The sequence below is a fragment of the Fringilla coelebs genome (genome assembly GCF_963513975.1).
Source record: "Fringilla coelebs genome assembly, chromosome: 2".
Classification (NCBI taxonomy): Eukaryota; Metazoa; Chordata; class Aves; order Passeriformes; family Fringillidae; genus Fringilla; species Fringilla coelebs.
Window position 1 is genome coordinate 30158841 of NC_140029.1, and position 72089 is coordinate 30230929.

General features: G+C 39.5%; 2 protein-coding genes across 5 annotated transcripts; both read right to left on the minus strand.

Annotated features, from left to right (window-relative positions):
- Positions 1-3770: 3770 nt before the first annotated feature.
- Positions 3771-16460, minus strand: LOC311166429 (interleukin-1 receptor type 1-like). The gene is made up of 12 exons (XM_084226392.1): positions 16379-16460; positions 15608-15795; positions 13437-13509; positions 10929-11172; positions 10442-10628; positions 9524-9686; positions 9185-9250; positions 8514-8634; positions 6819-6967; positions 6391-6534; positions 4857-5018; positions 3771-4370 (listed from the first exon to the last, which is right to left on the minus strand). The coding sequence occupies exons 2-12, from the start codon at positions 15653-15655 to the stop codon at positions 3979-3981; spliced, it is 1749 nt and encodes a 582-aa protein (XP_084082518.1). The 5' UTR covers positions 15656-15795; positions 16379-16460; the 3' UTR covers positions 3771-3978.
- A 10909-nt stretch (positions 16461-27369) lies between these two features.
- LOC311166813 (interleukin-1 receptor type 1-like) lies at positions 27370-59385 on the minus strand. Of its 4 annotated transcripts, none has more exons than XM_084226995.1 (15): positions 59282-59385; positions 57029-57170; positions 46340-46421; positions 45318-45596; positions 44133-44275; positions 42504-42735; positions 40858-41047; positions 39739-39913; positions 38513-38578; positions 34546-34666; positions 33086-33231; positions 32149-32292; positions 30933-31094; positions 29268-30212; positions 27370-27648 (listed from the first exon to the last, which is right to left on the minus strand). In XM_084226995.1, exons 5-14 carry the CDS (start codon positions 44221-44223, stop codon positions 29836-29838), a joined length of 1704 nt encoding a protein of 567 aa, XP_084083121.1. In that variant the 5' UTR covers positions 44224-44275; positions 45318-45596; positions 46340-46421; positions 57029-57170; positions 59282-59385; the 3' UTR covers positions 27370-27648; positions 29268-29835. The 4 variants fall into 4 exon arrangements, with proteins under 4 accessions (XP_084083121.1, XP_084083122.1, XP_084083123.1 ...); XM_084226996.1 differs by having other exon boundaries at positions 44133-44272; positions 45314-45596; XM_084226998.1 differs by lacking the exon at positions 27370-27648 and adding an exon at positions 27680-28385.
- Between the last annotated feature and the right edge of the window lie 12704 nt (positions 59386-72089).

Here is a 72089-nt window from a genome sequence, read left to right on the forward strand (position 1 = left end):
ATCAATTTTAACATGGGAAGCAATCTTAGAGTGGGTTGAGGAAGCAAATGTTTCTATTACTACTATTTTCTAGCTCCCTTTTAGTGACTAATGTTCAGTTTGTCTCAATAAACACATCGAGTGCTGGTTAATATTACCCTAAATTAAAAGAGAGTAAATATGCACATCAAGTGGTGAGCTTTGCCTTTACTCTTGAGAATAATGAGTGTAAAGATGAGAGGAGGAAATGCTATTGCTCTTGTGTTCATGAGTTATAGCATCTCTGACTAAACCTGAGACCTGGAAATACCCTGAATAAAAGCTGCTAGCCACTGATTTTATTTACATGTATTCCAAAGCTCTACAACATTGCTCTACAACTTCCTTGGTACTTCTAGGGAAAAGGTCTCTCCTTAGCAAAGATGTCATAAATATTAACTGTATCCTGCCTGCTTCATCTTCAAGCTAACTGCAGCTGTGAAAGAAAGCAGTCACTGAGCTACCACAGTGTCTGAACAAAAGGCATGATGGGTTTACCTCTAAAACAGAAGCTCAAGGCACCAGGATAAAGGGAAAATATAAAATTGAAATTGAAAATTGCTCTTGCACTGTTCTACATTTTAGGGTGCAATAGAGAGGTAAATTTAAAGGAAAGGGGAAAAAAAAAACAAACAAAAAACCACACCTCCAAAGTCAGTCAGGGCTGTCCTGTCTGGGGCTACTGCATTAACTCTACCAGGTCCTAAAAAAGTCATTCTGAGCTCAGAGCACATTCTCCCAATCACATAAACCTCTATCCATGAATTAATAGGGTAATAGATGCAGTGAAGTTGGGAGGAGACACAGCTGGGAGAGGTGACCAAAACCAGCCAAAGGGATATTCCAGATCAGATGACATTGTGCTTGGTATATAACGTGGGGGAAGAAGGAAGAAGGGGACGTTTGGAGTGATGGTGTTTGTCTTCCCAAGTAACCATTGCACATCATGGGTCCTGCTGTCCTGGAAATGGTTGAACACCTGCCTGCCCGTGGGAAGCAATTAATTCCTTGTTTTTCTTTGCTCATGTGTGTGGCTTTTGTTTTCCCTATTAAACTGTCTTCCTTTCAACCCAGAAGTTTTCTGTCTTTTACCCTTCTGAGTCACTCCCTGATCCCACTGGTGGCATGGCTGCTGACTGGGGTTAAACCACGACAGATGTGTACATTAGAATGTGAAACAGGCCACATCTCAGTGCTATTTACATAGATGTAAGAAAGCAGGATATGATCATGAAAAGATCGTGAAAGAAGTGTCACAGAAAGCACCAACATCACAGTATGGATGGAAAGATGTAATGAAATTAACAAATTTAGACAAGTTGATCACAAGACAAGACAGTGCAATCTGGAGTACCAAATAAATAGACAGGAGCAAGCCAACAGAATAAATATGTAGCTATGGTTGAAAAGCTAAAAATGGTGCAGAGGATGCCTTCAATGTAGCTTACACCACATACCATTTAGACTTTGCTCTCTGTCAGCATAAACAATAAATATATCTACTATAAAGCGATGAACAAATACCCTTCCATTGATTACACTGCATTTGCCTTCTCCTTCTGAATCTGCCAAGTTTTCAGGGGCAAATCTCTTGCTAACTAATCCTTTGTGGACTTGTTGAGATTTGAATTTTATTTTCTTTTATAAAGAGCAACCAGCATATCTGTCTCTATGGGACTTCTTTTATTGTACCACAAAAAAAAAATTGCATTTTCCATTGTGACTTGCAAAAAACCTTCTCCAAGGAGAGAAAACAGAGACAAAATTCAGCTTCAAAACTAAGCCCCCTGATAAAAGGATAAGACATCTCATGTTGTGCTACCTTGAAGTAGCTAGCTAACAATCAACCATGAAAACCAAAACCCATCTCCCACACTCACTTTTATACAAGGACACAAAATAATCATACTAAATGTTGTTTGAAAGAAAGTGTCAGGTAAATCAATGCTGACACACAATCATCCTTCTTCACTTACGAGTCATTAGGAGTCTCATTTAGTAGAGAAATGGGAAAATTATTATCTTGAATAATGTGACAAACCTCTGAAAAGAACTATGAAAAAAGCAGCCAGATATCAAAACAGCACACAGAAGAAAAAAAAATACCAGCACAAATTGCAAATCAATTTACTTTTATGTAGTACTGCAAGTCCTAGGCATTAGTTTGGGGTTTTTTATTTCAAAGCACATGAAATAAGAAAGCTGAAAAAATCTACCACAGTCTCAACACCATTTCCTTATTATTTTTCTCCTTCTACACGGATAATAAGAAGGTTCTGTTTTTAAACACACATTCTAAAAAGGAAGGAAGGAAACTAATTTTAAATACTTTTTTGAGCAAGCTAAGGCTAAACACGATGTAAAAATTTGACAATAATGGTTATCTGAATTCCCTAAGACCCTAAATCTATTTTTTAAAGGTTCCAGCCTAAATATTATGCATTTCCAAAGAACATGGATTCAACATCTACCAGGGCAATAGTGCCTCATCTGATGGATCTACCCTGTTCCGAGTTTTCCTGGTGACACCTCAGAACAAGTCAGTGAAGGCTGCGGAAAATTACACAGTTGTGAACCCCACAGCCAGGAGAATGAGACACGGCTCCCAAGGTGTACTTACTACATCTTTACAAAGAAAAAAAGTACCAAGAAATGCTATTTGAAATCTTTTCCTTTGATTATATAGTTCCACTCCTAGATTTTGCTTTCTCTCCCATCAATACAGCCCAATGAAGAATATATTCTAGATACACATACCTCTGAGAACCAACTGAAAGTAATTCCATGACAGATGCTATCCTGGCAATAAACACTACATTAGAACCTACATGACTTCAGAAAATAATGTTTAAAAAACAAGCAAAATTCATATTTGCATTTAGATGATGTTCTTCAAAGCTAGAGCGTGAAAACTCCTGCTGCTTCAGACCACCTTGAAAAGGAAGCAGCATGTCATTTTCTCTCAGTGATGCACACCAAAAGTGGACTGGAATCCAGAAATACCAAGCTACTCTCAAGCAGTTTGATGTAGCCACATGCCTCTAACTTTTTCTTTCACAAGTAGATGAGATACCATTTCTTGCCATTAGAATCTGGTCATGTTTCAGAACTGGCCACTTTCCACTCTGCAGGATACCCAGCCCAAGCACAGCTCTTCGATAGGCTCTCAGTGAATTTCTGTGCATGCAGTTAGCACAGCTGAGACACAGCATGAGAACATCTGGTTTCCAGAGTAGCAGCACAGTCTAGAAAGCTTCCCGTTCTCAAGAAGTATGAACTATTGTCAGTTTCCCAAGCATTAAAAGAGACTAATTTTCCAAAGTAAACATACACCAGATATCACAGAATTGTTCAACACTCTAAAAATCCACAGATTTCATTCACTTCCATTTGCTGAACACATTTAGCACCAACTGTTCAGCAGAAACACATGTAGTGTTGTGATGAGTTTTAAATATACCTGCTATGTCATGTATTTCCCCAACCCTTTCAAGGGTAAGGTCTGTTGCTCAGGAGACAAAGCTCACACAGAGCAGATTCTTGCAACAATAAGGAAATCAGACAATCATGGAGAGGCAACAAGAATTGGAACAGAATGACTAGGAGAATGCTGATGATAAAAATAGACTTTTAATTTTATCAACTGTAGTTTTGATTTTTAAAAAATGGACTTCACAGCTGTTTCTTCATACAACATTTATGTGGGCCATGGCTACTCAATAGCCTATCATTATCACCCTGTTTACTTATAGTATTTGATGGAGACTAAGAGAATGAATTGTGGCACTGTCCAAAACCCAGAAGTAACAGAAATAAAAACAGAGTTTTTTCTTTTAGGGTGTAATTTATGAAAGAGATGAGCAGTTTCTACTCCTCAAAGCAAACATCTACTTTGTAGTATAAAGAATATAGAAGCATCCCAATTCAGAATTACCTTCTTATTATTATTTAAATCAGTGCTTAACTTTCCTTTGCTGCAGAACTGTTTGACATTAGGGGTAATAAATGCACTTCAGAATAAGTTCCCTTTTTCCTGGATGGCATTTGATAGCGCACATTTTTCCAGAACCTTGTGTTTGCTGAACAAGATTTCTCTGAGAAGTCCCCTTTCCATTGAATAGCTCCATGTTTTTGCTTAATGTATCTGATTGATTCTGGCATGCTGGTGTAGTCCTGTATGTCACCCATTTCTATAAGAATCACTTGGATCCCATCACGGATGAGAGCATTATACATAGCTAGTTGTTGCTCAGAGGTGTCTTCCAACAGGCAGCACCTAGATGTTTCTGATCCCAAAATAATCATCAGTCTTCTGCTTTGCTTAAGGGTTTCATCAGCAACACTGACCACAGCTGTAAGTGATGAAGGAACAATCAAAATCTGCATAGAAACTTTACAACTGGTGTAAAATAGTTCTTTATTTTAAAATTGCAAACATGTGAAGCTGTGGCTAGCTCAGAGGAGTGGTTGCTTTAAGATCTTCACACTGACAGTCATGATTCATGATCCATTGCATGGCATAACTTCTAAAAAATTTGTTTTCTTCAGCCCTCAGGAGAATTTATCATTCAAAAAAACTCAGCATTATTATTAATGCTATTAAGTTCTCATTTGTTCATCACTAAGAAAGCACAGACCCTCATAACATCAGAACAGAATTTTCAGTTAGACAATAAAAAGGAAAAATAAAAAATTTTCATTTGGCAAACTATCCAATAAAACTAAATAAATACAGCTTTCTTTTCCAAAAAATGTGGGTTTTAACTGCGTAGATAAACTTATAACCTGAGAACAATGTTTCAAAAGGCAACCTGTTAACTCTGCTAATTAAAGCATACCTTCTCCTGGTAAATCATCCCTTCCTAATATGAAAAGGTTATATCCACATTGTTTTTCTAAAACATCTGGGAGTATCCTACGAACAAAGGTTTCCAGACAACATATACTTCTGCCTTCACTGCTTTTTGTGTACAGGACATATGCATCGTAGATTTTCCCATCTAAAACAAACACAAACATTTCTATTAAAAAAACTAAAACTCAGAAAAATGCCTTTATTGCAAAGTTTCATTTTTGGCCTGTTTAGAAATAGTAATGTGTGGCTGATTTCCCCCTTCTGACAGAATCACCTCACAGAAGTAAAACGTTGTATGAATAAAAATAAAGATGACCAGCCAGAACATCTGACTTCCTTTCCCATCCTGGGGATGGAGGAGTCACCGAATGAGCTGGGTGCAGGACCTGGGACCTGCAGGGAGGAGCTCCCAGTCTTAGAGGTGCCAGGACAGTGAGGAAGTACCCTCTCACAGGACTTTCTTCACCACTTGTCCTGAAGGAAACTTAATAGCAGTTATCTCCACTTCTGACTAACCACAAGAGAAGGTGGAAAAATGGCAATTCTTTCTTGTTATAATCCTAGGAGGGCTTTTCTCAGGTAGAAGAAAGGGCCAGAAGGTTTCTGAGGGTTTGCAAAGCAAGCTGGACTGAAAGAACCAAGCCAAAATCAGATCTAACTCAACAAGTTAAAAACTTTGAGTTTTTTTTCTTTTAATTAGAACTCTAGTACAGTATTATAGTGAAACTGGATTTTTGACCAGGAGTTGAAATTACTTTCCTGTGAAAACATTTAGCACAGACATGAGTAAACATTAACTACCTTAATGTACGTAATCCATTCACTTTCAAGCCATGGGGAACTTCAGACAGTCTGATTCTGAGAACTGACATGAAATAGATCTATGATGTTGTGCTTATTACAAATTTTTCACACCTGTCCAATACATTTGCCTACAGTGCATTAAACTAAAACACATTAGAAGAATCCCAGAACACAGAGCTAGCAGCAAATTTTCTCTTTGATATGTCAACACCATAACTGACAGAACTTAGAAGGAAAGTGAGGGCAACAGAGAGAAATTGCAAAATAGAAAAAAAAATGCCAGTAAAATGAATAAAATTAATCTCTGACAAATGAGTCTTTTCAAAATAAATATTTAAGGCACGTCTTTAAACATCCAGTTTACAGGATGTAGCTCTGCTGACACCTATTGTTCATCATCAGAGTGACCATAAATCTACATGTAAAGAAACTACAGAAAAGCAAAAAGCAACACGCTCATTTTGGAATAACCTACAGTTCATTTGGCCTATCTCACTATGACTGCCTTCAATATTACACAGTTTTTATTACTTTAAGCATAATTATATATTTTACCCATATGACTGAAAAAATCTGGCACAAAATATCTTAAAATTCCTTATGGAAGTTCTTTGTGCATTGTACTAAATATTCCCATTATTTCTCAGAGGTAAAGGCAAGAGATAAAAATCAAGAGGCTAATTACACTTACATACCTGGTCACACTCACATACCTTCCTTACTTGTAATGGCACAGACAGAATTACGGTACCAAAGTATCAAATCAATCTTGAAAATCTTGTAGATTATTAAAGTAATAAATGTTAAAATTAACAAAGAGACAAGCCCTCCAGTCAGCCATCTTCGTATGTCAGGAACTGCACAAAAATATAAGAAATTTGATTTAAATGTTGAATTTGTCCAAATCTAATCTTCCATATAAATTCAATACAAATTTGAATATTACATTTTTCATTCCTATTTACCTGGGCTTTTAAATAATGATAAATACAAGCGATTTTTTCTCTATGCACAGACAGATGCATACTGCAAACTGTGATACATCTGTTTTCTTTAAATAAGATACATGAGAATTTGGTATCAAAACAGCTTCTGGGGAAATACAGATAATCACAGGCCTCAAAATAATAGTATTTTTTACCTCTGTGCTTTAATATAATATAGGATGCAACTTGCCCAAAGGCATTTGAAGCTTGACAGACAAAAGGCTGTTCATAGTCTTCACTGCTTACTTCTGAAATTATTAGCTTCATAGAATGCATAGGGCGCCCGTCGTCAGAAGTTTCTCCCCTGTCCAAAAGGTGACAAATAGAACCATAAAACCACAGCCCATTCAGGAATGGCTTCATCTCTAACATCTGCAGCACAACAGGGGTCATTTCCTTCTGCAAATGTCAACCACACTTCCCAACAGATGAACAATTACATCATATGAAAGAAACCCAAACAGTTGGACCTCTCCTCACACTCACATTTAGCATATGCATTGGAAAGCATCAAGACACCAAGACATTATCTTATCTGCAGATGTGTTTCCCTAAAGGAAAGTAAGGTTTCTACAGTTGGAAGTTCAAAAATATGCCTTACAAACCTAAATAAACTCTTGTTACGTGCTTGCCAATCCCTGTGAGAGTAGATGGACATAGATATTTCACAGTAGGATATGACATTCAGGGAATGAATGAACCAACACCACTAATGCAAGGGACCAAAGATAACCATGTAAGTGTTTAGAACTACAAAAATAACATTGCTTTTGCAATATCAGTTCAGTCACCATGTGTCTCTGCTTTATGGCACTACAATTCTTTATGACAGTATAATATATTACTTTTGCATAGTGTTTTCTCTTGGTGACCACCCAAATAAGTCAGCATTCTGTTTCTCCCTTTGTTTTAGGATGAAAACTTATTTCTTGCAACTATATTCTTACTCTGCAGACATGATTCTCTTTTCTTCACTGTTTTTTTTAGTCCTAGATAGTGCTCCAGAATTCCCATTATCCCATTATCCCATTTTTTTTATTTACAGTGCCACCATAAGGGCTGACAGAAAAACCTGACATTTTTAGTTCAAGACCTGTAGTGTCCAAGAAAATTTCAGATTGCCTCTTGCTCCCATCTGAGTTGGTTTTTCCAGTCAGGTATAATTTCTCTTCTTCTAATTCCATTTTACCTGCTTTTCACCATCACTTTATCTCCCACTTGCCTTTCACATGCTTTACTTAGTCTAAGTCCTCCCAAAGTCCAGCTCATCACTGGAAATCTGTCTCCCTTTTCTCCTCTAACCCCTAAGCTTCAGTACAATTGCCCTCAATAAAGTCTTCCATTATCTCTTCAGTTTATCTCAGTTAAATTTCTCTAACTTAATGTCCTTAAACCCAGAAATCTTGATTTTTCCTGTGTAGCACAGATTTGTCCTCTTGCAACCTTTCAGGGAGGCAGATGTGGAACACAGAAGAAAGAGGCAGTCTGAAGATCATGCACCTGAACATGCCTGATTCGACCAAAAGAGGTCTCTGCCAGGCCAGAGCTTGCTCAAAAGAAACTGTATTGCAATTATGGGACTGTAACAAAACACCTTTTCCCAACACTGGAAATTCAGACTGATTTTTAACAATGAGCAAGAAATGTACAATCACATGTGAAGCTCACGGGCCTACTATGTTTAAAGTTTCTATTTCAAAGCAGGAAGACGGCTGGAGAAGGCAAGCATTAGAGTTTTTAAGAAGAATGCTGTTTAAAGCAAGGGAAAAATGTTGCTAAATATTTTAATGTCAAAGGGAGAAAGTTCCACTTTGGTTGCCAACACATATATCTTCTGAAAATATACTTACTCATAGAGACTTGCAGAAATTCTGCTCATGTGAAATACATCAATATACACACCGCTGCCTGTCCAGTACACCTCAAACGCATCAGCACCTGTGGTGTTGCAATCCACAGTAACCTGTGAGCCTATAAAATTGTGTTACAAAGTAAAGGGTTAATTTCCATGGCCTAATTAAAGTCTACACAATCCTGCCCACAGATTCACACATGCACACCAGCTAAGGATGGTACCAAACCCTTTCAAAAAAGTTACTCTAACAGAGGGTCTGTATTCTCAGTGATCTGCGAGTCCAGAAAGAGAATGGTAGGATGGAAGAAGCTGAATCCAGGAAGGATATGCTTCTCCTAGGGGCATCACTTTGCCTGCAGATTTGAGATGGACCTGTTTTTACAATCACTTCCAGAGTGATGGAAAGCAACAGATGTGACAGATAATCACTTGGGTTCCTACAGTTTTCCTTGCAGCTGAGAAATTTCTTTAGGACTTTGCAAGCAACATGCCTCGTTTCTTTCCCTCTCACCCCTCATTCCTCCGCTGGGAGATTAGCAGAGGAAAACTGACCACTGAAGTAGTTTTTTAATAAAATAAAAACAAGAAAGCACAGAATAGGACACTCCTTGAGAATACATTTTAACTAGGATAAAATTCATATTTTCTCTAGAGAAAACTACTTACCAAGTTCCACTTCAATGGAGTTGTTTCTTGGGTAAGTTATTTCTGGAGGCTTTTTTGGTGGGGTCACTAAGCAAAAGAAAGTGCTTTTCAGAAAACTGGGGGCAGTGGCAGTCTGTTTTATGCTCTATAATGCAAGCACCACCTAAAAACACCCCTCATGCTAAAGACAAGGTTGTCAGCCATTTTATAACAAAATATCACTCAGTACCAAAAGTACCATATCTCAGTAGTCATAACTGCACATTTAGGTGAAAAACAGTAGTCCTAAGCATGTCCATCCACAAATTAGGTCTTTCCACTTTAGGTATGACCACAAACACAGTGAAATTATTTACTTACCTTCTACAACCAGGCTGATGTCTCGTGAAATGTTATATTGTTTCCCATTGTAGGTATATGTTGTTTCACATGTATAGTTTCCTCTGTCATGTACAGTTACATTGAAAATTATAAGGTCACTGTTTGAAAGGGCAAACCTTTTTCCTTCCAGCAGCTGGCAGTCCTAAAAGTGTGTAGAGAACTCTGTCAAATCACATCTCTGTATATTTCTATGGTTTATCTCTCTTTGATACAATCTGAAGTTTCAATGGACCGCAGCATAAGGATGGTTATGCAGAGGCTGAGGAAGAGTGAGGGCAGCAGAATATAAAGAAATGCATGCTTCACTTCAGCTGAGATTTTAATCTAAAGAAACCCCAGTTCATTCCCTTTGGAAAACAACTTTTTATATTAGAGAAATAAGAAATTAAAATGTGGGTTGTTAGTATTTGCAAAAGTATTCATCAATGTAGCATCACCCAATAATTAGACTTTATTTTCTAAGGAGCCTCAATGCTACTGGTACCACATGGACTGCATGAGCCTGAGGCAGGAATCTGGCAGGAGGCACTGCATTCTTGTAACAGAAAGAATCTTTAAGAAATAGGATAATGGACTAGAACAGTATTGAGCACTTAATGGAAGTGCCATAGTACATCTGTTTCCACCCAAGGCTGTGTTTCCCTGGCACGTGAACAGATGCCACGTGGTGGGTACGTGGGTCAGCATCACTCCCACACCTCAGCTGAAATTCTGCCCTGATAGTCTAGAACACCTTTAAAAGACAGAAAGTCTTAATCCTTTTCCAATTTATTTTAAAAGCATTTTTCTCCAATTTAGAGTAAATCTTTAGTTCTTCTGTTCCAATTCTCAAAGATCACTGATTTTTATTATAAATAATGGACAGCTACAAGACAGAAGAAAACACTATATTCTTACCTTATACCAATGAACAGGATGAATATTCTTCTCTTTCCTGAAATAATCCAAGTGGGGACAAACGACCTTTGCAGAAGATGATGTGAATATCACCTCCTCTACAGCAAATTTTTCATTTAAGCATAAACCATCAATCCTCTCAAAAACTGTTACTTTTGTATACATTTTTTTGCAGCTTGTCAAATTCCTGCAATTAATACAACACAATTAAATTAACCTATTTAACACATTTTTAGGTCAAAAAATGTATGGCACTCTGTTTGAAGAAAGAGAAGAAAAAATGTTTACAGTTTCTTTAATAGATTTCTTTTTGCCTACAAGGAAAAGAACCCAAAACTAGATTTAGTTTCCCCAAACTAAAGTTATTTTTTGTAGATGCATTCCTTCTTCTTCATTAGTATTTATCTTACCCTCAAAATTTTACTTGCTTTCTAAAAGTTACTTTGCAACTCATTTCTGTAAAAATATAATTTTTTTTAACTTTCACCTTATGACGCATTCATAATCTCCAGAATCTTCTAACATGGCAGGAAGAAACCAAATTAGATTCTTCTGCTGATGAACTCTAGACAGTTTGTCTCTAGGCACAGCTCTCTTGTTACCAACTTTATACCATGTTAAGTTGTAGTCTCCACTTTTCAAGCTCTTTTCCAGTGAACATTTAATAGCAAGAGGCTGCCCATCAGGCACAAGACTGTGCTTCAACATCACATCATAGGCTTCACATTTCTCTAAAGGAAAGAGAGAAGTATTAAAGAAAAACTCAAACACTCTACAAAAATATACTGAACTCATTTCCTGATTGTAAATTACAAATTTCATTGGAGTTTTCACCTCCATTCTCAAGTCTACTACTAAATACAATTTTAATCCCTTATTTTTACAGCTGAGAGTACTACTCAGTAGTTTACAGACATAATTATGCCACTAAAATGAAATGCTGTTTTTTGAATGCAATCTTTACACTCAGGAGAAAGCCTTTGTAGCAGAGTTGTCATTTGCATGTTTTATTTCAGATGCAAATTACTAAAGTACATGTGTTTCTGCCAGTCATGGGCATGTACACAAACACACACATGCACACAAATTCCACATATAATGTCTTTATTTTTTAACTTCACTTAACTGTGGTTAAGACAGACTATGCTTTTTGATATTTAAATGTCCTAAGAGGACACAAAAGTTAACGATTGTATTGTACAAATATTAAGTTTGCTATGGGAATTTCAACTGACCCTTCATTTTATGAGCATTTAGAGAGGAATCATTACAGTGACCAACGAGCTCATTTTCTTTACTTCTGATATAAACTCATGCAGAAAAAGAGCAAACCAAGAGTTTGGTTTGGGTTTTTTTTTATTTTTTTTTTCTTTTTTGCAATATGACAAAGAAGGCACCAACTCTGGATACAATGGTCCCCAAGTCAGTAATACATTTATCAGAACTTTCTTGCTTTGTTATTTTATAAGAATTGCCACAGAGAGTCATGCAAGTGTCTTTTTAGCCCAAAATCCTGTCTCTGATAACTATCAGTGACAAATGTGCAGAACAGAGGGCACAATAAATACAATACTGTTCTGATTTCAGTCCTTTTGCATTCTGCATGCAAAAACATTCACTGGATTTTATAAATTCTCTAAGTATCATTCATTTCTTGTTATGAGAAGTGGTAAACTTCCTCTCATCTGCCTGTTCTATGGTATTTACATTTTTATAGAGCTTCATCCCATCTTGCTTCTGTCTCTTGACCTCAAGAGTCCTCCTTCATTTAGAGATTTCTCATATGGAAGCCATCCCATATCAGACAACACTGTCACTCATCTCTCCACCTCTCCTGATACCATCTTTCTGAGGTGTGATGACCAGAACTGCAGAGTTCAACTGGCACACATTCACTGTGGGGTTAAAGCATAGCATAATAAGGCTTGCTGTTTTCTGCTCTGCTTTCCAAAAATTCTGGTTCTCTGGTCACCACTGCTGAAAGAGTTAATGATTCCAGAGAGCATCCAGAAATATCAAAGCAGCATTTTCCCAAGTGGCTATTAATTAACTTAATGCTCACATCACACATGTACAGCATACTTACTTCTGGTATACATGCATGACCCCTACCCATCCACTTGATTTTACAGACTGACATTCTGTCACTAAACTATTTGATATCTAGGGACTCTCTGCATAGCAATCATCAGTTTTAACAGCCAAAGAATAATTTTGTGTCATCCACAGTTCTCATCACCTCACCACAGATCTTTTCCAAATCACTTATCCAAACATTGAATTACTCAGGTATCTGAGTTGAATGCCCCATAATAACTGTGGTGATTATGATATGCTGTGGCCACAGGAACTGAAAATGTTTTTCTGCCACTTAATGCTAATATTCTGCACCAGTGTAAGAGACACCAGCACATGCTAAGACCACTCAGCTGGAAAGCAGATCTGCAGAGAACATTGGGGTCCTTGGGGTCACTGCTGATCATGAGCCACCAATGCTCCCTCATGGCAAAGGAAAGCTAACAGTGTCCTGGGATGCTTTAGGACATGCCAGATTTGAATTTACTGGAGAGAGTCCAGCACATAGCTACAAACATCATTAAGGGAGAGGAGCACCTCTCACTTGAGTAGAGGGTGAAAGAGCAGGAACAGAAGAGAAAAGAGAAGGAGGAGAGGAAGAGGGAGAGGGAGAGGGAGAGGGAGAGGGAGAGGGAGAGGGAGAGGGAGAGGGAGAGGGAGAGGGAGAGGGAGAGGGAGAGGAGAGGTGTGGGTGGATCTTATCACTGTGTATAAATACCTGATGGGAGGGAATGAAGAACAAAGAGACAGACTTTTGCCAGCCTTGCTCACTGACAGGACAAGAGGCAATGAGCACAAAGTGAACCATAAAACATTCTATCTGAACAGCCACTTCCACAGAAAGTTAGTATTACTTGTGTGAAAAAAAGTTTCATTAAAATTTCAGAACAAGACTTTCCATAGCCACCAATAGACTTACTTGCAATAATTAAAGACAGAAATGCTGTTGCAATGTTACATGAAAACAGTGTTTTTGCTGTCATGTTTCCCTGCTGAAATGAAAAGAAAATTTTCAGTTAGTGGTTTCCAATATGAACTTCCATAATTTAAAGTAAACATTTACATTACAAATAATGTAAGAATTACACAGTTTAAAGAGGACACACGAAATACAGGAATTGTCTTTGACTTGTTTTGAGCCTGTCACCTGCTTATTTTACCTGACAGCTCCTAATTATTACACCAGAAGAAAAAAAAAAAGAGTGAACATCTCCTATTTCAGCTTGTCAAGCATTTGGGTCTTTTACATCTCTAGCACACACCTTCCCTCAGTGCTTAGGAAAGCACTTCTTGCTCTGCTAAGCTACAGTCATAGATTCTCTAATTCTCCCTTAGATGGAATATGATTTCATAATTCTGACTTTTTTTTGCCACCCAGTTCTGTACTGCATCCAGTTAAGCTACAACCTGTTGGAGATGGGGAGGACAGGACATAACTTGCATACAGTCTTAAAAACATAAGTGCACTATGGATTTATAAACAAAGACAATAAGACAACTATTGATTTTTTCTGGATTTTTTTCCCTAATGATTTCTAACCATATCTTTGTTCTTTGAGTACTACTGAGTAGTGATCTGATATTTCCATGGGCCTAGAGTAAAATTTCAAGATCTCATCATTGGGTACTAAGAATCAGGCAAACTCAGTCAGCTGTTGAGCACATGATGTTAGGATTTTGGCCATATGTTTTCATTTAAAATTTTTCTTATATTTCTCTGCAACTATTTTCTTCTGCTATTTTTACCCAGTCATTTACATTTATTATTGTGATGTCTTTGTGCCATTCTTTGCAATTTACACCTCCATGTTATAGCCTGAATAGCTTAGTATTGTTGGCAAATCCTGCCACTGAAACAGATTCCCTCTGTCTAGATCATCAAAATACATACTGAAGAGTTGTTTGGGACTCTAGCAGTGATGTTTCTTCACCTAAAATCTAGGTATTTATCTTTTACATACTTACTTATATATTTGAGAATGATTGTCAGGACTCTTTAGTAGTCCTCTGATCCCTAACATCTTTGGAGAAGGATCTCTTAGCTGCATCCCTCTGGCAAGCTGCTCCTTAACTTGACCTGCTTGACTGTTTTTATTTCTATTCAACCTACTACAGCGTTTCACAGCACAGTGAGAGGACAAATGCAACTATTCCAACTGAATATGAGCAGGAGCACCCCATCCTGTCGTGACAAACATTTAGCTGATCACCGCTTTCCACAAGAGTCGATGGTGACACTTCCGACTGCTGTGTCCTACTTCAGCAGACTGACTCAGAAGTGTGCCATGTGTTGAGTCATCCACACTGCTTCTTGCAGTGCCTGCTTCCCTTCTTCCCTTTCTCTTTCCTCTTCCTTCCTAGCAAATCCTCACTCAAATTAGCAGGCAGGTCTTTGCTTGCCTAGCTCTAAGATGGGATGAGTCCCTGAAAGAATCCTGACACAAAACATTAAAATCTAAGGAGGTAGGGGTTATATGTCTTTGTACAAAAGCTACAACTTTTTCTATTATTCATGATGCACAGAATCTCTTAAAATCTACAATTTTTAATTTTAAAGAAGAGGAAAATATTATACCATATAATTTAAAGATAAAACAGGATTGAACCTACTCCACTTATGAGTAGGTATTATCTTTATGACTTCTCTGAATCACTGCTTTTTCACAAACTCTGCTCTCTTACGACATTACCTTGCTCTTGCTCTAGTGGTCTGTCTAACAAGAGCTCTCTCAAAAAGGTTTTTGCCCCACCAGTAGATTTAGCAGATGCAGGAGTAGTATTTTACCATATCCTGAAGGTCTTCCAGGATCCTGCTTTTCTATAATTTCAATGTTTTTTCTATTTAAATTTATAATTTGCCCTTTTGTCAACATAGAAAACTTGCAAACATATATAGAGCCTTGTGCTAGACCATACACACTACTTTGAGAAGACTCCCTTGTCTCTCACTTTACCAATGAAAAATTTCCATTTCTATGGAAGGTAGACATAATAGCAAACTAAGGCTCTTCTCTGTGCATGCATTCACATAAATAGGGATGAAAATAACATACACACAATTGCAGAACCAATTGGAAATGTTTTTCCTACCCCATTCTGCCATGATAAACAGCGAAATTTCTCCCTTTCCCCAGCCATTCTGTCCACATCTTGAGCACTCAATCGACCTGTGGAGCTTTATCATTCGCAAGACTTCAGCTCTAGTTATCTTTGCCCAGTTTTTCCAAAAGAGAAAAAAAATTTTCAGGTATGCGAAGCCATGTCCATAAAGTTTCACCCTGAAAGGAAATATTTTTATCAATTGCAGTTTAAAAAAAATCATTGCAACCACCCCCCCAAAAAACTCCCATCAATTGTCTTCAATGACATGTACACCTGAATTACAATCACAGCATCAATGATGGTATGTAGGCATAATTTTCATTAAAATTTCTCATTAAATTGGCATAACCGCCTTCCAATCTGCTTTTTAGTCATTTCAAAGTTGATCTACTCAATTGAAAAAAGAAGTCTCCTCAAAACTTCGAAGGATCACAGGTTTCACTGATTTTGGCAAATTTGTAGCAGGCTTATTTTAATCTCTTATTTAAAAGCACAAACTGATTCAAACATGCAACAGTCCTCAGAACCGAGAGAATCAACCAAAAGTCAGAGTATCACACTATTTCTGGTATTTAAGCCTAGGAACATTTTAAATAATAAAAAATGAATATGAATAATATATGTTCATATTACCTTTAATGCTCCTATTAACTGCAAGGTACACCATGCCTCTTCTAGAGAGATTAATCAAGCGTCTCACCTTTGATCATGCAAAAAACATGACGACAGCAAATGCATACATTCCTTCACTGGACATACCGTGGAAGAGTTGTGTTAGCCCCGTCAGGATGTAGCGACAGCACTGCGACTATTGCAATAGTCGTGATTCTGTGAAATGCTGGCATCCCTCAGCGGGTATGGCAGGAAATATTTTCTAATACTCTTCATTTAAATTGCGGAGTATTTCTGGAAGCATTCCTTTGGAAGGGGCTGCGGCTGCTGGGCGGTGCCGGGACGCCGGCCCGGGCGCTGACCCGCCAGGCTCAGTGCCGAGGGGCGGCTGCCAAGAACAGGCGCTCGCTCACTTTGGGTCAGGAACCGAGCCACGGCCAGGGCTGACCCTTTACAAGAGGTCTCACCCCTACTCCTAAAGTGTCCCCAGCTCCCCGTTTCCCCAGCAGACAATACCTCGTTCCGACTCACCTCCCAGCCCCAAAAGCGAGGTGCGGGAGCAAAGTGCGACCATGGGCGCAGCAGCTCTGTGGATGTGCTGCTCGGCTCACCCCGGCCTGCCTGAGGCCGCCCGCACTGTGCCGGAGCCACGGAGCGCCCCGCTCCCGGCCGCACCTGCCCGGCCCCGCGCCCGGAACTCGCTGCCGCCCCGGCCGCCCCCGGCTCTCGGGGCCGGGCGAGACCCTGGGCCCCCGTTACACCGAGGGCTCGCTGCGGCCGGGCCAGAGCCCGGGGAGTCCCCTACCTGCTCCTCGGGAGCGGGGCAGCCCCGCTGCCGCCTCCCAGAGAGCCCCGGCAGCCGAGGGACCGCGGCGCGGCTGCCCCGGCACGGGCGGCTCCTCCCAGCGACGCCTCACCTTCCCCGCCTGCGCCCGCAAACCTGGCTGTGCCCAGGACGGTGGGGTGGCCCCGGGGCAGGGCAGGGCAGGGCCAACCCCCGTCCTCTCCCTACCCCGGCGCGGGTAAACCGTGCTGGTTAAACGCAAGCTCCGAAAAACAAAGCCTTTGAGCAGCCACCTCAGCCCCTCGCTGCTGCGGGATGGGCGCAGCCTCCGCCGCAGGAAATCCTCCAAGATTGCGAGATCAGAGGGGACTGACATTTGTTTGTTTGTTTGTTTGTTTGTTTGTTTGTTTGTTTGTTTGTTTTCAAAGTACGAACAGGTGCAAACCTTCCTAGTTGAAGAGACCGTGTCACTGGAAGAGGAAGAGCCCTTCAAGACTCCGTGGAGGTTGTTGGCAGGAGCATCTCGGGGACATCGGCTGATTTATTTGCTTATTCAGTAGGCTGTTTTGGCTGCTTGGTCTGACCTGCCCAGACTCTCACTGAGATATTTGGAAGCTTGAACATACAGGTTAGTCTCATATAGTCCCTAAGTTTTTATCTACAAACTTAACAGCTACTAAATAGTCCTGGTATTTTACAGAGATCACTTAACTTGTGGCTGCTCTGGGAACGGTATGTTCTCGAGGTTCTGGTGATTCTTAGTTCTCTGTTTCACACCACAGCTAGAGCCAGAGTTTTTCAAAGCAGGACTTCCTCAAACTATTTTGCTAATGTGGGCAATTTTAACACTGCACTGCCACTTATTCGTTGACTAACTACTAAATTGGATATTAAGGTAGGGGAAAGCTCTTTCTTATGTTCTTCACAAAGCAGGCAACAATCATGGACTATAGAACTATCAGAGCAGATGTTCTCATTATTGTTAAAAATACATCATAAATTAAGCAAATTACAAGTATTCTACAAAAACTGTGGACAATAATCCAGACATGTCCTGTCCCACCCCTTCTCATACTGCTTCTGGTACTTTTTTCATTTCATGTTCTGGTACTATTATATTTACAAAAGCAAACAAACATGGTCAAACATCCTGCCCACTAGCTGCAGATATGTGAAGGTGAAAGCTTATGCCCTGCTGTGCCTGCATAAACTGTCTCCCATCAATCCAATGTATGTAGTGCTCTCTGGAGGCACATTGCAACACTTTCAAAGCTGTTGGGAGGTACATAGAAAATTAATTCATTCCTGACTTGGCAAACACAGAAGGATTTATACAGTCAGGTGGTTTCTCTTTGGTAACCACTTCTATACATATTTAACTTTTGAAATGTTTCTCATTAACTCTCAGTGCAAGATTATACAAGATTTTTAGTTTTTGTATTATTTCGCATGACCAAAAAACATCTGTGACCTATCAACAGTGCCTGACAGCAGTTAGTCTGAAATGATGTCTTTTCAAACATGCCTTGTGTGGTCACCAGGTCCTCCACACCAACTGACTTGAACTGCAAAAATCAGGGCAATACTTGCCCTGATTTTTTTAGGACAAGTGCCAATGACAAGCAAATGTAGTTGTTAGGGGTTTTTAAGGCAATTATAGAATCCAGTAATCTCATGTTCTACCTGCACCTGGCAAATCGTTCCTTCTATATGAGAAGAGTCATACCATGTCTCTAAGAAAACTACAAGTATATTTAGGGCAAAACTGTGGTTTACAGCAACCATATTTTTTGGGTTTGGTTGCCATATGAATTCATATTTTGTCTTTCTGATCTGAAACTGAGCAGGGCAAATAAAAACAGAGTTCTAAAGTACTTTACCTAATTTTTTATACCATTTCTACTTTAAGCTTTGTTGCACAAGGTAACTTTGATGAAGACATAAGGATTATCATTGTACGTACAAGTCTTTTAAAGCTACAAGAATAAAAATATCAAGAAATGTAGTCACAGGTAATTATTTACATAAGTTAAAGGTATCTATTTACATAAGTGTACACTTAAAGCTGCATAAAACATATGTAATACATGATTTCAGAACAGAAGAATCTTCTATTGAGGAAGAAATATTCAAGAACAGTATAATCTGCAGGGTATGCAAATATCTTGATTTAGAGACATTAAGCTAGGACAGGAAAATTGGAAATTCAAAATATAAAGGTAATGTTGCAATGTTTGGTTGCATCACATTATTCTGTTGCTTTGTTTCGATATCCTTATTGCCTTCATTGTGGTAACCAGTTGTCATGGTGGGTACAGAAAGTTGAGCTTCATTGCAAAGCCAGAATTGCAAGGCTGACTGGGAAGCCACCTAGCAAAAGATGGCAGCAGATGCTTGAAAAGGGAGAAGCCAAAGTGTTGCAGTAGTTACTGCCATGGAGGGAATCTGCCAGGGGATTAGCCATGGCCTTCATATCAATGTTTTCGTTAGTCCTGGCAGTACAAAAGAAATAGAAATTTTCCTATGTAATTTACTGATGGCACAGTAGTTAGAAAAGAAATATGTGACCCTGTAGCTTGGCTCATACTGATTTTTACCCATTTACTCCTTCTGCACTCAGAAATTAGACCACTATTTTATTTTCTTTAATTTTAAACACAAAAATAACCATTTGTCATCCAGAATCACAGACTAACGAGAATTGTGATCAAGATTCCTACGATTCACCAGTACCATATATCTTTTAAATAATTTTAAAAATGTATATAGGAAATGCTGCCTTAAATCAGGTGAACTGTTTCCAGTAGAGTTAGAGAAGGCACCTTGCACTGATGCAAGTCTTTATTATAGAGTCCAGTAAGAAAAGTGCTCAGAATCCATGGGATATTTGTTAAAACTGGGTTATTGCAGATAATCTGAGAAGGTAAAAGGAGATGATAGCACAGATAATCTCATGTCTCATGCCTCAGCCAGACCTCTCGTCAGCGCATGCCACATCACTCAAATCCTATCTGTGGGGAAATTTGCCAGCACTGAAGGCTTTAGGGTTTTACAAGGTGTTCTCAGAAGTAGAAAACTCTATTCATCATCTTCACTGACATGAAAAAGGATGGTGTATGAAAACAGGCTGTTATACTTCAAGCTGAGACTAAAGGTGGAGCCATCACCAGGTACCAAGTGTGAGCTGCCTAAAGCTCCCCCACACAGGTGAGCTGGCTCCAGCTGTACCTGCAGCACGGGGTACATCCAGCACAGCCCAGGGCTTGCACCCACTTGCATCAGCTCTCATGGATCAGTAAGTTCTGCATGCCCACGCATCCCTGACCACACTCTTCAGGGTACTGGCTCACCTTCAGACAAAATGCTGTGCTCTGTCCTGTTAATATGTTCACAAATTCCAAGAGACTTCACTGAACTATGGTTATACTAGGGGAAATAACAAGCTTAGATCTCAGGAATGTTTTAAATTAATTTGACTTGTCTAGGTTAAATTGAAGACAGATTACAACTTCTGCCTATAAACAATACATCCAGTATATACCAATGAACAATTCCTTTGTTAGGACAAAGCGTGGTAACTCACAGAGAGAACAACATAACTGGATACCTGAGAGAGGAATGAGCTAGCCAATGGGCAGGGGCAGCCCCTTCCTATCCTGTGTTTCCCAAGCTCAGGCCTTCCAGGTGCTATACACACATTGCACAGGTAACTACAGCCAATTTTTTGGTCACAGACAAGGCAAAAACATGTATTTATAATCAAGTACATGTGACACTCGCTGTCATAAAATTGTACCTAGGAGGTTTGTGATGGAGTCCTCTAAAAACTGGAAGGCAGCATTTGGGCCTTACAGTTTAAATGGTAAAAAGATTACATGGAAATTATCAAACAAAATTCTCCATGAGGTTGCCTCCTGCAAGTCTTCACAATTACTTAGCTAAAATGTTCTCAGCAGACTTAGGATTGCATACTGCACTTTATCTGTACAATTACACAAGCATAACCCATGCCATCTTGTAACAGTTAAAAATGCTGTTGCAAGGAGTCCTACAACCAACTTACAACAAGAACTTTGAGCTAAATGAGAAACAGGAAAGAAGTACATAATGAAAGTATTGCATCAATCACCGCAACTTTCAAGAAAATGCAAAACAAAATGTAGGTCTCTAACTTCCTAAAAGGGTTTCTTTGGGCAATTCAGAGAGAGTAAAATCTCCCACTTGGAGTGGGTTCTTTTATTGTTTAAAACTAGTCAAGAAATTACTCCAGCATCTTTGTAAGAACTTCAGTGTAGGTTATTAAAACAAGTTTCTACCAGATGCCAGCTTGTACTAAATTTCCTCTAACAGAAATCTTTTTGCATGTTCCCCATCAGACATGTCTCCTCTCTGGCATTTCCCCCTTAAGCTCCACTGTAGTTACCAAGTTTAATTTCAATGTGATTTTTTTGGAAAAAGAAGTTCATTTTCCTCCTGAAGATGTAAATACAAAATGTTATCTGAGGAAAAAAAGCACTAGCCTAAAAATATGTACCAAAACAAGTGGGACAGCACTAGCCTGGAAATTTCACTAGCAGATAATAGAGTGACATTCTGTTTTGCTAATGAACAGCAAAAAACAAAACAAAACAAAACAGGTCTGCAGATGAATTCTTATTATTTGTGTCTGGTATAACTATTTTTAAAATATCATTCCATTTGGTATTTGTTTGGGCTGTTATGCTTGAATATAGCATTGGACAAAAAAATCCCTAGGAGATCTAATAAAATTATTATGGACATGGGAAGTAAAGGAGGAACTATTGTTGTAACTAGAAATACCTGAACAATTTTATTTTATATTAAGATACAGCTTTCTTGTGAAATACCTTACCTATGTAGTAGACAAACATTAAAATTATTCATTTAATAAAAAAGAAAAAAAGAAAAGTAGTCTTTTGACTGGTTAGTACCTCATCTGCTGATTAGTTTATCATCTCAATTCAGCTACCAAGCTTCCATTATTTTCTTTTTAAGCCAGAAACAAGCACGCTCCAACACTATCACCTTTCACTGTTTGAATAATTATCTATTCTTAGGACTAATATGGTACTATTAAGGCATCAAGACTTCTGTAACTCCCTGGTGCCTTTTTCAGTTGCATGAAAAAAATACAACTGAAAACATTTTTGTAATATTAGGGAAGAATTTTACAAACAGCTAATTTCTGTTATTAATTGCTCAGTTTGTAGTCATAGCAGTGGTTGGTTGGAAACAATCCGTAACACTATTTTTATTTACACTGGTAGTCTAGGCAGAACAGATTGCTCAGGAAAGGGACAACATTGAGGTTTCCTGGGTGAATCAAGCAAGAGTTGAAAAGAGGGACTGAAAAACGAAGTAGCAGCCTCTGACAGATTGGGTCTTTGTGAAATGGGAAATGAAGGCTGTCAGCCTTAACTTTGTGTTAATCAAGGGTTTGCACTGGAACTTCTCATAATATTTCAGCCTCTCAAAGCACTGACCATTTGCATGCTGGGGGTCTGCTACAGAGCATGCTCATGACCCCCTCCTGGCTGCAGACTGGGTTTTCTTCCATGGAAAGCCAGAGGTGGTTTGAATCCACATGACATCCCAGTGTGGAGTCAGGATACAGCTGTGCTGGGCAGCTAGGCTCAAGAGCACCGAAGAACTAAAACATCCTGTAATAGTGGAGTCACAGACAGCTCCCAAAAGTTTTATTTATGGTTCTGCTCAGCCCCAGAAAGGCTTGCCTGCCTGAACCTGCTTTCCTTCCACCCCTGAGGCAATGAAGATGCGATGCAGTACTAGGAGGGCACCCAAACTGCCCACATTCACAGCCTTAAGAACCACCACATACTGCAACCTGCTTGCTACTCACCACACTTGCCATCCAAGAACTGATAAGTCTTGGATAAATTCTGGGACGCTGATTTTCACCTCAGATTTTCACTATCAACTCATTTGACTAGAAAAGAGTAACTGGTGGCAAGAGCACTGTTGGATAATGCAAAGCTCAGTGTGTCAGAGGAGCTACAATGTAATCACGGAAACCAAATGAAGGTCTTGTGATTGGTCATGGGCGACAAACGTGGAGTGAGGTGGAAGCCACAGGAGCTCATCCTTCTACCTGATACCCTGGAATATTTTGTACAAACCAAGTACACCTCCTATGGAAAAATATTGTGTACAATGCAACAACAAAGAATGCAAGGTTTGACTGCAGCCCCACTTGGAGCACTCTACAAAACAGTGGTTAGTAAGATATGAGATTGGGGTACATTTTATACCTAAGTGGTGGGATGAGAATTTGACACAAAATTGCAGGGACAGATTGATGGGTTTGTCCCCCTTGTCCTCACCAGAAGGGTTACCTTTTGATAAGTCTTGTGTCCTGAGTTATGCTGAGTGTTGATCCATGATATTCAGCTTGTGATTGCAATCATATTGTTAATGCTATATACAGCTATTCTGCAGTTAATGCCTTTATCACTGGCAATCCAGAAGAACCAAAGACGTTGCAGCCAATAAATCCTGTTATTCATTAATCCAGCTGTCTGTTCTGAATGCAACCAGACCTATAGTTCATATAGTTCACAAATAATCATTTGTGAACTCTGTATTGGGTCCATAGTTACACATTTGCAACAAGCAGCAGCTAAAGAACAGCTGAGTAATGTCTGGGTTCCTGGGCTCTGAATTTGAATGTGCTTCTAAACACAAAACTATTGAAAAAGTGTTAGTAATTCTATTATAACTTGATATTTTAGAAAGGATCACTATAATTGAAAAAAAACATTTTCTTGGGTGTTTCAATTCAATATTCTTCATGAATACATAGAATCATCACATCAAACTTTTGGCTTTAGATAAAGAAATGACAGAAAAATCCATGGAATTTTATCACTTTTTGCACAAGACTAAAGACTGATTAGTAACTATTATGTAAATAACGTTTTCCCAAGCATATGTGATTTTCATTAAGCAATTCCTTCCACTCCTTTTTCAGTGATATCAGTATGAGAAACTGGAAACCTGAAAGAGTTAACATCTCAAACATTTAACAGAAGGTAAAAGGAATGTTAGCATGCCAACTAGATAAGGTGCAGTTAAAAAAAGAGGGTCTTGTGGAGGCAGAAGAGTGCTTTTCTGGGGCCAACTTGCTTATCTTGGGGAACTGTTTCTGAAAACAAGTTTGAGACAGCAGTGCACTTGTATCTGTCAAGGGAAGGGATCTGAAACCACGAGACCCCCTAGTCTCCTTCTGAAAAGTTCAAGAATAACAAAATGCACATGGGCAAGGATTGGTTTATAAGTAGCAAAACAGAGAGGGGTAGGGTGTGAACCCATCATCCCTGCACTCACCATCCACAGGAACTGGACCGGTGACATTGCTGGAACTCAGGGTGGTGACCCAGATATTTTCTTCTCTATTTCCCTATCTTTCCTTCTTCCTTTCTTCCTCTTCCTAAAAGTTTCATTTGTTGTTGCCATATGTTGTCCAGAAAAGCCTAATCCACAAGCTGTTCAGAAACCACTGCCGCTACATGTTGTTCAAAAATGTTGAAGTTGCTGCTACAGACCATCCAGCCTACTATAGAGTTTAAATCGTTGTTGCCTGTACATGAGCCTGAAGGCTAATTGATTGCCTTTCTTTCACCAGAATTCAGCACAAGGGTATCCCAAGCATCAGCTGCCCCAGAGTAGGTGGCCCAGGACTGCCCCCTAGGCACCCACAATCAGCCAGAACAAGATCCCCTTAGAAATCCTTTGTCTTTAGACAGATTAAATTTCTAAATGCAACAACAATTAAGTATTAAAACATAGACAATAGAAATTACAATTCAAAATCTATAACACTCCTTCAGGAATGCAGAAAGTAATTTTGATGGTAACAATAGCAATTTTCACAATAGCCTTTTCACATTAAAACATCTCTGAAAAACATAGGTTTTTTCCCCTTTGTGTATCATAGCTAACTGCTGGTTTTGCCACGAGCTGCTGAGAAGCCTACAGCAAGCCCTGCAGAGCTGGAGAAGTCCATCAAGACAAGGTGTGTGGGAAAGTTTCTGGGGCTCAGTGATGCTCATCAGATGCACTGAGCCACCTTTGCTTCCAGAGGCACTCTAGCCAAGAGAACTATCACTTTATCACCTACATATGTGTGTTTATATGAACAAAAAATTAAGGTATCCCTTTTAAATGCAATTTAAAGAATTTAATGCAATTTAAAGAAATTGAAGAAGGGCAGAGAAAATAACCTAGCATATTTAAACAACCAAGAAATACAAGAGCTTGATATAAAATTTGCTCTTACTTAAACAACACCTTGGCTTTTTTACAGTAGGATGCATTTACTATTTTAGTAGAAGCTGAAAAGAAAATGGATATATGTGCTGGACAATATAGTTTCAATTTGATCACAATGCATTTAGATGATTACAAATATTTCAATTATGCTATAAAAAAATCATATGACTATTCATTTCCCCTTTGGTCTAAACATAATAAAATAAACCCCATTATTAAGAATTAGGTAGAGTCAGTCAGATTAATGTCTTACACCCTGTATCAGTGAATGGGCAGTGCATTCTTTCTCATCTCTGAAACACTACTGATAAGGACACACAATATTCAAATTTGTCAGTCATAATAATAAATAATATGATAATAAAAGCAATCAGCATTTCTAAGCGCTAATACATTTAAACATATTTTGTTACAGCTTGTCACGTAACGAAGACAAAACCATTGAGTAAGCATTTTGGTGTGTCACATTTACATTATTTCATCCTTATTTCCTAAATACTATTTCATCATTAACTTCTAGTGAAATCAGTGCACAAGGCTGGGAAGTGCATGGCATTTAAAATCAAATTTGCTGCTGTCTGATGGGCTAACACAAAACAAGCAATCTTCTAAAAAGGAATAATTACCATTGCCTCCATCCTCCCCTCCCTCTCACATCTTCATTTTTCTGGTTTCACTGCTTTTTTTTCTATCATGTAAGAAACTTCAGACTAAAGGAAAAAAAAAAAGAAAAAATAAAAAAAGATGAGCTATAACTCGGGACAAATCACTCATACCTGCTGAAAACCTGAATCCTGCAGTGAATCCACTCTGCAGAAGAGGCAGGTGCAGAAGGAGCACAGCACCCCCATCTTCACTGCCCTGTATCTATGCACTGGAGCCACTGCAATCAGCATGAGCCTGTGTGGGACTCAAGCTGGGAGGCAAGGACAAGTCAGCCAGGCTACTCAGACTCACAGAATCATAGAGATGGTCTGGGTTGCAAGAGGATATCTTGAAGATTGTCTAGTTTCAAAGCCCCAGCCACAGGCAGGGATACCATCAACTATGCCAGGTTGCTCAAAGCTCCATCTAACCTGGCCTTGAACACCTCCAGGGGTGGAGCATCCACAGCTTCCCCAGGAAATCTATTCCAGTCCCTCACCACCCTCAGATAAAAGAATTTTTTCCTTATATCTGATCTAAACCTACGCTTTTTCAGTTTGAAGCCACTCCCCGGTCCTGTCACTACATGCTCTTGTAAAGACGTGCCCCATCTTTTGTGCAGGTTCCTTTCAGGTCCTGGAAGGCCACTATTTGTCCTCCCAACAGTTTTCTCTTTTCCAGGCCAAACAATCCCAACTCTCTCCACCTTTCCTTACAGGAGAAGTGCGCCATCCCTCTGACCAACTTGCTGGCCTCCTCTGGACTCGCTCCAGGTCAATGTTGGAGACCCCAGAGCTGGATGCAGCACTCCAGGTCAGGCCTCCCCAGGGCAGAGGGGCAGAATCACCTCCCTCACCCTGCTGGCCATGCTGCTTGTGATGCAGCCCAGGATACAATTGGTTTCTGGGCTAGACCAACCCATAGAGCACAAGGATCTGGCTTTCCTTGAGCAGATGAGAGAGTAAGCACTTGCCCCAGGGGCTGAGCAGAGAAGGCTGCCTCTCCACTGCTGCTGAGAAGCAATTGACATTGCCCCCATTTGAGGCCTCCTGCTTTTCCCCAGCTCCTGAGGAGCTGCAGCAAAAGGCTGCTCAGTATGGCACTGGTGAGGACCATGCCAGTCCCAGAGAGCAATGCTGCAGCCTTGGGGCTGCTCTAGCTTCACCTTGCTGCAAGGAGAGTACCAGAGAGAGCAGAGCCAAGCTCACAGCCCCCCTTTGCCCAGGCAGGGTGAGGTGGTTTGTGCTAGTGTTGTACCACAGCCAGATTGACTGAATGAAGATCGATCAAAGCAGTCTTGTTAAGCCACTGAATCACAGCTGCTGCTTGCCATTGTCCATTCTCAGTATGCTTTAGTATACTAAAGTGGAGAAATGAGGGCAAAAGAAACAGCAGTGTGTACGAAAAAAACACGTAGTGCCTTTATTCAATTTTAAAATGGACTCTTCCTCAAAGTGCCTTCACATAACACACATGAAAACTTTAGCATTATTTATATAAATATATCAAAAGGAACAAATAGTTTTTAAAAAACACTATTTTGGCTCAGTAAAATACCCTTCCATTCCTAAAGTTAGGGATAAGTAGCAGTTCTCCTTTCAATCTGTTCCAGTCAGCAGAAGTAATTAGGAGGATTGAGGTCGCTGGAACTCTGTTGGCTGGCCTGCATTACTGTGAGCTGTCAAGGTGAAAGCACAAAGTCAGTGTTACACCCCAGTTCTCAGAGTACAAATACCATAATGCCAAAATCCTCACATTTGATACAGGGATCTTCTTAAAGAAGAGTTTTGTGACCAAACCATAGAGCTTCTGTCCTATTTGATTCTTCTATCAGTGTGAATCATAACAATTAGCCTTGTTCAGATGGTTTTCAGTGACTTCAGACAGATCTCAAGGCTCTTTTAGCCTACAACAGGCTGCCACTGAACACACACCATATTTAAAGGCAGACTGTATGAACAGTAGCAAGTAAATGTGGCACTTTGTGACTACGACTGATCGTCCCTTGACATTTCTCTTGTGAGTAAAGCACAGAATGAAAAAAGACTATGAGTTCAGAAGGCACTGTCTCTCAAAAGCACTGTTTCTAGTTTCCAGCACACACTTAATTTAGTTGGGAAAAGAACTTACTTCTACTGGTTTTGTCACTTATCAGCCAGAACAGTTTTGTTTGGTTGAGTATGGAGGCATAAGAAAATTGCTTGAGTCATGAAAGAAGAAAAGCCAACACTGCACTGTGTAAATGAATAGATGAATTCCGAAGGTTGCAGAACATATTTTTTTTTCAGACAAACAAGTGGAGATACCAGAGGGAAAATTTCTGCCTAATATCGTATTAGCAAGAACCTTCAATCAGAGCTTGGAAAGCGATGGAGGTTGACGCAAAAGCAAGTTGCTTGTTTCAAGATAAAGAAGCTGCAAGAGAAAATATAGGTTGGAGTTTGAATGGGAGGAGAGCAAAAGGTGCTGCAAAAAAGAAACTGATAGGACACAGAAATTCAGAGTTGCAAGCAGCAGTAATAGTCAGTTCCTGAGGATTCCCTATAGAACAAGATCTCGCAACCTAAAAGCATAACGTTCAAGGACAGGCTGAAATTACATGGGGAATTTGGCTCTCATGTCCTGTTTCTATAAAACTAATAGCTAGAAACACAGTATTAAAGAGGTCTGATGAATTTTTCTAATCGTTCAAATTAATCATCTGCCCCAAAAATGGACTGATCATTGCAAACTACATCACTGCCTACAAGTCAAACATAACTTTAGAGTTAACACTTAGGGCATACAAAATACTATTAAAAATATTTTAATATGAAAGAGAAAGGATTCAACATTTTACACAATTTCCTTTCCCTTTTGTTTGGAAAGCCGTGATTGCAGCCCCCAGCACACAATCATCTCAGATTCCTTACACGTCAGAGCAGAGGGAAAGGAGAAAAGCAGCTGCAGGGGGTAACACAGGGGCATCTCTCTCTCTCTGCTCCTTGACATGGTTCTTTAGGTAAGGTGGATGAAGTCACCAAGTCATCCTGTACCTCCCATGACAGACTCTTTGTCATTAGCCAATTGTTCCACTTGGGTAAATAAATATATTAAGACATTTAACTGAAAAGAAAAAGTTCTCTGGAGATTAATTTTTCGACTTAATACAGATTACAAAGGTATTTTTACAATATCTGCATGTGACAAGTGACTAAAAATGGCATTGATCTTTCAAATGTAAAAAAATATCAAGGGAGAGTATTTAAGCTTTGTCAGGTTCAACAGCACTTTTAGAGGGCTGGAATTGTCTCTTACCTTTTCTCCTGGATGTGAATTCTGTGAATTCTCCTGGATGATAACACACTGATGCAGTAACACAGGGATCTATCTTTCCGCAAACCGAACAAGGCAAATAACAAACTTGTAACAAAGAAAAGGTTTGTGTCATTTCATTTAAAAAAAAGAAACAAACATTTACTGGCACCAGCCATGTGCCTTATGTAATATCACAACAATAATTAGTGTAATTCCCTTCATATTGAAACTTTAATTGCAGACAAAAAAAAAAAATCAAATTTTCTTCATTGGCTTCAAGTTTTTGACAATTTTTTTGTCCTTTCATTTTTAATACAAGGGAATTTCACAGAATCATTCTTGTAAAAGTACTTGAGTACTTCCTACATGTGCTATTGATGATATTTCACGGTGTTCTGTTGATCCAGCCAGAAGTAGAAAAGATTCATATCTGTAGATGAAACTGTAGTACCTTCACTCCAGTAAATCTGGATGAGATTGCACAAAACAGATACATGGGACCTTCAGTCAATCCATCACCAACTGTGTGAACTGAATCAGTTGTTAAGTGTCATTTCTCATTTGTTATTTAAGGCAAATTCAAGTCTTTTGGTAACAAATGCAATTGTGATAAAGAGCCACTTTTTCTGGATGGCATCTGGTAGCGTACTTTCTTCCAAAACCTGGTTCTTGCTGAGTGGGACCTTTCTGAAAAGTCCCCTTTCCATTGGATAACCCCGTGCTTTTGCTTAATATATCTGATGGATTCTGGCATGGTTGCATAATCTTGTATTTTTTCAAGTTCAATGAGAATTACTTTAATGCCATCTTGGATAAGAGCACTATGCATGGCTAGATGCTTTTCAGACTCATCTTCCAGAATGCTGTAACACGAGGGCTCTGGTACTAAAACAATTATCACTCTCCTACTTTGACGGATTTTTTCATCAGCAACGCTGATCACAGCTGTAGAGAAAAAGGTTGTGCAAAATTAAGGTTGTACATTTCTATTTTCCTTTACCAGTATTCAGCAGCTGGTTCATCAACTGTTTGATATTTAAGCCGACACTTTACATCAAAACAGGGAGAGGATATGAGCATGCAAGCAGTTACCTTGGGTTAGCCTACCATAGAAATCAGGCCAATGCAACACAGTCTGACCCCATCAGAGTCTATGTCTAGATCCTTGTTTTGCAGAAACAGAGAAGAGCTACCAACTATCTACTACTTATCTTGCTAATGCCATTTTATTACCATCATAGGAACAAATGCAAAATAAACCTAAGTTCCAGAACCATGGGAGCTTTTTACCTTAAACAGTCTGTTTCTGATTTGCTCAACTGGCTTTGTTCCAGTAAATGGAAGAGAAGAAAAATATTCCCCCCATCAATGGCATTCCAGTCAGGTAAGTCACAGTGAAGTAAGGGAAATGCCACACAAAAACCCCATGGCTAAACCCTGAGAAAAGACTATTGCATTTTTTCAAGCTGAAAAATTTAAGTAGCACTTTAGATTCTACTTCTCAGGGAACCCTTCCTTTTCAAACCACTACCAAAATCCTTCAACTGAAAAAAAAGCTCATTTGATGATGAGAGGTATTTAGATTCCCATCTGACTGCTTGTTTCTCAGTTCTATTTCCAGGTCAACAAGAAAACTCAAGTCAAATTTGTCTTCAACTAACTTACCTTCTCCTGGTAAATCATCTCTCCCAAGTATGAAGAGTTTATATCCACACTGCCTTTCTAAGACCTCTGGCAGTATCTTCAGAGCAAAAATATCTGATGAATACAAGCTTTCTCTGTTCTTTGGATACAGAACATAAGCATCATAGGTCTTCTCATCTGAAACTAAGGAGTGAACAACAGAACTTCCATAAAAATAAATTCTAAAGATACAGGAGCAAGCAAGCAAAATCTCTAAACTCTGGGGGGTTTTCCCTTACTTGAATCATTGTTTTAGGTCCTAATCCTGCTATATTAGCTAAGCATGTATAATTATACAAAGCCTAATATATTTGTAGGATCAGGCCTTCTAGAACTCAGGATGCTGAATCTGAATAGGCTAAAGATACCTGAAAAATTCAGCTGAAACTTTCTCTTTTGAACACAAATTTTATAAGTCATCACTGAATTATCTGAAAAACAATGGACCCAGTGGTACAACTGATACATAAAATTCCATTTGCCATCATACTCATAGGTGGTAATGCAACCTGCAGTTCCAAACCACAACAACAACTTAGACATGACAAGAAAAAAACAAATTAAGTGTCAAATTTCAAGATCAGAATTGTTTTGGATATTTTTGATCAAATTTTTCAGAAAGACCTAGTTTAAAAGACTTTGAAGAAAATCTAAGAGAATATCAATACAAGATACATGGCTAGAGAAACAGTATCTCCTCTCAAATGGCTGGAAATTACCCATACTTCAGCACACTCTCATAGACAACACTCCTATGAACCTTTTTTTTGAATGCCAGGACAGAAAAATTTCCAGAAAGTAAAATAATCAGAAGTGCCTTTAAATAGAAAACAAAACAAAGTTATATTTTCCCTGTTTCATCTATAGAAAATAAAAACCACATAACACTTCTAATGTATTACTGCTTTCTGTAACAACAATAATTAAAAGTGATCTGAAAAACTGCTGTCAGAGCAGTATTCAAACCACTAGGGTGGGTCTTCAGGAAAATAAATGATAGTTCTAGTTTCCTGGAAAGTTGCTGATTTTTTTCCTGTAGATGCTTCTGTCATCTGAACTAATTCTAAACATCCTAAAAACAATATTATCCTTTCAAAAACCCCAAGGAAGACCAATCATGATCCATGAGAATAACTCACTGCTTTGCAAGTAAAGGTGGGAGCTCAAAACAACACTCAGCACTGCTACATAAACATACCTTTTTTCCCTAGGAAAGGATGGCAGGAGTCCCGATACCAAAGCACAATATCAATTTTGAAGATTTTGTAGATAAAGAGAGTAAAAAATACTAAAAATACCAAGGAAACTCCTCCTCCAATTAAGTACCCCTGAATGTTTCGAGCTGCAGCAGCATAGAATAAGAAAGAAAACAAATAAAGTACAATTATAAGCTAAAACCGGGGAAAGACAAGGATTGTTCAAAATTGATTAATCATTAAAATACTTTGTTTTAAAAGTGAAAGAACAGGACAAACTGTTTAATGTATGCTTTCTGACATTACTGTTATCTGATTAGCCTCCTTTTATCTTTCAGAGAAAAAATACCAACAATATAAATGAGGCTACTCTTCAGCTGAAAGACCAAAATAAAATATTGATACATAACCCAGCACAGCAGTAGAATGAGAATTCTTGTACAAAACTATCAGTTGGAAAGCAAGGAAGTAAAAGGTGGGGAGGTGATTTCCTGACCCGCTAATCTCCCCAGACCAACTCACTTTCCATTGTCTCTGCCCCGTCAATGACCTGTCAGTGAACCTACTCATTTACTGTCCTTAAAACAAAAAACCTCCACAGATTGCATGTTTTAGTCACTGCAGAATTAAAGATTTTCTGAATTTAAATCCTACCCTGATAATCTTTATGAAGAAATTATTGTCATGTAACAAGTTAGAGCTCATATTCACTTTCAGTCCCAAAATACTGAATGAGAGAAGACAAAGCAAATCAAAAGCACTATTTTCTTTCATCTTGCTAAAAATGTGACAAAAAAAAAATCACAAAGAGAGGTACTGAGATGCACTGCCCATTTTGCATAAAAGTACATCACACAGCTTTAATTCTAAGTAGGGCATTGTCAAGCTAACTGACAAATAAGTCAAAGATCACCATTTTATCAAGATGAGATCTCTTACCTGGGTATTCCAATTTGATGTAGGCTGTAAATTGTTGAGAACCATATATGAAGTGGCAGAAGAACTTGTGAGCATAGTCCTTTACTGTCACTTTTGAAATGTTAAATTTTGTTCCAGATACAGCAAGTCCATGAGGCAACCCCTCTCTGTCATAAAAAACAGGTACAAGGAAAGCATCTGTTTTCTGTATATCTATGCTGAATGTGAGACAGATTCATCTATCCACAAAAACATTAATTTTTTCATCTCTATAAACCTAAGAAGCTAGTGAAGCACAGTAAATATACTTCTGTAACTAACAATTTCATAAACTAAAAACATACTGGGATTAGTTGTTTCAGGTTTTTTTGGGTTGGGTTTGTTGGGTTTTCCCCCTGAGTTGGACAGAGTGCACCATTAGCAGTTTTGCAGGTGACACAAAACTCAGAGGGACATCTGATACAACCGCCAGAATTCAGAGGAACCTTGACAGGATGGACAAATGAAAAAAAAAACACCTCATGAAGTTCAAAGCAAAATGTAAATCCTTTTTATGAGCAGGGATAACCAGATCTCAGGCATCCTGGGCTGCATTAGGCAACACATTGCCAGCAGGTTAAGGGAAATGATCCTTCAGTGATGTTCAGTACTGGTGAGATCACACCTGGAGTAGTGGGGCCAGTTTTGGGCTGCCTAGTGCAAGAGATGGATGGATTTGCTGGAGCAAGTCACGTGCAGTAATGTGACAGATAAGGAACTGGAGCATCCGTCATACAAGAGAGCAGGGACTGCTCAGCTTGGAGAAGAGAAGGTTTGGGGGCAGGGGATGGATCTCATCAATGTGTGTTAATGCCTGAGGGAGGAAGGAGTGGAGAAGAGGGAGCCAGGCTCCTTTCAGTAGTGTCCACTGTCTGGACAAGAGGCTATGAACACAAACTGAATTATTTTCCCATCTGAAATTCCACCTGAACACTTTTTTTACTTCAGGGTAGTCAAACACTGGAACCTAAATGTCCTGCAACAAGAGTTTCTGCTTTGTGTTCTTGAGGATTAGGAGCTGTGTCTGTACTTTAAAAAGGACCATTTTCACAAATAAAAATAAGTTGGGTGACTTTTTATTTTGGAACAATCTATCTTTCCCATATTAAAGATAGATGACAAGCTTTAACGTGCTATTGAAAAAAAATATCCACATAAGAAAAAATGCATAACTAAGCATTACAAAATTGTATTTCACAATAGTATTATAAAATCTACACGATTGCTTCATTCTATTTGTATCAGACACAGTATTGATAATGAAATGTTATTCTTTTAAAACTAAGTAATAAGAACATACTTGTGTTTGATACAGACTCCTAATCAGCCTTTCAATTAGTGGCATTTGACTAGTAGTCTACTTTATAATGAATTCACTATACATTACTGCAGATTACTTCACCTACATATGCACTACAAATTCAATGTATAAGGATACTTACTCATAAAACTGTTCCCTGTAGGTTTTATCAAAGATATCAACATCATCATCATTAACTTGCCAGAATGGAATCAAGCCATTTATGCCACTTGATATGTTACACTCCATAACTACATGAGAGCCTACAAAAAAATAAATGTAAACACAGAAACTGAAGGTCTTGTAAGAGGAGCAGAATCAAGTGATGAGGGAACAGTTGGGAAAAGGAGGGATATAAAAGAAACCTACTTACTTTATGAAAAGCAACGTCCTTAAAACTCATCCACTTGTAATTCAGATCTGGATGTCTACAATCTGGGTATAAATTCCACCCTAAATGTAGGTGTCTAAATGTTCACATCTACATACAAGCTAGGTGTCTAAGCTAGTAACAGAGTTCATCTCTACTGAAGTCCACTCACATTAAAGTAGGTATCTTAACTGAATGACTCTCCAGACTCCACTGAAAGATCTCCAGGGTGTAACATCAGTTGCACGTACACCTATGGTGACATCTGAGATGCTCTCAGGCATCCAAGGTATCCATATGGAATTGTCAGACAGGACTCCAGATCTTCAAGAAAACCACGCTGCTAGAGTAGCCAGACCACCCAAAACAGCACTCTTTGTGTAGGCAATGAATTGAGCTCCTGCTGATACTGGCCTGAGTTAAGGACCTCAGATCATACGCACATACCCATGTGCGGACAACCTACATCTGGGAGCTGAATCCCATTCTTAGTGACCATGCATATCTTTACTCCAAATCAGGATCTTTTGGCCAGCACTGTCCACTGGGATGGTTTCTGAATATTATCACACTTCCAGAGCAAGCTCACCTGTCACTCAGCTCCTTTGCCACCAAGAGTCCAGATCTTACAGAACACCTCAGTATTAAGCAAGCCAATTTGCAAAATGTACTTATTGCCAATGTACCTCAGCGAGCTCCATGTACAGGAAGGTAAGCAGCTTTCTTGGATTCCTTTCCTTCTGTATTTTACCCATGGAAGTTAGGATTTGATAGGAGAAGGTGGGCTCTCTCAGCTGGCCTATGTAAAGATCTTAGTCTTTCATTTCCTAGAACCGCATCAGATCTAGATGCTTCCACCAAGGGATGGTCTCTAACAAAAGTATGGAATAAACCTTTAGCTCACATGGAAAGCAGTTACTTGAACAAGAGTTCGCACAGAAATCAGAGATGCTCCCCGATCTCTTCCCTCATGTCCTTCTACCACAACAATTAATTTTTTTAAGATAAGGTTTAGTGCATTGCACAATTATTCAAAAAAACCCTCAAGCATTCCATGCCCACACATTCATGAATGTACTGTTAAGTTGCTACACCACCTTCTGCCATGTCTCATTCAAAAATTATATAGCTGTTTCCATACAAGTGTTCATGCAGCTGCTTAGAGATTCTGCCCCACAGGCAGACACGCAGTAGGAGGTCTAATTTTTTTCCCCCAGTACCCCACTGAAGGTACTGGGCATAGAATATTGAATATTTGAATTGCAATGTCATTTTAAAACAAACAAAAACAAATCTCATCAAATTCCTTTAAGAAGTGTCCCCCCATGTGTCCCTGTAATGGGGAATCATTTGTAGATCTCAGTAGTCACAATAAACCTACTTTGTGGCTGGAATCTCCTTTTAGTCTCTCTGTGGCTATTACTCTAATGTCTGTAAGGCAACCAAGGTTTGCTCATCCTAGGTGGTCCAAAGCACATAACAATACACCAGCACAACTTTTAATTAATGCTGTGTCCAAGCTGTAACAAATATGGACCAAATTCTACAATAAGGAGTCTATTCTCAGTAAGTTGTCCTATAACACAGTCTTAATGACTCAGGCTGAGAATCACAGCCAGCCCCTGGACTAATAAATTGCTCAGAAAATACTATCAAGGATTGAAAACAACCCTAACACTGCCTTCAGTAAATTTAAGAGCCTGCAGATCAGACTTCTCCTGAGTAGAGGCTGCATCAGTAAGAACTTTTCTAAATTAAATAACTACCAGCCAAAACTGGGGATGAGACTTACACAATACTTTCATGAGTGGGAGATACAGTACAGGGAAGACCGACTGTAACATTACCTCATTTCTTCCATAGTTACAGTTACAAAGAAAAAGTCAAGGCTTCACACAAAAATTAGGGTTACGTGAAATAAAATAATTACTATGGAAAGTCTCCCTGTTTTATCCAAAATCTGCTGACCAAATTTTCTTAACAGTGAAAGAACTGAAAGTTTTTTAGGCACGTATTGTTTGTAATGAAAACAGAGAAGAAGTAATTGCCAGAAAAGAAGGGGCTGCTGAGTGATTCTAGATTATTTAAACAGAATTAAATAACCATCTGAAGACCACAAGACTGTAAGCTTTTAAGAATAATACTTTGTGTATCAGATTCTGAATATTCTCACTGTTTAAAAACAAAGCCTTCTGGACTTCGGAAGAACATAATTTCTGTTAAAGCACATTCACAATTCTGGTCAAAATCTACAACCCCCACCAGAACCTAGCAACTTCAGAATAAGTCTTTATCTTTCACAAGCTATTGAGGAAAAGAAAAGAAGAAAAGAGGAGGAGAGAACAACAGAGGAGAGAACAACAGAGGAGAGAACAAAAACCCCACTAAAACCTCAAAACACTCCTAAACACACACACACACAAAACACACTAGTGTTTCAGTGCTGTCCAATTAAATACCATATATACTGAAAGTTAGAATTTGGGACAGACAAAAATGTTTCACATGATACAAAGAAACACGAAGCTTTAATAGGAAAAAACAACACCTGCTGCACACAATTTACAAGCTCAATGTCAGAAAAAGCAACAGCAAAAGTAGACATGTTATGTGAGATTCCATGAGGGTGATGCACATAAAATTAATCCACAATGCTCTGGCCTAACCTGCCATGTGGTGTCAGAGTCCAAATACAACCTTTGCTCAGAGCTTCTCTAATGATCTAATTCCTCAAAAGATTACAAAACTGTTTCCTGTACTAAGAAATTCTAGTAAATAGCCAATCACGCTTCTCCAAAATCAGTTAACGCCCTTTTAAATCAAATATTTTGTTTGAAACTGCCCCCTTTAACTGATTTTTAAAAATACAGTTTAAGCAGCTCCAATCTCATTCTTCTGGATTTTGTCAGTAGAACACAACTGTCTGATATGTGGCACACTTTAAACACATGTAACTTTGCTTGGGAAAAGACTGCAACACCATATACTTGGCCCACAGAACTGAAGTTGAAAGAGAGGTCTTCAATCCAATTTCCTGCTCAAAGTATGGCCTGATTCTGAGGTCAGGTCAGGCTGCTCAGAGACTTCTTCAGTCAGGTTCTAAAACCTCTAAAGACATCACAACTTTTCTGGGCAGCCTGCTGCACTGCCCAGCTGTCCTCTCTGTGATAAAGTTATTCTTCATACCCAGAATCTCTTATTTAAGTCTGATGTATGCTTCAACTAGCAGCTCACAGTTTCACAAAAGATCAGTATCCAAAATCTGTATTACCCTAAATCAAGGAATAAAATCCAGGTTGTGGAGAGGGAAGGGAGACAGGAAACATACAGGAAGAGAAAGAACTACTGAGAGCTACTGAATGGGTCAACTGCTAACTATCCTAACATGCTACATGTACATAAACCATATTTCCACACATACTGAGGATACATCAAGAGAGAAACACTGAGAAATGGTAAAAAGGACAGATGGAAATAAGAGAAAATAAATAAATAAATGCATCTTCCGCAACGCTGCTGGTCAAGAGAATCCAATCTTAGGCACAGTTACTTTCCCCCACAAATTATTTGTGGGAATCATGTTTTATTATCTATCCTCTGTCTTCCAGATATTCTCAATCCACATACTTATTTCCCAGTCTTGCTGAATTCTGTGAAATTGTTCATATATCTTTTCAAAAAGAACAGGAGCTTATTTGTTTCATTAAAGTTAATGATCTCTTAAATAGTCACTACTTACCAAGTTCTACTTCAATTGTATTGTTCCTTGGATAAATAAACTGTGGTTGTGTCTGCAGTGGTTTTTCTAACCAAAACAAAGAAAAATAAAATCTTCAGGCAGGAAAAGATCCACAATTTAGTTCAGCTGACAATAGTTTTGGTTTTACATGGGGTTTGGTTTTATTGTTTGGTATTATTTTACTGCCATACTACTAGAAGTTTCAAATTTACAACAGAAACATCTCATAAGATATTTGTTCTACTCTCTCCAAGTTATTCTATTTTAGCTTCCAAGTTAACAAAAAAAAACCCTTTAAAATGCTTTAAAAAAATCTCAAATTTACTGGCAGCAGACATGAAAGTAGCACAAAACCAAGAAACAAAGACAAAACCAAAAAACACAGTTAACTTTTTCAGAGACGGATAAGGAAGAGAAAAAGGATTGTATCAATGACTTCCTAGGTAAGATGAATATTTTTTTTAACTAAAAGTTTAAAAAAACTCATACTTCAACTGGGCTGGAATCGTATCATTCTGCACGATGTACAGATTGGTTGCCAACAACCCACTCTTCTTATATCTCTTACATAAAATCAGAATTTTGGTTTAACCTAAAAAGATGGACCTGCTGCCTCCAGACAACTGTTCTGGTAGGGCTTTTATCATGTTACTAGTCAGATCACCAGCAACATTGCCCACAAAGACATAACCACAATGGTAAGTGCAATAAATTACACTACTGGCAGAGTGAGACAGCAGAAAAGCACAACCAAGTGCAAACAGTAAGTCAATCCTATCCAGAGGAAGATTTATTAACTTTTTTATTATTTATACAGCTTATCACATCTCCTTTCCCATCAATGGAGAAGCAAGTTCACCCACTGGGCTTCAAGCAGGTAAGGTTTGCTGTTAGTCTCAGAAAAAAATCTCCTATTTTTAAGTTTACTTACTTTAATGGTCCACTATTTGTTTTGGCAAAAGCAATACCTCCACCCCAGGAACCACTGCTTTCTTCTAATTCTCATTCCTAACGCTGCATTACTCATTTCCCCATGACAATTCTTCCTCAAAAGCAATGCTCAAGGGTAGCAACATGCCACGCTGCCTTTCAATTTTATGTTCAGGAATAAATTAAAGAAGACTTACACCTCTAATTTCACAGAGCTGAAAAGTAGCGTGCCAAATATCTTATGCCTGCATACAGATGTTTAGAGCAGAGCCCAAAAGACAATAACACCCACTCACCTTTAACCTCTAGGCTTATGGTTCTTGAAACATTAAATTGTTTTCCCATATATGTGTACACCATATGGCACGTGTAGTTTCCTTTGTCTTGCACAGTCACATTACGAATCAAGACAGCATTTTCACCCTCTGCCAAAAGAAGTCGCTTGTCTTCAAGAAATCCAGGTTTACACTCCTAAACACATCAAAGGTACCTGTGACTTAAAGGGAACTAAAAAAATCTGACAAATCAGTTACTGTACTCTACTGATGATTAAAATATTTGGCCAACACCGAGTTCTTTGAAAGTCATGACATGGATTCTTTTCCAAGCATTACTACAGTCTAACAAAGTCTGATAACATCTTGCTCATTTGCACTTTTAAAAAAAATCCCTGCAGCCAACCCTTTAAGTTTTCAAACACTGTGTTTTAGTTCACAGCCTACATTAACAGCTTGACAGTTTTCTATCTCAGGTGTAGTAGAAGTTATTATATGTGCACCAGAGTTTATGAGAACACATGCCTCCACCCCTCTTCTCTGTGATGAAAGAGCTGCTGTAGCAGTGCCTCCTGTTGTTTGGGTGTATCCCCATTTCTGTGGCAACGCAAATTCTGGGAAAAAAGCTTCCTTCTCTTCCTCGACCAAAAAGCAGTGGAAAATCTTTTCACCTCAAAAGATGTATAGGTGCTGCACATAGGTTATTTAACATGTATAGGCCCATGTAGCTCCTTTAAATACCAGCATCAAAATTAGGAGTTGAACTGTTTAGATTTTTACCTTTAAACAGATAAAATACATGTTTTCAAGCCTGCACAGTCTACAGAGCATTTTCATAGAACCAAAGTAAGCAGCATAAGAATACCACAGTGTGGTCAACAATGCCTAATACTCTGAGAAACTTAAATAATTATGCAAAGCCTTCTATTTACAGAAACATACCAGTTTTAAAACCTATTATCTACAAAAATAATCAAAGGATAAACCAGAATTGTAAAAATCTCATTCACACTCGTGCCGTACTCAAACTGTAGAGAAAAATAAACCTTCCCTTCCAAAAGCTGCTTTTCAGTTACTTCATAAGACATTTTAAATAATACATTTTGTGTCTTGTATATATGAAATACACATGCTTAGTACCTTATACCAATGTACTTCAGGCTGATCATTGTCTTCATTTTTAAATTGTTCTAGATCAGGGCATATAATCTTTCCAGTATTTGTGCTCGTCACTTTTTGTTCAAACTTCATTTTTCCATTAAAACACAATCCATTATCATTCTTAAAAACTGTTAAGTTTATAGTTTTTTTGTTGGTGTGGTTAAGGCTCCTGTAATTAGAACAGCAGACAAGTCATGTAATTAACAGTGCATTATTTCTAGCAAGTCAGGGAGAGAGACTCAGCACCCCTACCAGTCTTTCCTCTATAGTACCCCTGCTATATTCCCTTAGTTTGTAAACACCATCCTCAGCCTTTCAGCCCCTGTTCCAAGAGATGGGAATAAGCTCTGAGTTCATCTTGTCAGCAGAAATGGAATTTGCTCTGGACACATGAGAGAGGAAGTCAGGACTTCTCAGAGCAGCAGTCAAGGCTTACGTATCTGATGCACAAAATGTTGCTTACAGTTAATATGACTGAACCTTAGCAAGTTTTTTGTTCTGCTGATATTATGTACGCCAAGGATGTGAGATGCCCACAGGAACACATCTCATACCTCAAGTAACTAAAACCATAGCAGGAAAAGCTAAATTAAAATTATGCAGCTGGGTAGCTTTGAATGGATTACATGTCTTCTGACTTCCAATTTTGCTTTCATGGTAAACTCCAGTGAAGGAATGTGCCTACGACATTGGAAGTTTTTGCTGATCATTCACAACCCAAACCCCTCCAGCACAACTCTGTGCACACCAGTACACGTAACTACACACTACTAAATCAAATTCAGGGCCACCTGGAAAGTCTGTACTGGCTATTCTCAGTGTGTTGTGGCAACATCATGAAAAAGGAACATTTTATGTATGCCTTCCCAAACTTAATTTCCTGTTCAGCACACAGTGAATTTCAACCATTGTAAAAAAGATTTGGCAACCTAAGTAGTGAAGTCCAGTGCTTGGCTAGATTGATCTAGCCAGAGCTTTAAAGTACTAAAAAAGCTAGATATAGATAATTTTCAAAGAATCTATTCCTTTTTAGTTCTCTGTGCACTCAGATCATTTGAGTAGTAGTAGAGACACATTATTTCTAACACACCGTTTTGCTCTTTTAATGTATTCTCATTTTTGACCAGTAATGGCAATATTTTAAAATAAATCATAAAACTCTTTTCAGCTTTTTAACTTGTGGATTTCTAGTAAGACTTCCGAAAAGTTACTAAGCTCTCCAGAAAGTCTGTGTGGTGATAAAATGCACTGTTTGCTCCTCTTAGCCTTGTTCTACAAAGAAACCATTGCTCTTCTGATCTGTCAGTATCAAACAGCAATTTGAACACAGGAAGAGCCAAAGAGGTTAAGGCATTTTCCTGTGACATTACACTTCATCCGAAACAAACAAATCAACCAACCACCCCCACAGACCATTTTTAGTATTGTCATGCTTTAAGATAGAGTCTTCTGTATGAACCACTTTTGCAGTACTAAATGCAGAGAAACACAGGCAGCGTGCAGAAACTAAAGGCATGGTAAAAACAGTGCTTTCAACTGATCCAAGTGTTTTATCTAAAACAAGAAGTTTTGTACACTGAAGTTTCACTTGCAAGCACTAGCAATCCACTTGTTTCCTTTCTTACCTTATATTGCATTCATAAAGTCCAGAATCTTCCAGCATAGCAGGAATAAACCAAAGCAAGCCCTCTCGCTGGTGGATCCTGGCATCTCTCTCTGTGGTCACTGCCGTAGCACTACCATTTTTATACCATGTCAAATTGTAATCAGAGTGAAGCACTGGCAATGTAATTATTGGGCAAGTAATAGCTATAGGCTCTCCAACAAGCACAAAGTAATCACAAATAACACACCCTTCTGTTAAAAAAAAAAAAGGAAAAAAAAAGGAAAAAAGATCAGTGCTTTTCATTTCTATACTTTTATGTTTAAGAAGTTTTAATACCCATTCCAAGTTACACAGAATTAGAAAAACTTTCTGTAACAATTTACCATTAAAACATCACAAGGCTATTATTTTTTGTTTGTTACTACCTTCTGGTTGAGAACATGATCACTGTGGGGCCAAAAAAAAAAAAATCAGGGAAAAAAATATTGAGAGAAAAAGGATTTAGTCTTGACTATAATGTATTATTTCCTTCCTACATTTTCGCCTTTAACCAGGAGGCCCATTATTCAGAACATCACAGAAAAGACCAATGTAAACATAGTTTTTATAACTATGTCTGTGTAACAAGTTGACAGGACACAATCATGCAGCTTAGGAAGCATTTCTTTCACCACCAGCCAAAAAAAAAGAAAATCGGGGAAAAAATGACAGATATCGCAAAAAGTTATCAAGAGCCCAAATATGCAAACAAAATTTTACTGGAGAATACTACTATAGCACAAACAGTTTGCCATTTGGCTATAAAGCAGATTGCCAGGCTGAATGGGACTTTGAGCAACCTGATCTAGTGAAAGGAGTCCCTGCTCATGGCAGGGGGGTTGGACCAGTGACTGATCATCTTTAAGGACCCTTCCAATCCAAAGCATTCTGTGATTTTATGTTCAACACTGAATTTTTATGAAACTGCAAAACATCAGCTTGAACTGCTTTTACAAATCTTGCTGAATGGCTGTACAAATACAAAGTTAACATAGTCAATTTCAAAATAAATAAAGTCTTCACTTATCTTTCTAATATCACTGCCTTCCTATTTAAAGACTTCCAAGTACGTCTCCATATAGTTCAACCTAATTCAGACACATTAGTATTAGACTAAGTAGCAAGAGTAGACTAAGACCAAGAGTAGCAAGACAAGCATAATTAACTTATATAGTTCTAAACTTTACTGAAATACCAGACCTATGATTAAAAATATTACTGATTTAATTGTAAAGAAAACCCAGCCTTATTTCTTTCAGGACTAGACATACAGAATGTCTCATGAAGAAGGCACTCTATAGTTAACCTTAAGTCAAGGAAGCCAATCACTTTGGGATTTCTTCATAAGAAACATGGAGAGGCTAATCAAAGCCTCAGAGACCTAAATTTATGTGCCTACATTTAAAAAAAATTATGTCCATTTGTCCATGACATCCCCAGTGGAATTTGAACCCAGCAGAGGCATTCAGCTATTTTCAATATGCTAAAGCAAAAACAAACCCCAAATTCACTCTTGTTTTCAGTAACTCTTTCCTACTAAATACACACAACTCATGTCATGCAGATTTTCTTTTTTAAAATGGTAATTTCAACAAAGCATTTAACCTACCAGCACTGAAGAGAGGTATCAGTACAATGAAATGACCAATGAGCAAAAATATTGATGTCATATTTTGCTGCAAACCAGAAGTTTTTTCCATTGGTATGGTAAGACTGTTCAAGCTGCACTGCCCTCCGCACCCTGCATTACTCCTTAAGAAAAAAAAAAAAAATCAGAAGAAGCATTAGTCATCATGGGGAGGGAAAACATGGATTTGGTAATTTAGCCCCACTCACTGAAGATTTCCACTACAGCAACTCCTGGCCTTCACAAACAGCTGCTCAGTTTTCAGCTTTCTACTAGAACTTTTCCTGGAACTAGAATATCCCAATGGAATAACTCTTGCATAAGTGTAATAGACTTTTACCAGCACAGTTAAACAAAAACAAACAAAAAAAAATACCACAAAACCCTCAAGCAAAGAAAAATTATGCTAGCATAGTGATTTAAGCTATACTGCATAATTTAAAAACAAGCTTGATTAATCTACTCTTCTTTCCAAATGCTTTCAGGAGTCACAATCACAGAGATGTACAAGGTTTTTTTCTTTGAACTGTTCTTATACAGCTGAACCAGCTTTTAAGAGCAGTAACTGCAGTTCTTTGCAGAAGGACAAGTATACTCGAACTCCATTGTCATCTGCCACTCAAAACCAGCATCTAAAGCCAAATGTCTGTGGAAACCACAGCTAATATGAATTGCTGTGGTCAGACACAAAAAAAGTTGTCCAAGAATTGTAGTTTCAATTCACACCTCAGGTCTTTTTTTCAGTTTTCTCCAACAAAGACATGACTGAACACACAACCACTGCCCTCATAGCCCACAAGTGGCTTCTATGAAACTCTGAACCTTAATCAAGTTCTGCTTCCCTCTGAGATGCACCAGCATTTTTTTGGTAAGGTGTCATCAGAGATCTCCCCAAGCTTTCTCAGCCAGGTGGCAAACAATAAATCCTTCCCCTTCTTGCAGTCATTGTAGGCTAAGATCTGCATCAGTGGCCTTGCCTTTCCTCAGCTTTTGATTGCTTTGCATGCTGCTGCCTCTCACTCTAAAGCAAGCTGGTTTCACATGTAGCAGTCCATTGCAAAACATTCATTGCACAGGTCCTAGTTAATATTTCCCTTCTACCCAGCTACAAATGGCAAGATAAGGAAGCAGATAAGTTATTCCATGAAAAAGTAAGCCATGACTTACTTTTATATCCAATGTAATCCAATGTAATTCACTTCAGTCGCAAAGAAGCCACAGCAGTTCCTTCTTTTGAAGCATTTCATATGCAGAAGTGCTGGGTATTAGTGAGGGTCACACAGTGCAGAGCTCACTAATTTAACATACCAGCCTCCGGGTAAATAGCTCTTTTGGACAGTTTATCTGACTAAATCCTCATACCACAATGCTTATTTAGTTGCCTTGTATGTGTTTTTCCAGTAACTTGCCAGTGAGCGGGTCATCATTTTTGGAGTTTGAGTTTACCTATAAAAAGCAGAGAAAGGGAAAAAACATTTTATAGAACATGTCATTTGGACAGCAGCATACACATACAAAACTAAATTTTCTACAGATATCCTAAATGTAAAAGCAGGAGCATGCCCCTGTACATCAGAGTGATGACTTAAAAGAGCAACAAAACTTGCAGTAGAGACTGGCCAAGAATTCTAGCAAGTATCTCCAGGAAAAGAAGTTTCTGTCAAAAACAACACAAAGTTACACATCTGTCAAGCAACTTTGTAAGACAGGTTGGAGGACTAAAAGGAAACAAATGTCCACAAACTTTAGTCCTTGTGGCTCTTTTCCAGACAATCTTGCAAACTACAGAAGTGCAGAAAAGCTGTGTCTATAAGACAAACCCATTATCCAAGGCATTCTGGTGAAGCTACATCAAAATGCAAAGAAGTCTGCAATAGATAGGTCTTTGCAACCTAAATTCCAGTTCAACTTTGAGACAGTATTAATTGTTCTAAATCTATAAACTGTTCTAAATCAGAAAGTGTACTTCTTCAAGTTCAGGTAACTGCCCCAACGTTTACCAAAGAACAGCAGGAAGGAAAGAAAACCAGTATCTGTATCTGTACATAACTGGCCACCACTGGCTGACTCTACAACAATGAAGTGCTCCCTATTCATTCTGTTCCACATCAAACTGGAGACAATGAGTGTATCTAAACCCCAGAGAAAAGGGCAGCCTTATCAATATTCAAATAAATTGAAAACAGTACCTTCTTTCGGTATCAAGTGGAAGGAGTTCATTTCACAGTCCATACTTTGAACACTTTTCTATGTCATTTTAACTCCTGATACCTGTCAATATGAAGCAATAAGAATTTTAATGTGACACATTTTTTATTTAAATTCGAATTAAGTTATTAAGTTTCCACTATCATTCTCAATGTACTTTTAGGAGGCATTTAAAAGAACCTGAATAGCTCATGCAGACAAAATAATATTTATCAAAAAACAGGGATGTAAAGTACTAAAAAAATTTAAGTCTTATTCTCAGGAGGAGAGAGGAACCCAGTAATACTAAAAAATAAATATTAGGTGTCTCATTTCTCATAAAATATGTGAATTAAAATATCTGAATTAAGGATTCTGCATTCTAAAATACTTTTGTGCAACTTCTGTGCAAAACCTTTTAGCCTGTTGCTTAAGGATCTAAACATGTACAAATGGTCCAAGTCAATTAAGTGCACAGTGCTGCATTTCTGAAAAAGAAAAGCAAACACATCCTGGAGCTTTCTCGAGTCCCTGAAGAAAAGCCTATAAACCTAAGAGCTGCTGCTGGAAGCACACCAGAGCCTTGATTCAGGTCGGTAACTTTTAATGGGTCTCTCCTACCAAGCTGTGGCTCCCCAGGCTGCTGCCAAGCACCATCAAGGCTGTGACCAGCACAGGTCTGGGACTGTCAGAGAAGCAGCTCCTTCCCGGGTTGGACACAGGCATCTCTTTCACCCAAAATCTTGCTCTTGTCACACAAGCAGTTAATAAAGAGCCCCCGACTGATCATCATTATGCAATAAATAAATACAGAAATAGTTTTGGTAGTGTTTTAGCAGGTCAAGAGGACTTACTGCAAGCATTATCCCGCTTCCTGTTACAAGTACTTTAAAAAATGTGGCAGCGTTAGCACTCCTACAGCCTTCATTTGTCCATCGTCCTTCCTACCTGAGCTTGTACAATGCGATACACAACGAGGAAGCAGACACTAAAGCAAAATAAAAATTTACTTCCACGGAAGTTATTTGGGGCCATAAAAGCTGAGAAACCAGCAGCCACAGAGATTGGGAGACTGCGCCAACACACCCCGCAGAAACATACCCGGCCGCAAAACACAACTGAAAGCAACAAAGCCAGGGGCTCGGTGTTGGTTTTCTGGAAGCCGTCAGCACTGCACCTAACCTGGCCAGGGCACCCCGACCTCCCGGGGGGCACCGGCCCAGGGGAGCCCCCCAGCCCCGCTCCCCACGCAGCCAGGGAAGGCAAACGGGCCCCGGCGCGGCAGGAGACACGCGGGGAAGGAAAAGCCCAGCCGGCCCCAGCCTGCACCCGTCAGCCCACCCAGCCTCCCTCCCCTCTCCTCCCCGCCACGAAGGCGGCACTGGAAGACGACCCCAGCCCAGCCTAGCCCAGCCCAGGGACTGAGCGAGGCCCGGCTCCCACAGAGCCCACCGCCCTGCGCTCACCTCCTCGCGCTCTCCGCCGGCTGCCCCTGCCCGCTGCACTAGCGGGACGGGCAGGCAGCGCTCCCCACCTCTCCTGGGAGCCACGGCCACCGCCTCCGGACCGGTCCCAGACCGCCCGTGGACCGCCCCCGAACCGCCCCCAGACCTCCCCCGGACCGCCTCCGGACAGGCCCGGAACGCCCCTGGACCGGCCCGGCCGGGCTCGGCGGAAAGGGTCAGGGGCGGTGAATGGCAGCGGGGAGCCGGCCAGCCCTGCGGAGTCCCGCCGAGTCCCGAGGGCGTGCAGCACCTGGCACAGGGCGGGCCGGTCGTCACGGCGGCCTCCTGTATCACCTCCTGCGAGACATCTCCCCGCAGTTTGGCCAAGCCCGTTTTCTCGGGCATCAGCCGGCTGCCTTTGGCCGTCACTCCCCTTCAGGCTGTGAGCCCCTGGGCTGGCGAGCTGAATTCAGCGCAGTTTTCGCTCAGGCTGCCCTCGGGGCTCATGGCAAGCCTTGGCTGGGCTGATCTTGGAAAGAAAGCATGAGAGCCCTGTGGCCAGCTCAGCGCCCGGCTTTGCTGCAGAGCAGAACTGATGCCCGTTCGGCAGCCTGGTGGAAACAGAGACATTTCAGGCATTCAAAGAAATAGATTGTACCCGTGCACCCCATTGCACCCAGGGCATGCCAGGCATAATCATGCCTGCTCTGGGAAATTGTCACACAAGAGAAATCAGTCCGGCAGTCCATCACCCCGCTCATGAAGTGAGTCCAGGCACCGTTACATCTGTCTGATATTCACCAGAACAGGCAATGTGAGGGTCTGCTGCCACCATTCCTGTGTTCCATCACCTGAAGTTGCTCACCTCTTTTTAGAGAAGAGCTCTATTTGCCTGTCATCATGTAAGCTGAACCTGGAAACAGATGACCTTTAAGACTCCTTCCAAGGCAAACCATTCTTTGATTCTAAGTGTTTACTTTTTTTCTAGTTTGATCAGCTGTCCCTTCCACTGTGCCAGGATATCACTTTTTTGGTTCAAACAATAGTTTCTTCCTTTAGGTTTGTGTAGAAACTCTATACAGTTCTCACTGTTTAGTCTGGTGGTAAAGCTAAATTTATTCAAGCAGAAATTGAATTTTCCAGGGTGAAGTTTCCCTGGAATTGTTTTCTTGTCCATAGTTTTCAGAACATTTTCCCCCTGTGCTTGCCTTCATCTCCTACATTTTGGTTCCCATAAACTTACTTTTATTCACTCCTCAAAGACATGACTGTAGGGTATTCAGTGATTGCTTATCCCCATATCTGCTTTTGTTCAATATCCACATTCATTAACTTTATTTACGTTCTAGTTGAAGTAAACATACATTTTAATAGGAATAATAAAAATGTAATGTAACAAGAAGCTTCAAGTTGAGGTTTGAACAATTTCCAAATGAGTGTGAAAGGACTGTCCACTTGATTATGAGTTTGAAAAAATGTGGAAAGGCATGTTTAACTTCTTAAATGGTAAACAAGAGCTGTGATCCAGACTCACAGAACCATTACTCTTTTCCAAGTGGAAAGCTTGGGCTTTTTTTGTAGTAGAAGGGTTAAGCTTTCTTCCCTCTTGGTTTCAACACTAATTTGAGGAAAGAAAGGATTCTCATACTGCTTCTTCCATTTTTCAGTATCAGGATGAAGGATTGGCTTGAGCAATGGAGCTCTCAGGGAGGAAAGCTGTGAAATGTTTACCAGCTTATTTTATAAAGTAAATGGAGAGTAAGTTCTTTATGAGCAAAAGGAGTAAACTTCTATTCCTATTACTGTGTGTTTGTAAGCCTTTGCAAACTCTATTTTAGCTGCAAAAAAAAACTTTTAATCTGCTTTTGCCTTCACTGGTTTTGATGTTGAGGTGACTGGCTCTATCAGGGAAAGTTTAAACTTTAAAAACTTTAAAACCAAAGATTTTTCTAAGTGTTTAGCATCCCAATATGTTTTTTCACGATATCTAACTAGAGGATAACAGCAATGCTTCAAATTAAGCTGCGCAAAGTTTGAAAGTTGGTGACCTGGGGGAGTCAGAAAAAGAGGAGTCTCCCAGTAGCCAGCAATGATCAGGAAAGCTCTCCACCATGTAGCAAGAGAATAGGGACATGCCAGAAACCCATCAGTCAGTCTCAAGGAAGTGTAACAACTTATATAGTGGGTGTCTGGAATATTTGATAAATACTAGATAAAACGGTTATTTGTAGAATGTGGCACACATCACTATATCCATATTCTGATACGTGTCATGACCACACTTTTAAATTAACTCCCCAAAGCACTCTCTGGCATTCATTTTAGAGAAACTAATCACAATGAACTGAAAGCACACTTCTGAAAGAACGCCTGTAACAATCAGTACTGCCAAATTGTGATTCAGGAGCAAAGTATGCATTTTTCACAGAGGATCTTTCCTAGACTTTTTTAAGAATTATGTGAATGAATCAATCGTGAAACATTAGTAAGATTCCAGTCAGAAAGCAGTAATTTTGCAAATTTCTGCTCTTCTTCCACTGTAGAGAACTTCCACTCAGTAGTTTTACAACCCAGCCTGTTACCTCAATTGCTCCGTCAGTTGTCTGAGTGTACTGTGTACTGAACATGTGTACATGTTCACATATAACTGGGAAAAAACGTGTCATTGCATCCAGCTGCAGGCGTCTGAGGTCTCAGTGCCTGTGCTGCTATCAAGCCTTCATTGCTGAGAAATCAATCAGCACCAAGAGGCCAGACAGAGGTTTGTGTCATTCAATATTCAGGAGAAAATGTCCAGGGTGAACTTCAGAACCACACAGTCAGATGTTCCAGTTGGCCCTGAAAAGTGCAGCTCCTCTCCCAACACATCAATCACTGATGTTGTAAGCAGTGACTGGGTCACAGGAGTTAACTCAAGGACTGTTTGGTAATTCCACCAAAGTTCTCCATGGGGCTCTTTTGACTTCTAGTTTAATATAGGTTAATGTGGAAAGCAAGCAAGAAACACAAATTTATGTCAGAAAGACTATTTATATTTAGTTAAATCTTGCTACAACTTGCTGCATCACCAAAAACTACAAATCATTGGAAACACAAACCAGTTCTGAGTCTCCTACATCTGAACACACCTACTTTACCACAACAACAGAAGTCGTGGCCACCAAGATCCTTATTCTGGAAAATCTTAAATCTAGGGGTGGTTGATTTGCTTCTTATCCAAGTTTAAAGTCAAAATCAAAACTGGCTACGTATCCCAGTAAATCCCATCCATTAATGCCCTCTTGTAAAAAGCTCTCTCTTCTTAGAGAGGACAAGGTAGCAGCAGAAGCATAAGGAGTGAACTCATAACAGCGCTTTTAGCATTACTCCTGCAAAGACACATCAGACCTATTTTTGGACACATGGCAGTAACCTAAAACAGATTCTCATGTATTCAGATTTGTTTGTTTAGCATTTCCACACGAAAGAGAGAGAGAGTTCATATTTGATCAGGTGCATCCATCTGCACTTACAGCAAATTCATACTGGATAGAGCAATAGATCTCAAATTGACATTTTAAGTACGGGAAAAGCATGAACATACCAGTTCTCTCAAGAGACAGGTTTTGCAATTGGAATCTGGTTTAAAATTAAAAAAACAAGGTTTAATTTTTCCTTTTTAAAAAAACTAGAAAATCTTCCACCAGTTCCACATCATAATCACATTGCAAGTGCAACTGCTGCTTAAGCAGTTGTAGAGGAGGTCTTGGCAGTTATGTGACTGTCACTGCCACACTTAACCAGGAATGCATGCTAGGAGCTCCTTTCTCCTCCTGCGCCACCCAAGCTCACTGTGGATTTCTTTGCAGAATGCTTCTCTTCTATCCATTCTGTGACTATTTTCCATGACTTCTGAGAAAATTGTGGGGAAATTTTCATTTTTGCCTTCAGCACACAGAAGCTCTATGGCTTTGTTTATTTCCACTGTGGCTAAATAGGCCCAAAGTTTTACCACATTACTGCTTCAGTAAATCAGCCATCCTCTTATTACTGATATTACCTGAATAGTTCTGGTTTGAACCAAAGCTGTTCTCAAGGCAGATCCTGGAATGGCTTCAAGATTCTCCTTAAAACTTCCTTGAGGTGGAGACAGTTTTGGCACTAACAAAACTCATCAGAGCCAAAGCAAGTAATGCCTTCACAAGCCAGTAGTTGAGTCATTGAAATGAAAATCAAGTTTCACAACTTCGTATCTCTGCCCAACAAATCCACCTCAAGATCTTATCCTGTTTTGTGGGTTAGAGCTCTTGGAGTCAGCAGAAGTGCAACTTAACAGGCTGTAATTAATTTGCAGTGAGGTCTGTAAGATGAATGCTGTGGCTTATCCCTCATGTATAAGTGTATATATACACACACACATAGTGAGTTTTAAATGTCCTCATCTGTTAACAACCAAGTCTGTCTAAGTCTGTCTGCTGTTATCGTGGAGTAGCTCTCTAACTTCTGCTTTCACAATTTGCTCATTAGTTTGTACCATGTGGGCTCAGAAATTACTCTTAAATATTGTATGGTAAGAGCCAACGTGCAGAAAAGAAACCCAGAACTGTGAGCAGAGGACTTCAAGATTTAGCCTTCTCACCAGCCAGAAAGGTACAGCACACAATAAACTCGGGACAAACTGTACAATGGCTGCATGTCTCTCATAAGATTACCCAGTGTCTTGCTAGAGTACCACTAAAATTCATAGGATCACGGTTGAATGAATCAATGGTTTGGATTGAAAGGGATCTTAAAGATCATGTAATTCCAACATCAATGCCATCTGCAGGGACAATTTCCACTAGACCAGGTTCCCCATAGCTCCATCCAGCCTGGCCTTGAGCACTTCAAGGGATGGAACATCCTCAGATTCCTTGGGCAACAGTAAAGAATTTTTCCTAATTTTTAAAATATTTTTTTCCTAATATCTAATCTAAACCTATTTTCTTTCAGTTTGAACCTGTTCCCCCTTGTCCTGTCATTACATGAACAAAAGCAACAAGTAAACTGGAGCAACAAAATGGCCCAAGGAAAGCCATACAAGACTGTTCATCTTTAAATTGTTAGAAGACCACAAAAAGGACATCCACAATTACAGCAGACCCTGAAATATGGCAGCCAAAACAGAAAGGATCTTTAAAAGCAGTAATTTGCAGTGGATTGAACTTTGAAAAATAAAACTCTTATCTCAGTAGACACTAGGGTGTGTTGGTGATTTCACTCCAGGAAGGGTTAGTTGCCTTAGAAGCATGCAGAAATTACTGTACTGCTGTTTTCTTCTACCACTGCAAAAGCTCAGAACTGTATGAGACAAAGGAAACAAAATTCGAAGTTACTTTGCCTGAGCTTACACATTCCTTTCAGCTAAAAGGCAAGAAAATCAAAGTAGCAGCTGTTTGGAAGACAATGCTTGTGATAAAATAATTAATTATCTGTAGCAATTGATTTCCCATGACGGGAGCATAAACCCTTTGCCTTTGGAGAGTAATCTGCTCTCTTTCTAAGGCTGAACATGAATCACTGTGCTAAGTGCTGCCTCAAATATTTCCAGAGACCCAGCATAATTGTTTGATTAATATTTTCTAAGAAGTCAATTTTTTTTGTCTGCTGGATACGTGTTTCGGAGTTTGTGCTGACATTGCCACCGTGGTCTTGCAGATGCCTTGTTTTTGCTAAAGTGTTGTAACAAATAAATAGCATGGCCATTGTTAGTCATTTTTAGTTGATTAGTCATCAGAAGCTTTGTGCACAAGCTAAATAGGGCTCTGACGTTCAACTAATTGCAAGGAAGTCTTAGGAAAAGCCTAAATAATTTGGAATGCTAAACACAGCAGGAACTACAACATGTTCATTCACTCAATAACAAATTATGCTTCCTCGGTTTTTATTTCTCTATTAATAACTATCCACTATTCTTTAGTACCTGATCTTTAAGGTGCCTTCCAACTCAAACCATTCATTGATTCTCTGACTAAAGTCTAAAATATATTTCTTGGCACAGCAATTTGTCTTTGCAACCACTCTGTACCGAAATAGGAGGCGCAGACCAACAGGAAGGACAACAGAAAGAGTCTGATCAGAAATAAGAAGTAGAAATTGGTTTGCAGTTATCTAATTAGCATATGGAAGAAGATGAGCAAAATCAAATCACTTTAAACAGAAACTGCTGTGGTTGTGTCATGACATAGTTTTTTCTCAGTGTCGCTATGTTAGGCCTAATTAAGATTGATAATTTTAATCTTAATTAATCAATTAAGATTAAAATGGAAATATTTAAAGCCTATGAGGCAGATTTTAATTTCCATTCCTGCAGTTAAACTAAAAAACCTTACCTGTGGCATCCCGGTAATTCATTGTAAGACATTGATCAGAAACAACCGTTTTCTCAGTAGGCTTTTAGTGATCAGCAGCATTCACAACACATAACACTCCCAGATGGTTTTGCTTCTTCCCTTTTCCTTACATGTCCTTCAAACACTAACATTAGCTCAAACTTCTTAAGAGTAATTTGCAATTCTCTTGTCTTACCCAAAGGAGACCAACTCCTTTCAGCACAACAGCTTCTCCTACATCCTATTCTTATCTTACAGCCCTCAGCAGGAAATAAAACAGTCTCCAGCTTTCTTTCTGTCAAGAGTGTCCTCTGCCACACTTATCCCAAGATCTTCCTTTTTCCAATTCCCTAGATACACATGTCACATTCCTTCTTACGACCTTCCTTTCAGGGCAAGCTCTTCAGACCTCTCAGCTCCCAGGTCTCTCAGACTTTCACAAAGCCTGCCTTAAGCACTTAGAGTTCATCTTATCACACAATCCATCTGTGGCCAGCAAGAATTGTGGGAAGCAGTTCTCTGAACTGCTCTTCTCTGTCTGCTTCAAGATTATCTCAGCCATAGAAATATATCTGTACTCCGAATCCATATGTGGGGGAAGATGAACCCAGACCTCAGACTTTCCCGAACAGTCCACAGGATCTCAAACACTATGGATTTATTTTAATAATTTGGTTTTTGATAATTCCTTTTATTGGGTCATGTTACAGAAGAGAAGGAAAACAATTTCCCTTGTGTGTTGCATTATGTTATTATGTTTTGAGATAGTAATTTCTTGTTGCTTCCAGAAGAACTTGTGAGAACTTTTTTTGTTCTCCTAGGAAACTTTCCATTGCCTGAAGACCTGGCAATTCTCCTCAGCCAAAGGAAAGCAAACAGTAATGTGGAATACAGAAGCAATTAATGAGCTGGTTTTCTGTGAGTGCAACCTTTAAAAATGAGTTGGCAAATCCTGAGAGTGGCAGTGGTGTTAAGCAATCCCAGCTGCCACTAATATTATGTTTTCTCCTTTGGAGACATTTACTATGTGTGTTTTCATTGTTACAAAACACTACTGGACCACAGCTATAAATTGGTTTTTACAGATAAGGGGGGTGGGGGGAAACAGGGGCAGGCAAGAAAAAGAACAAAATTAAAGAACAGTCAAACAAACTCCAATACTGTTATTTTCAAGAGCCTCAGGAGCTTTTCTGCTCACTTTCATTAAAATGTCTTCATTTTTCCTGTTGGCAGTCACTCAGGGACTTGCTATGGGACTAAAGAACCTTGTGTGTATGGTTTTGTCCAGCTAGTCACATTTTTTCCCCTGATCCTTGATTAATTGTGTTAGCAACTGACTTTTGATATAAAAGGTACAGTAAAATACTGGCGCTCTGTTTATTGAGTTATTTGGTATGGATAATATTTGCCTGGATTTTGGTAATCAAAGTTAGGTCTCCACTCATAGTAAATACAGCTGTAGTTGGCAAGGTAAGCTGCTACATTCCAAAATACATTAAGTTCATTTTGAAATTCTTTGAATTTGAATGTTTTTCTTCTCTGGACTTCCCTGTCCTCTTTTTGTCCTCTATCTTTTCTCTAGATTCAGTGTGAGTACCTACAGAGATGGGCATTGCAGCAGTTCCTGCCTGTTGGGGTTACCTGACTCATGGGTGTGTAAAGATGGTGACTGTGGCATTGTCAGGATTTGGCAGTACACCAGCACACAGAAGTCAGGGATTCTGTGAATTTCTTTTTTACAAATCACAACAAAACTTTTACTAATAGTAGTAAAAACAAATATATTTATATGCTAGAAGTCACTACAAAATTACTATGAAAACAAGTATATATATTACAAGAGTAAAGCAAATATAGTTATATTAGAAGCTATTGCAGAATTCCAATGAGTGAAACAAGTACATACTCACAAACCTTTACCTGTGTGCATGCCCGTTAATATATCATGCAAGGTGATACCAGTATGATGGTCACCAAACCACTCTGAAGAGGATTCTAATTGACAAGAGAGAAGTTTTACCTCAAAGATTGTCTATGTGCATCCCCAGTATGGGAAATCAAATGCAGAACAAGACTTGCAGAGAAGTTCATTTTGGGTAGGCAGCAAGTTACCTACACCATAAAGGTACAAAAGTATCTGTGTGTAGGACATTCGTTCCTACAACAGTTGTTACTGATTCCTATTTTCATGGAAGGTCAGTTTCTTTGTCCTGCACCCAGGATTCTTTGTTCTGCTGACTGCTCCCCATCAAGGAAGTTTAGACTGAGTTTGTCAGGGTCTGAGTTTATCGGGGATGTCTTGGAGCTCTCACTAACCTTTCTTTGTTGGTATGTTTGCTGGATTGTCTTTGTGGGGGCTGCACTCAGGAGCCTCAATGGTCGAGACTTCCATTCTGCTGCAGTGAAGTGGAGGAGAGAGCGGAGCTCACAAAGGCAAAAGGTGCAAGGTGTCGAGGGTGAGGGATACCCCACTCTCACTGCACAAAAACTACTTTGGTTCAGGCATCACCAACAGATGGGCCTGGCTGAAATCAGCCTTGCTCTGCAAGCCAGGAGAACTATGCAAAGCTATGTCTTCTCAAAGACTATGGAGTCTAGGCTGTGTCTTACCAGGAATTAAAACTAATCAGTGTAATGTTTAATGTTGGTCAACTCAGAGGATTAAGATTAAACTTATAGAACATATTTTATATTCAACTATTTTCTTCACCTCTTCCCAGTGTATCAAGTTATTTCATGTCCCAAGTAAAGTACCAGGTTCCAATACTGTACAAGTTTAGAAACAAAAGTGATACCTCCCATATGCAGCCTGCATTCAAAAAAATACCTCCCATATGCAGCCTGCATTCAAATATTTCATAGTGAAAATAGGGGAAAATAATTTAAATAATTTTACTTGTCTCCACAGGAGCTGAAGCCATTCTTTCTTGAGATGTCAAGGCAAAACAGAGGGTGATAGTACAGGAAGGTTGAAATCTTCCTGCCTCCCAGCATCCTACCAAAGAAACAGCTTCCTCTGAAGCACCCAGACCTTCCAGCTGCAAAGTGCAGAGCTTAAATTAATACTGTAGAAAGCAACAGAAATTCAAGTGCTAGAATCTCTTAATTAAATACCTTTCTGATTCTAGTGTCTCTTGCCTTTTTAACTGAGTTTAACCATTATATGTATTCCTTATAATCATCCTTTTTATAATATTGCATCCCAGTCATGTCTTGTCCCATTAGGCAAAGCAGGGCACAAACATCTGTGATGTACACTTTTGCCCTAAAGGGCATGCAATACATGTAAAATTCAATTACATTACCAAGAGATTTAAATGGGAGGACAGCCTTGGTAATAACAATAAATGAGGACTCTTGCTATAGTCTCCCAAGGGAGACAATGCAGTGTGTTCCAAATCCCCTGTTCTGAGATAAACCTCCTTATATTTTGATAATTTTAGTTTTATAGGAAGTATTACTGTCTCAACCTTTGTCTTAGACCTTCAAAGCTTATCAGACCAGCCAGACTTATATAAAGAAGAGAAAAAGTTGAACAGTGTGGTAACCACATATTCTTTGAACAGAGAGAGGCACAGATTTCCCCAGGAAAATTCTGGGAAAGTCTATGAGAAAGCTCAGACAAAGAAGAAAAACAATTCTTATCTTCACTTGCTGCATCTGTTGTTGTGCACATGTGGAATGTGTTATGGTGATTGTTTACCAAAAGGTAATTTCCTAACTGGACACTGGTGATGGTGCTTTTGATTGACTGACCAATTAGGTCAAAGCTGTGTTGTGATGGTTTGTAAGGGTCACGGGTTTTTGTTTAGTATAGCACAGTATTAGTGTAGTATAATATAGTATAGCTTAATAAAGCATTTGTTCAGCCTTCTGCAATCATGAAGTCAATGCATGCTATTCCTCAGCTGGGGGTCACCCAGCCACAATACAGCAGGATCTACATAGACAGTCAGAGACAGCCTTCTCAAAATTTTGGTGCTATTGTGCGGAGTGAATGGCAAGAAGAGGGTTTGTATTAGTAGGAAGAAAGGAGGGTGAGTCAGATTTCTGACACCACAACTAAAAGCAAGATTTAAAAAGGTGAAATAAAATATTACAAAGTATGGTAGGGCTTGCTTGCAAGTAGAAAAAGGTTTCTTAATGATTTCTTGCAAAAGAACAATCAAGAGTTTAGAGAACATTTTTGTGACAAACATTTGAACTGGAATCATTTTTCAAATCTGTCATTCAATGTTCATCATGCTGCTGTGGCGAGGGGGTGGGCAGCGTGAACAGCAGCCACAGTTTTGACTCAGAGGTTCACCTCTGTTTTACCAGTGTAGCTGGGGAGAGAGAAATGTGTCACTCTTTCCATTTTCATTCATTTCAACTGAACTCTCTGGATTTTTTATTATTTGTCTACATGAAGTATCAAAAAGTTGTTAAATAATCAGGAGGACCAGGTGGGAGTAAATATTGTTTGAGTCCTGACCTTGTTTATAGGATTCAAAGCAATCAAAAAGATACCATCATTCATGTGGATTTTTGGGGGGGCTTCTTGTCTATCCTTTTGCAAAGAAATCTTGTGACAGCAACCTCATAACCTTCAGTCAACTAGCTGCTTTCTTACATGCCATATAATTGCTTTCTTTTACTGTTTTTATGAAATCCACTTTTGCTGATTTTATTAAATCAACTTTTGCTGATTTTGCTTTTTGCAATACTGAATTGAATAAATTCAATGTAATGAATTCAGACCCACCTCATTCACCACTGCTCACAGCAGCCTTGATGTTTGTCCTGCTCAAAGAAAGCACACTAAAATAGCAAAGGTTGATGCCTGTAAGATTGAGCAATATAATCAGTTTAAGAGAACATGCTGGTCACATCAAAGATTCCTCCTCTGAGGCATCCCCTGGTACTAAACTGTCTGAGAGTCTGTAACTTGGCAAGAGTATGACATAAGAAGAGAAAAAAACCCGGCCCAGGGTCTAGCATTTAACTGGAGTCACACTTGTAGTTTGAGCTGATGGTACTGTAAGCTATTAAATTGGTAATATAGGCCTCTCATGAGTACTAAGCATGGAGTTTGAAAATGAATTCAAATGGACAAAGCAGCAGTGCTTTTTCAAGGCTTTATAAAAATATATTAAAAAGTTTGACTTACTGTAATGACCAGTTCTATCCACACATCCAGAGTGGCCTCTCCAGGTAAAAGAGTGGCCACGCTTTACAGAACTGGGAAAGTGATACCATGCAAGGAAGCATCTCTTCCATCCTTGAAGCAAACAGGAGCAGCAGCATTCTGAGCTCTGGATGCTCCCAGCCTCCTTATGGCCTCTCTTATGCCACCAGGTGATGACTGAACTTCACAACCTCCTGATTTCAGTTTCCTGAGCTTCAGCCTGAAGTGGAAGAAGAGTCAGACCACAGTGCATTCCAAAGGTGGAATTTCACATTACATGCAGGCAAACTGGAAACAGTAAATTTTGTTTACATGATTCAACTGTAAGTGCTCTCTTTATTTCTCCAGCCTTTGTCTGTGCGTTGTTGCTGTGTTGCTCAGAAGCATTGCAGGAAACAGTTGTAGGATGATGGTATACTTGGGTGGAGGGACAAACAAGGGAAAGGATAAAAAGGACTGCAAGGGAAAGAACAGAGCTAAAGGAAAGAAGCCAAATCTGTACTTTAAATAAGCTGTCTCCAACATAGCCCTTATTGTAGAACAGACTTTACCTCAATTTTCAGAAAGCTAACTGCACAGATTCAACAAGTTACAAAACTTGTATTTTCCCTTGCTCGTTTACCTAGCAGAAGCTTCTCAAAGCTTTTTTTGGCTCTGTTCAAGAGCAGCTTTTCAAGGGCATGTTTCAGTTTGCTGAAAACATTATAAATCTGACATACTTTTGTGCTGACCAGGTGAAGTTGTTTATCCAACATTCAAATGCATCCTGTGGGGAAGGGAAGGAGCATGATTAGGAGGCTGTGTCCCAGTCAGAGGAGGTCTCCTGGCCTTCCAGAAGATTCTGTGCCTGGTACATTCCTCCCTGGACCTCCCCATGACCTTTGCTATCCATCCCAGCTGTTTATCTCAGAGAACTAATAATTAGGAAAGCCACAGCAGAGAAGGGAAAAGAACAGTGTAAGCAAGGCAGAGTTGTATGGTGGCATTGATAGGCTGCTGTGAAGGAGTTACTGTTTGGGGAAGCTTTCAGAGGGTTACACAAAGGCAATCACATCTGTCTCATCAAATATAGGACACACTAGCAATCAGTGCAGCACTAAGGCAGTTTAGACTGAAAGTTTGTCAAAAGGTGCCAGCACACTGTGCTTGGTCCTCTGTGGTTTGCCAGGCTTCCTGCCTCTCCCTGTAGCACTCAGTAAAGGAAGAACTGTCATGGTCATAAACAGCGAAAGTGCCATCAACTCTTGCACATGTTGCAAATTTGATTTTTGTAAAAGAAGTGCTTTAACATTATCCATTTTTTTTCAGTTCAACATTTTCATATATTTTCTAGTATTTGTCAAGCTGAGTCAAACAGGATGCTAATTTCCTGGTTGTCTACAATAGCTATAAGTTAGTTCACAGCTATGCTCAACTCTGGGCCCACATATACAATATGAATATTACCCATGTGCAGATTAGCAGCTGGGACCCATGGGCAGATGCTGCTTTTCATTCCTAAAGTCATATTTCTCGAGCATCCTCCATTCTGAAGAGATAGGAGCCACTTGTACTCTGTGAATTTCATGTATCTCATCTTTGCTTGGCCTTTCGTAATTTTTATTATTTAGCTGATATTAAGTTTCTTGATGTTAAGATATATGAGATAGGTAAGTTCTACTTGCAGGTTTATGGTGTGTCCTTCCTTTATTTTTGTCAGTGTTGTCAGTAGCTATAAAGATGTATTCAGCACATAATACCACAGTTTCTTTATTGAATTGTAAGTGCCAGCTCTACATTCAGAGTTGTGTATATATAGGCTAGATATTAGCCTATATGTAGGTTAATATTTTTATCTGTATGCATTGTGTTACATCTATCTACATTACGTTTGTCTGACCTTTTTTGTCTACTTTCTCAGTCTTGGGATATGGAGTTTATTATCATAGTCTCTGTTTTCTTTGATTTCTAACCCCAATCATAGTCTTCTTTCATGTGAAGTCTCATTCCCTCCTACTCCAAAGCAGGTGTCTCCAGTCTCCCTGTTTCTGGATGCTCCCACAGTACAGCTGTTCATGAGCTCCCTCCTCCCTAGTGACTATCATTCCAAATATATTCACTCACCCTCCTCCTTCAAACAATACCTTCACCACACCCTCCCTGTATTCTCACCAGTTCACTGTTTGCTCTTCTCTAGTTCCTACACACATTTATTTGTCTCCCAATCCCTGTTTACCTGTCTCCTGTCAAATTCTCCCCATGTTGTTTCTGTCTACCTACAAAAGTGGCTAATACCAGTCTCCCTGACTAGACAATCTTCACCTGTTTCAAAAATTCATTCTCTTTATCAGGTTCTCTTTCCTACCCACCTTTTTTTTTTTTTTTTGTTCCTTCAAACTGCTCACCAAAATAAGAACCGCTTGCTCCTAATCCAACTTTAACTGGAGTTAGTTCTCTTCTCAGTCTTAGGCTCCATATTCAGTCTGCCTCAGATTTCCTACTGTGCAGGCACACCCCTCAACTTCTTCTTTGAGATTCATCATGTACTTCATTCTTTCACTCCTTTCCCTCTGCCCCAGGTGTAGGCCCCAGTGCACTCAGGGAGATTAATTCCTGCTGCCCACTTTCCAGCTGTTGGATTAGCACTATTATCTGAGGAGAGACCATGTTTACTTCTCTTAGAAGTAGTTTTCAGCTTGACTGTCATGTAGTAAATACAAGGAGATATCCACATTTCTTCTTAGACTGGAGAGTCCTTGTCAGACTTGTTCTGTCTCTCAGCACTAAGAGTCACAAAGCAATGGAGCATGTTCATTAAGGCTGAAATCTTCAGAACTGTAGTTTGCTAAACCTCAAAACTCTCTTGAAAAACCATATTGGGCAATTTTCCATTTTGTATAAAAGCAGCAATTTGACATTTAACATCTGACATCATCTCGCCCTATTTCTCAAATACATTTCATACTTGAGCTAAAAACACTGATATTTTGTGGTTTTAGGTTCAAAATTCCTAATTTCTCACATGGATGAAATCAAGATTAAACAAATCAGAGAAGAATGGGAAGGCAAACCTGAGGAAGAAAAGAAGAAGAGAAAATAAGTATTTTGAACTTGCAAATAATTGAGGATATAAGTGGAGAAATTGCCATGTGTGCCTGGTTTTATCAGAGAAGCAATATAAAACACAGAGAAATAAGAATTGAAAAAACCAAAAAATTGTTTAAAGAAGTTACAGAAAAAGGTGTCATTATAAGGAAAAAAAAAACCCCAAAACATTCAAAATTTCATAAGAAACAGCTGAACATATTAAAGATGAAAAAGTGGAATTTTATTTTATAATTATAAAATAAAAGGGGGTAAAGTAGAGAAAAACAGAAAAGAAGGAAAGCAATAACTGCAAAAAGAACATTGATGATGTTTCTGAAGTGTTTCAAAGTATTGCCATAAAGCTGCAACTTTCTGAGAAGCCACCAAAGGACATACTTGAAGAGGAAGTGAGGCATGTGCCTTTGTGGTTAGCTGACCCAATTAGTGATGGAACTTTTCCTGATTTAGTAAGCGGGATATATACCTTTTAATCACTGTCTTAAATATCATCAGCAGTTTACCCAATTTAATAACAGAGTTGTGATTCTTTGATGCTTGGTTGTACTTGGTTGTACTTTGTACTTGTTGAAGACAGCTTGTTGGGGCATTTTTCTCATACACAGTGCTGAGCAAGCTAGTATTTTTGTATAAGCGGTCACTTCACAATATCTTTACTAAAAATAATAGACTGCTTTCACTAGGTGAAATGCTTTTTGAAGTCTTACAGATCAGATTCGTTGTCTTCATTTTGAGCAGGTCAGTACTGAATAAACAGCTGAGCTGTCTTCAAATGCAAATGGTTTCTTACCTTAATTTTACAAGGAAATGCAGGTATGGCATCATTTAGTCTGAACTCAGGAGGACAGCAAAGGTCTGCTCAAAAGGATTCAAAAGTTCTTCCTTTGTCTACCAGTGAGCATAAGGTCAAAGTTCCATAATTAAAACAGAAACTATGCAGTCATTTTAATCGAGAATTTCTTTCCAGAATTACAGAAAATCACATTAGACAATATTTTTTGGCAAAGAAATGAGATCATTTTTGTATAATATAAAATGCAGCTGTTCAACAGGGAGGGATTTTGTTCAGGACATAATAGGTACTACTTAAATCATGCTGTGACATTGCCAGTATTCAACTAGTTTTGGCTAAATCTTGAAACCTGTGCCCGAAATGATTGCCATCATTCCAACCCTTATATAACCTTTTCCCTCCCCACCTAATCCTTTTCCTCACTCTTTCATGCCTTACTGTTTATAAACCCATGCATAACTTAGAAATACCTATAAATCCATTAGAAGTTGGAAACAGTCACTTTCACTGTGTATCAAATTATGAGCAGCTGAAGTTGTTTTGCCATTTCTGGAGATAGTGTTGGCTTTACCTCTTCACATTTCTCTCCCTCATTTCCAGGCAATTGGAAAAATATATAACAATGAAGGGATGTGCTGAAGATTCCTGTTTTATCTTCTTCTGTGTGTGGCTGGGAAGAGGAGAAGATGCTGCCAAATTATATTCCTCTGTTGTCAAGTTCTGCATATTTTTAGACTAGAACAATAGCATTCAACTTGAGAGCAATTCTCTAGCTGCCAAAAAAATTGCCAGTGTGCCTAAATATTTCCCTAATTCTCACAATATTTACATTCTTTGCAGGTAATTTTTTAGTTCTCTTACAGCTTCAAATTGGATAAGTGACTCAGTGCTCCTTGTCTTCTCACACTGTGCATCTCTGCCCTAATGCAGGGGCCCTGGAGGTGTCCCCAAGCTGCCAGATGAGTGGCACTCCCAGGCTGATGTTTCTTCCCAGTGTGTATCAGCTTACTCTTCCCTATAACCAGCTTCAGCCCTGTGAGGGAAACAGAGGCTTCCTGAGAATTTCTGCCTCTAACTGGGGAGAATATTTGCACCTCCTAGCAGCTATATGTATACACACCTTACAAAGCTGAGTAAAAAACTCTGCTGTGCCCAATCCTGACTGAACTGACCATACCTAGACTGGCTAAGGGTGGAATGCGTTTGGTTCACATTGCCTGTTTTTGGGGGTGGGGGTGCACACAGAGGTGGCTTCTGTGAAAAGCTGCTGGAAGCTTCCACCCTGTCCAGCAGAGCCAGTCCCTAGCAAAGATGGATGTGCTGCTGGCCAAGGCTGGGCCAGTTAGAAATGGTGGTAATGCCTTTGTGGTAACATATTTAAGAAAAAAATCAAAACAAACACTGTGATGCAGTTTTAATTGGGACTAGAGAAGAGTGGAGTGAGAATATGTGAGGAGAACAACCCTGCAGACACCAAGGTCAGTGGAGAAGGAGGAGGTGCCCCAGGTGCCAGAGCCAAGATTCCTCTGCAGGCTGTGGTGAGACCATGGTGAAGCAGCTGTGCCCCTGCAGCCCATGGGGATCCACAGGGGGTGCAGAGATCCACCTGCAGCTCATGGGGGAGGCGTCCATGAGGAGCAGCTGGATGCCTGCAGGAGGCTGTGATCCTGTGGGAATCCTGGTGGAGAGAGGGGGCCCTTGCTCCCAGGCTGGAGCCTGTTCTTGAAGGACTGCACCCCATGGAAGAGTGACCATGCCGCAACGGTTTTGGGAGGTGTTGCCCATGGGATGTACTCACATGTCCCATTTTCTGTGATATTTTCTGAAAAATCCCTTCACTAGGATTTCTTCTCCTGGGAAGATGAGAAGCCTCAGCTTCTCCATGCTTTGCTCCTCTGAAATGTGGTCTGGAGATTGTTTATCCAAACATGTGAATTGTTTTTAATTAATGACTATTCACCATCAGGTGTGTCAGACTGAGGAGTCAGTCACAAACTTTCATTATCATTCTTGTTTAGCCTTCTCATGTATCCTTTCTCTTTCTTTAGTACAGTTTTAGTATATAATTTCTTTTAATATAATATAATATCATAAAATAATAAATCAGCCTTCTGAGAACATGGAGTCAAATTCTCATCTCTCACCTTGTACTGGGGACCTCACAACACCACACTCACATTGTAGCAGTTTGCAGAAAACTGTTGCTTGTGAGATGGAGCCCCATCTGAGAAGTTCATGGAGAACTGTCTCCTGTGGAAGGGACCGGTGCAGAAGGAGAATGACTCCTCTCCCTGAGCAGCAGGAGAAGCCTCGGATGATGAACTGACCATAACACCCATTCCCTGTCTCCTTGTGCTGCTGGGGTACGAAGTAGAGCTGGAAGGAGGGAGCAGAGGGGAAAGGTGTTTTTAAGTGCTTATTTCACTTCTCATTATCCTGCTTTGATTTTGTTAGTAATATATTCACTTCACATCTCTAAGTTGAGCCTATTTTGCCTGTGATAGTATTTGATGAGTGATCTCTCCCAGTCCTTATCTCAACCCATGAACCCTTAGTTTAATTTTAACCCTGAGTAAAATTTTAAGCACTTAAAAAAAATCTGCTCCATTGTCCTGGTTTTGGCTGGGATAGAGTTAATCTTCTTCTTACTAGCTGGTAGAGTGCTGTGGTTTGATTCAGTGTGGGAACAGCATTGGTAAGTCCCTGATGTCTCAGTTGTTGCCTAGCTTACCCCGAGTCAAGGACTTTTCAGTGTCTCCTGCTCCACTAGAGAGCAGGAGACACATCAAAAGCCAGAGGGGGGCCCATGGCCAGGAAAGCTGCCCTAAACTGGCCAAAGGGATTTTCCTTCCACAGAACATCATTTCCAGTACATAGACTGGGGAGAGTTCGCTTGGAGGGGCTGACAGCTGCTTAAGAATGGGCTGGACATTGGTCAGCAAGCGATGAATAACTGCATTGTGCATCACTTGTGCATCTTAAAGTTTATTCCTCTCCCCTTTTCAGTACTATTGTTTTTATCATCATCATTAAAAGTATTAGATTTATATTAGTATTATTGTATTAGTAGTACTAGTAGTAGTATATCTCTCCTTTTCAGCACTGCTATCTTATTCATCATCATCATCGTCTTTTTTCAATTATTAAACTGCTGTTATATCAAACCACAGGGTCTTTTTTCCGATTCTCCTCCACATCCCACGGAGGGTGGAGTGAAAGAGCGACTGATTGGCTGCTTGGCACTCAATTACTGACTGGGGTTAAACCACAGCACCCAGTTATTCAATTTCCTGTGACACCATGTTTCAACTTATTTAGGGGTTTTCTTGCTAAATGTTAAAAATAACTCAAAGTGATGACTAGACTCCCTTTGATTACACAGGGGAGAGGGGGAGAGAGAGAGAGAGAGATGGAAAGTAGGCAGCATTCTGACACTCAGTTATCTCAGAGAGTAATCTCAAGGAGTGGAAATGCAAAGCATGCAGTCACTTCAAGATTTGCAGGGTGTGTGTCTTCTGTGAATCCACGTGAACTGAAGAACTTACAAAACTCCGTTGAAACACCACTGAAAATTAGAAGAGCATTTCATGGGACACTTCACTTTTCATTTTGCAACATTCCATATAATTTCTCTGCTTTCCTATCCTAAGTGCACTTAGTGCTTTATCTGATCTATTCTGATTTTATCCAAACATTCATGGTTTTCCTTCTGAAAACATCATTCAGCAAAAAGAAGCCCTTGCTGCTCTGGCTTGCCATTGATTCTCCAGAGCCTGTACATGTGGGTTTTGCTCACAGAAGCCCCCCCTGAAGAAGAGGGTGAAGGACTGCTTAAATGCTATATGCAGCTTTTTTTGCCCTTTTGTATTTGACCTTTGAACATGTTTTTCTATTCTTCTAGCTAAAAACTCATGGTTTTAGTCTCTCTCTTCCCCAGACCTTGTGCAGGATGCGGATTGGATATTTTCTGCTGGACAGCACGTGCTTAAAATTCTCTGATTATTCATCCTTGGGGCTCTTCCATCCTCTTTCACAGTGCTGGCTCTGCAGTGTGTGAACCACACAGAAAAATATATTCCCATATAATATATGGTGAGGAGAGCTTGGTCCTTAAGGAGTCCATAAGAGCTCTCATCCATTCTGACTCCAGTTCCATCTGGACCATCCCATGTTCTGTTAACACCCCATGCTTTCAAATCCATGCCTGCTGACCTCCCTGGAGGTCAGAATGTCTCTGCTTCCTGCAGCTGTCCACCTGGAAGCCCAACTGAAAAGTGCACTCTGGAACTCAACCTTGACCCTTTTTGTAGCTGTTGTATTTTACTCACTTTCTGCTGTCCCACAGTTTTGTGTCCTTCATGAGACAAGAGAGAGTTGGAGCAGAGAGCTTTAGCAGAGCCCTTAGCAGAGTTTTGCAGGACAATGATGACTTTCAATTCTATGGTTATATGCCACACACTATATAGAAACTGTCACATAAGCAACAAGGCATACAATAAGTGGAGCTCAAGCAATCCAGAAGTAATCACAAGAGCTCTGCAGGTAACAAGGTAGTGACAATGCCTGTGTGGAAAGGTCAGTCCACTTAGGAGGAACTTATGTCTTCGGGACACTGTACAGATTTTCTTAGACAAACAGATACAGTAAGTATCCCTTCTCTATCTCCCTGCCTCCTTTCCATCACTTGCAGGAAACATCTGTAGCTCTTGGGATGCCAAGTCACACTGGGTAAAGCAAGATTTTTCATACTGGTTTGTTCTGCCTTTTCTTTGTTTTGCAGCCAATTGCTGGTGACTTCAGCAAGTTTCAGTGCTGCAGGCATTCTACTTTTCTGATTTTTGCTAAACAAAATACTGCTAGATGATCACTTGTGCTTTTGTTCCCATTGCTCCACAACACAGGATTGTATAGCAGTCTCACTCCACAGCCTTGCTAAAGATGCTTTCCTGTTTTGAAACAATTTTCTGTGAGCCAGCTGGGTCAAAATAATGACCAGTAGTAAACAGTTTGTAGCTCTGCTTTTCTGCAAACTGTTCAAACACAGCAACCATCAAACTGAAGCTTGTTAAGAAGTTATATGGCAGATATGCAGCATATAATTAAACTAAAACAAGAATGCACAGTCAATATTAATCTATAGTTCAAGAATAAATCTCATAAACTATCAAATAAAATTTACATAAAGAGTATTTGGAGCTGTGAGTAAAAACAGTTTCCTACACAAAGCGCTCTGTGGTGAGGAAATAAGACTTTATTTGCAAAACAAGAAGTGCATCAAAGATATCTGAGTCCATCATCAACCTCTCCTCGAGATAGAGACAACCCACAAGATGCTGAATTTTGGTTAACCAAGTAGGTCAAAAAAGCAACACAAGTGGGAGATTTTACAGAACATAAAGAAATCTTATGTCCCTTCAAACTAAAAAGGGAAATGGAAACAGTAACCCCATGAGGTGGCTCAGACACTACCATCAATCTGTGCTATCTATTCCCAAGGGAATGGGATACTTTTCCTCCTGCAAACAGCTTTTGTTAATGCATCATTCTATAAGGTAATCATATTACAGAAATGAGACCACATAAGCCACAGGGAAAAAAAAAGTTTTGTTGAAACAGAAATTATTTCGTGTAACATGGAACTGAGAGCACATTATGCCCTATGCATTTGAAGTTTTCTGAGCAATGTGGGCTGATTCTTTTGGGGAAAACCACAATTTCTGTAAATTATTTTAAACCTCTATTCTAACCATGTTTGTCTTCCCCCTGCTTCCTGTTATCATTTCACACTGGTTTCATGAAGACACCCATAGCTTAACTTGCCTCTAGTGCTGAGGTCTCAGTACCCTAGAACTAGCTCCAGCTACAGACCTCAGCCATGCTAACAACCTCTTTGGGGAGGCGCCTCAGTACATGGTAAGGACCCCTCATCCCTTGCTTTCTATGCAAAATAAACCTCACTTTGAGGGCTGAACTGATAGTCTGATACTCTTCCGTTATTCAAATTCACAGTATAAATATGTAGAAACCCAGAACTAAAGGGGATGACGCAGCAAAAGCCACCTTTGAGTCTAGAGGCTGAAAATAGTTAATTAAGAGTTCAAGTAGTTGGCCAAACTGTGATTATTATACTCTATGAAGTAGTTCACACTTCCACCCTTAGACTGAATAACTTCATGGAGACTGAGCACCAGGATAAAAAGTTTTAATTGCTTGTGAGATTGAACTTATGTTGGCAATATCAGGGGATTGTTCTGTGCATTTTAATAACACAGCTGCAAGGTTATGCTTTATTGACAACTTAAACATAGTAAGGAGTATATCATAAAAGGAAAACAGAGAGTAAATCTGAGCTAACAGGAGGCGACCTATGTGTGAGCCATGCAGATCTGCAAGTCTGGACTATGTGGTGTACAACTTGGGAATTAAAATTATGCAGTTAATGTTAGATTTTTCCACTTACATGGTTTGTGCAACACCCTTGCATGGGCCTATCCAGCATTTCTGAGAAACTGTAAATCTCCTGTATCCTTTACTCACTAGGGTGCCGCTTCTAATTTTGGAAAGATGAGTTGAGTCATGTCATTTGGTTTTCACTGACCGGATATACAAAACTCCATTAACAGCTTCCATGTGTTTGGGGCAATGATCTAAGCAAAGCAGCTGTCATTACTTGGAGGAGACAGTTTTACTCCAGAAGATATTATGGGTATATCTGGTATAAATCTCACTGTTCTTGTATTTATCAGTTTTTCATACCTCAGTATGGTGAACTATTGTTAATCTGCCTTTCCCCATTCACAGGTAACAAAATTAATTTAACCCAACTAGTTGTATATCCCTATTATAATGCCTTCAGTGATGAGAAATCACTGGAGAATGTAAATTCAACTGTGTATCTATATTTACACCTTGCAGATCTCATCCTAAATTTGTGGTGTGGAAGAGAAATCTACTGTCTTCCACCATCATAGAAAGATGAGTTGAGTCATGTCATTTGGTTTTCACTGGCTGGATGTACAAAAACCCCATTAAACCCACCCAGTCTGGTTTAGCTCCTAGCCAAGATCCAGAGGACATCCTGTCAGCTTAACAACAATCACAAAAATGTCAAACGTCTGACTAACATGACCTAATCCAAAGGTTGGTTTGTCACAAGCAGAGCAGGATCCACACCTTTGCTTCATTGTTTCTTTCTTGCATGAAAAGTATAACTTCTAAGAAATAATGGCGATCGGTGGCAGGTCCTTTAAAATAAATTATTGGCCGAATTCATGACAAAAGTCCTTTCATTAAAATATCCTGTGCACAAACTTGCACAATTAGATATTGAAGCACATGGGCAGCATGATATCCCACTTTTGCGGCTCCAAAAATTATTGCTGTGTTTTGGGAGGAGCCAAAAAAGAAGAGAAAGCACTGTCTGGAGGATAATCCCTTCATTATGATTCATCATTTACTACTTGTATCCTTTAGGGAGTCCAAACAGGAAACTAAGTAAGCAGCGTCCCCAAGGAGCCCCAGAAGGTGTCAGAACATTATGTTTTGATGACCAGGAAGCTGCACATTGTGTTGTCTAAACCCCATTCTCTTATTTTTCCACTAAATAACTCAGTTAGAGCCTGGTTTAGGCACAGACTTATGTCATTAATAATTCTTGTCCATTTGAAACCTCTTCATATTCACCTCCACTGCACTGCCTTCCCACTTTTCTTATTGTTCATACATACAAATAGAGCATTATCTGATCTCATGCTGATGCTGTATCAGTTTATATTAAAAATAATTTTTATATTCCAGAAGCCATTGGAAAAGAAAATACATTTCCTACATTTGGTCAACATAGTAACACAAAATAAAAGCATTTAAAATTTGCCACTTGTTAGAGGCAATGTGCCAGAAGAACAGACATATAAGGCCAAATTTAGAGGCCATACAACCCTTGAAAACAACCCTTGAAACAATCTCTTGTCTCACACTATGGCCAGCTGCAGGTACTTGTAAAAATAGCAGTTTAACAAGGCTAATGAGGGTTTTGTCTGTGTTTGCTATACTCTCCTGTTTTCCAGTAAGAAAATTTCAGACATCCTGTCAGCCAAAGGTCATGTCCCTATTCAGTAGCTACAAATTAACTTTCCCTTCATAGCTCTCTCTAGTATCTATTTGAACTTCTTATCTTTCTTGCCCTCACATCCCATGGAAATGACTTGCACATTAATCATTCAACACTAGACACACACTATGATTAAAAAGGAACACTGCTGCTTTTTCTTCATCTGCCCCTCAGTAATAGCTGGGCAGCCTTCACTCTGATTATGCGAGAAAGCATGAACGAAAGCATGAACACTTCTTCTCTTGCTCACTTTCCCCATCACCATTCGTGACTCAGAGGATCCTCTTTGCATTTCCAAGCTGAAGAGCCTTCTGGCAAATTCATCCCACACCACCAATCATCTGTGACACTCTCCTCTGTGCTGTATTTTGTTAGCAGTTGGAGGACTAGGATTCTGTGCTCTTTCCAAGGCACAGGTGTGCTTGCTTTGGTGCAGCCACTTGTTCTATGCACTTAAACCTACACTGAGTTAGTGCCATTCTCCATTCCCTTCCTAACAACACCAGGGAGCCCATCTGACAGACTGCTGCTCATCACTGAGCTGCTGCTTTCAGAGAACTAGTCACAGTGATATCATGTGAGAGCATAGCTAATGAAGAGTCAGCTGTTTGGACAGTGATTACTGTCTTTCCAGTACAGCTAATACTGGTTTTTCACAGAATTTCTATTTTTCTACGCTAAATTTAAACCTCTCATTTTATCAGACAGTTCCGTGAGATATTAGTTGTTCTCACAGATATTGCACCCATCTCTCCCTTGTAGGTTGGGAAGGAGAAGGAGAAGGAGGAGGAAGATGAGGAGGA

What these genes read in the sequence shown, in the direction of transcription:
- LOC311166429 (XM_084226392.1), bottom strand. Translation starts at nt 15,655, where the DNA reads ATGGCTGGGGAAAGGGAGAAATTTCGCTGTTTATCATGGCAGAATGGG. An exon ending in ATCCTGTTCATTGGTATAAG is followed by an intron (nt 9,687 to 10,441) that starts GTAAGAATATAG and finishes ACACACTTTTAG; the next exon opens with GACTGCCAGCTGCTGGAAGG. An exon ending in GGATGATTTACCAGGAGAAG is followed by an intron (nt 4,371 to 4,856) that starts GTATGCTTTAAT and finishes CATCACTTACAG; the next exon opens with CTGTGGTCAGTGTTGCTGAT.
- LOC311166813 (XM_084226995.1), bottom strand. Translation starts at nt 44,223, where the DNA reads ATGGAAAAAACTTCTGGTTTGCAGCAAAATATGACATCAATATTTTTG. An exon ending in GATACCTCTCTTCAGTGCTG is followed by an intron (nt 42,736 to 44,132) that starts GTAGGTTAAATG and finishes TTTTTTTAACAG; the next exon opens with AAGGGTGTGTTATTTGTGAT. An exon ending in TACAGGGAACAGTTTTATGA is followed by an intron (nt 33,232 to 34,545) that starts GTAAGTATCCTT and finishes TTTTTATGACAG; the next exon opens with AGAGGGGTTGCCTCATGGAC.